The sequence below is a fragment of the Salvia hispanica genome, chromosome 6 (assembly GCF_023119035.1).
Source record: "Salvia hispanica cultivar TCC Black 2014 chromosome 6, UniMelb_Shisp_WGS_1.0, whole genome shotgun sequence".
Taxonomy (NCBI): domain Eukaryota; kingdom Viridiplantae; phylum Streptophyta; class Magnoliopsida; order Lamiales; family Lamiaceae; genus Salvia; species Salvia hispanica.
In genome coordinates this window covers 24,281,350-24,347,414 of record NC_062970.1, presented here as the reverse complement: position 1 = coordinate 24,347,414, position 66,065 = coordinate 24,281,350, and the positions used below count along the sequence as shown (strand labels likewise).

Below are 66,065 nucleotides of genomic sequence, written 5' to 3'. Positions count from 1 at the left end.
TTCCCCGCCACGTCCTAACATGACAAGAGGAGATGGGAGGAGAGTAGGATCCACCATGACAATAAGCGATACCGCCCCAGCGGAGGAGGACAGACTTCGTTCAATCCAAGGAGCGACCCCCGTGCCAGACCACCTCAGTGTAACGTTTGCGCCAAGTACCATTTCGGGCAGTGTAGAGGACCGAACTCGAATAGATGCTTCAACTGTGGAGGAAACGGGCACTTCTCGAGGGAGTGTCCGAGCAAGGGAAACGGACCAAGGCAGAACCATCAGGGTTTTCGTCAGCAGCCGAGAGCGCCACCTACGAGCTCGGGAGCAAACCCGAATCAGCAACTGCGGCTGCAGCAGCCTGTCCGCCCAAGACTTCCAGCCCCGGCTAGAGCGTACGCTATAGAGCAGAAGCAGCCCAAGACCAAGCAAGGAGAGCCCAAGAGTGGAAACCTAGCAGGTATAGGCGAAATCCTTGATACCCCTATTGTTGTTTTGTTTGACACGGGCGCATCTCATTCGTTCATCTCTGAGTTGTGTGTGCATACCTTAAGCTTACCTACTAGGAAGTCTGAACATAGGATGATGGTGTCCTCACCAGTAGGAGGACTGGTTGAAATCTCTCGTTTTTGCTTGAACGTAGAAATCGTACTAGGAGAACTTAAGTTAGTTGCTCACGACCTGCGAGTTATGACGATGAGAGACGTTGACGTGATCCTAGGAATGGATTGGTTAACTGCGAACTTTGCAACGATCCGTTGTAAAGAGAGGCTAATAACCCTACAAACCCCGGGTATGGAACCCGCCGTGTACCACGGAATCTCAATGAACCGACGAATCGTTGTAGTCTCTGCGTTACAAGCCACCGCCATGTTGAGGAAAGGACGCCCGGCCTACCTTGTCTATCTCCACGGAGAAGAGAAAGAGGAAGCAAGGCTTGAAGATGTTGCTGTCGTACGAGATTTTCCCGATGTTTTTCCCGAGGAGTTACCTGGACCGCCGCCAGATAGGCAGTTAGAATTTACGATCGATCTCGAACCTGGAGCCGCCCCCATATCGAAGGCGCCGTACCGCATGGCACCTAAGGAGTTAGAGGAGTTAAAGATTCAGCTGCAAGAGCTCATGGACTTAGGTTTCGTTAGGCCCAATGTTTCGCCATGGGGCGCACCAGTGCTCTTCGTTAAGAAGAAAGATGGGTCAATGAGAATGTGTATCGACTATAGAGAGTTGAACAAATTGACCCTCAAGAACAAATACCCTTTGCCGAGGATAGATGACCTGTTCGACCAACTCCGAGGAGCCGGAGTGTTCTCTAAGATGGATTTGAAGTCCGGATACCACCAGCTGAAAGTACGAAAGGAGGATATCCCTAAAACCGCATTCCGTACCAGATATGGTCACTATGAGTTCGTGGTGATGCCGTTCGGTCTGACAAACGCCCCAGCCGTGTTTATGGATTTGATGAACCGAGTTTTCCACCCGTACCTAGATACGTTCGTCTTAGTGTTCATAGATGACATCTTAGTCTACTCGAAGGACGAAAAGGAGCACGCGGAACACCTACGGATCGCGCTGGAGACGTTGAGGAAGGAGAAGCTGTACGCCAAATTCAGCAAGTGTGAATTCTGGCTGAAGGAAGTCAACTTCTTAGGGCACATCGTGTCAGCAGAGGGAATCCGAGTGGACCCCGCTAAGGTCGAGGCGGTACAACAGTGGAAGTCGCCATCGACGCAGAACGAGATTCGGAGTTTCCTAGGTTTGGCAGGATACTACCGAAGGTTCATAGAAGGATTCTCCAAGATAGCGAGACCGATGACCCAGCAGCTCAAGAAAGGAATCAAGGTGAACTGGACGCCGGAGTGTGAAGCAAGCTTCCAGCTTTTGAAGGAGAAATTGACCACCGCACCAGTGTTAGCTGTGCCAGAGCTTGGAGTCGACTACGTAGTTTACACCGACGCTTCGAAAGTCGGATTAGGATGCGTGTTGATGCAGAACAACAAGGTGATCGCTTACGCGTCGCGACAGTTGAAACCGCACGAGTTGAACTACCCTACCCACGATTTAGAGTTAGCCGCAGTAGTGCATGCCCTAAAGATTTGGAGGCACCATCTCTACGGAGTTAGGTGTGAAATCTTTACGGACCATAAGAGTTTAAAGTACTTCTTCGAGCAGAAGGACCTGAACATGCGACAACGGAGATGGCTCGAGCTAGTGAAGGACTACGATTGTGGTATCAACTACCACCCTGGCAAGGCAAACGTAGTAGCAGACGCTTTAAGCCGTAGAGACCATTCGCAACTCGCTGTTTTTCTAACAGAAGAGGAAAGTTTAGTGCGAGAGTTGAGTAAGTTGCGGATAGAAGTAGTTAGAACACCCGATACCGTGAAAGGCCGAATCGCCGCGTTAGTAGTAGAACCTGATCTAAGGAGGAGAAATTGAGTCGAAGTAAGGACCGGTGAGTCCGGACAGTTTTGCGAGGCTTCCGATAACGCTCTCACCTTTGAAGGGAGACTGTGCGTGCCGAACAACGAGAGTCTTAGGAACGAAATCTTGAGCGAAGCGCACGAAACCCCATACACTGCTCACCCCGGGAGCACGAAGATGTACCAGGATCTGAAAAAGTCCTTTTGGTGGAACGGCATGAAGAGAGATGTCGCAGCTTTCGTGGAACGTTGCTTAGCCTGCCAACAGGTGAAAGCCTTACACCAACGACCGTACGGGAAGCTACAACCGCTTGAGATACCCGAGTGGAAGTGGGAGCACATCGCTATGGATTTCGTGACTGCGTTGCCGAAAACCCTTAAAGGGAACACCGCGATTTGGGTGATCATCGATCGACTTACCAAGAGTGCGCATTTCTTACCAATCCCCGTAACCCATGGATCGGATAGGCTAGCTCGGATCTACATCCAAGAGATCGTGCGATTACATGGAGTCCCAGTGACGATTACGTCTGATCGTGACCCGAAGTTTACCTCGAAATTTTGGATTAGTCTACAACGCGAGCTTGGAACACGCTTAAACTTTAGTACTGCTTTCCACCCACAATCCGATGGACAATCCGAGAGGACGATACTAACTCTCGAGGATATGTTAAGAGCCGTGGTGCTCGACCGAGGCGGAAGTTGGGAGACCGCACTCCCTTTGATCGAGTTCGCCTACAACAATAGCTTCCAAGCAACGATCGGCATGGCGCCTTATGAAGCACTTTATGGGAGAAAGTGTAGATCTCCGCTCTACTGGGATGAAGTTGGCGAACGAAGAGCACTTGGACTCGATGCAGTCGAAGAAATGGTCGAAATCGTTCGACAAATCCGCGCGCGAATGAAGGACAGACAGAAGTCGTACGCCGACGTTCGACGGACGGACTTACAGTTCCACGCTGGTGATAAAGTTTTCCTCAAAGTATCCCCGTCGAAAGGGATAGCGCGTTTTGGAGTCAAGGGCAAACTAAAACCGCGTTTTATCGGGCCGTACGAAATTCTAGAAGGAGTAGGACCCGTAGCTTATCGTTTAGCGCTGCCGCCCAGCCTTGGGAATGTGCACAACGTTTTTCATGTGTCGCAATTGCGAAAGTACGTGTTCGATCCGAAGCATGTGATTCGTTACGAGGATATTGTTGTAAGCCCGGATCTGAGCTACGAGGAGCAACCCCAGTTAATCTTAGATCGAAAGGTCCAAACCTTGAGGAATAAAACCACTGCCTTCGTGAAAATTCAATGGAGAAACCACAGGCCCGAGGAAGCCACGTGGGAGCGTGAGGATAAGATGATAGAGCTTTACCCGGAACTTTTTCCGTAAAAGGTACCAAATTTCGGGATGAAATTTCTTTTAAGTGTGGTAGGATGTAACATCCCGGAATTTAGAACCCTAATTTAAAGCCCTAGAATTAATTATTTGATGACATGGAGTCGTGAATGCATTTATTTCATGGGATGCCTTGGCCAAGTCGAGCCTAGGGTTTTTGTTGAAAGTTTGAAAAGTCAAACTAATTGATTTAATGATGTGGCATGTGATATATTAAGTTATGAGATTATGTGGCAATTTAATTGTTTATGGGTGAGTGAGAATATTAGAGAAAATTTCCATAAATACTTATCACCCTAATTCTTGTAATTTTCGAACCCTAGACCCCTTGGAGAAAGAATTTCTATTTTTCCGGAATTTATTTAATCCTTGGGATATTTATCCAAATTAAATTCCAAGAGCCAATTATTTCCTTGTTTAGAGATGGAAAAATCGAGCCTCCTTATTCTTCTAGTGATTTTCGAAAATCACTATAATTGGGAAGGAAGGAATTGTTTTATTTTATTTGATTCCTTACTTGATTTCCTTCCATACCTAGAATTTAATTATTCTACCAAATCTTTCCATAATTCAAGAGATCTTGTCTTACTTTATTTTAGTCAATATTCAAAAATCCATGCCTTATTTAAAAGGCTAGAAATCGCCCCTTATCTTGTTTCATGGAGGATTTTTCTTATTTTTATTTTGCTCCATGATATTTTATTCTACTTGGAAAATATACCAAAAACAAAACCATGGCTAATTACCTAGCCTAATTTTCGAAAATTAGGAGATATTGCCATCTTCTATTTTTGTTAATTCTTCTTCCCTACTTCACCATATTATTTTATTCTATTTATTTATAAGGCAAAAGATCTTACCAAATATTCTATTCTAATTACCAAAAGATCTTGTTGAGCACTATAAATAAGAGAACACCCCAACCCTAGACCCCAAATTTTCGGCCCCCTCACTCACATTCACTCTCTCAATTTTTCTTCTACATTACTCCATTAATCCTTCATCCTTTGAGAAGAAATTGAAGTTTAATCCAAGAACTTTGAAGAATCAAGGCTAATACTTGTTTTCTACCGATTGTTTTTCGCTAAAGAGGTATTTTTGTTTAAGAGTTATGTTTGTTCTTCTTCTACCTCTTCTTTTTCTTCTTCCAACCGATTAATCGGTCTTCTTGAACCCTCATGCATCTTGGTTGAGTGAAAGAGGAATAAAAAGGGATGTGGGGACATGTGTATGTGTGTGTGCCGTGTGTGTGTGTGTACCGTGTGTGTGTGTGTGTTGTTGTGTGGTGTGGTGTGTGTATGATAGTTAAATAATATGGTGTGATAAACATGATCTTGATTAATTAGTAATGATAAGATAAATCGTTGGGAAGAGGGAAAAGTAATGAGACATGCATGAGTAAAAGTAGTATTGAACCTAATTTGTGATATGTGCCTATGTGATTAAAAGGTGAAACTTTGGTTGCGAAGCCGGATAACGGAAAAGCGAAACTACTTGAAAACTAAGCAATCGAGGTGGGCTTTACTCTTAAAACTCTCTTTTATTTTGTCAAAATGTTATTCGGTGTTATAAGGGTGGTTTAACTGTTATGCCATGCTTATGTTTGTTTTAATGTGATTGTTGGATATGCTTATACGAATTCGGGTCTGAGTATGGGCCGCAAGCCCTACCAGGCTGTGTACACAATGGGATCGAGAGCCGTCCTTGCTAGTCGGCCGGTCTCGTGGGCGAAAAGTGTGGCCACACTTTCGTCGCACCATGGAATGATTGTTAATTTGATGAGAAAATGGGAGGTTATTTTGACTGGCCAGTCTATGAAAATATATTTTGTGATACTCGTGATATTCCTTTTTATAACTGTTTAAAACTCGAGTTCACTTGGTAAGGGTGACATAACTTATAAAATGTTTTGGCAACGAGCTCACTGAGTATTTCAAAATACTCAGCCCTGCATGTGTTTTCCTTATGTGCAGGTTGAATGACGACGAGTGGTGGCGGGTGTTGAGCAGATTAATGAATTAAAAAGGATATGTTGAACTTCAAGCGTAGTTGTGTCTTCATACATAGCTATACTTTCTCTTGGTCGTTTTCCGCTGAATTTTTGATATACTTTAGAATGTCTTTTTGGAATATCTGCATCTTGCCTTCGGTTTGAAGCCTTAGTCATTTCTTGTGATTTCGTCTGGGATAATGAGCCGTGCTCACTAGATATTTTGATTGCCATTTATGATATTTTTCTTCCTTTAATCTTCTAGGTTAAGTTGTTGCTTTTAATACTCTGATATCTCTATCAATTCTTTTGGTCAATACTCTTTAAATGAAACCCTAGCCTATGTTTACTTCTTTGGAGTCGGTTTTGGGTAGCAGCCGCCGCATTTATTGTACCCTAGGAGGGCGGGCTGTTACATTTACAATTGATCTGCTTTGTTCCTCTATCTGTTTTAACTAAATTGAATTATATTCCTTTTTTAGAATGTTTCAATTAAACCGAGTCATTTCTTTTTTACAAAAAAATAAAACATTCAATCACTCTTATTTTGTTTTATCACTTGTTTTACTCTCTCTATATCTTTCATACTTTATTCTTATCTCCTACTCCCTTCGTTCCATAGCAGTGGATGCATTTCTTTTCGGCCCAAAGATTGAGATAAATTGTGTTAGGTGGGGGGTAAGTAAAGGAAAAATAAAGTAAGAAATAAAAAAGGTTGAAAGATGAAGAGAGAATAAAGTAAGAGAGAGTAAAGTAAGTGAAAAGAAATGTGTTGACTTTTACTAAAGAGATAAATGACTCTTCTACTATGGAACGTAATAAAATGACAAAATGACTCCACTACTATGGAACGAATGAAGTACTTTTCAACACAAATTCTTAGTCTATGCATCTAAAAGTTTTGACTCAACTTAGTTGGGATTGAGGAAGTACTCTTTTTTAATGTTCCATGTGTTTTTTTACCTTTGTACGCCTTCATTCTGTCCCTCATTAAGTGAGACATTTCTTTTTGGCACAAGATTTTAAAAAATGGAGTTTTGCTAGTTAAGTAGAGGAGAATAAAGTAAGACAAAGAATAAAGTAGAGAAGAAAAAGTTAGAGAGAGAATGTCAAAAAATGAAATGACTCGTTTATCTTGGGATATCCCGAAAAGGAATATGAATCATTTAGCAAGGAACGGATAGTAATTTTTTTTTGAAAAATTAAGTACGGAGTATGTTTTAGTGTTACATTTAATTCATGTTATTTTACTATTATATTTTATTTGATAATACAATAATTAACACAAAAAAGGTGAAAATGGTTAAATAAGTTCGGGCGGATTTTGGGGCAGTATTTGGAGCTAGCGCTATTTAGATGTTAGATCCGGAATTTAAAATGCTGACTTGACATAATAAAAAATTATTTATGACGGATTTTGGGATGGGTTTTAAGAGCACTACTATTAATGTCATAACAGATAAGAGAAAGCAAACAAGTACTCATTCTTTCCCAACTGAATTGTGACAAAACTTTTGAGTACGGAGATTAAGAAATTGTATTGAATAAATTAAATAAAAATAAAGTAAAATACGAGAAAAGAAAAATAGGAGATGTAAGAAAGAGTAAAATGCATAACAAAATAAAGTAAAAATAATAATTTTTATATGAAATGACTCAACTTTATTGGAAATCAGGATGTTCTTAAAAAGAATACGTGTCAACTTAATTGGAATGAAAAGAGTACTACTCCCTCCGCCCGCCATTAAATGACCCATTTTTCCTTTTTCGTCTGTCCGTCAATAAAAGTCTCATTTTTCACTTTTACTATATTCGATAAATGGACTCTACATTCCATTAACTCATTCTATTCACATTTTATTATATTCAATATATAAAAGTAGGTCCCACCTTTCACTAATTTTTCTATCCACTTTTTTACATAAAGTTGAACAATTTCTTAAGACCTGTGATCAAATATGAGACATTTAATTAAAGACAAAAGTGGTACTACCAAATACTAGATCTTTTAAAAAGGAAGATTTTCATCCATAAATTAAAATTAAAAATATCTAGTTTTGAGGTAAAACCCTAAAAAAGATTCCGGTCAAAACCGCCCCAGTCCCAAAATAAAGATGATTAAGTTTTCAATTATTATCCGACTTTTCAAATGTAAATTTACTTTTTTTGTCGTTTTCCTTATTTCTTGAAACATATATCACATTTTTAGTTTGAAATATATAAAAGTAAAATTTATATTTCACTAAGTTATACTCCTTCCGTCCCAAGAAAGATGACCCCTTTCTTGGGCGGTACAAAATTTTTTGCAAATTTATTTTGTATGTTGAGAGGAGAGAATAAAGTAAAAGAGAGAGAATAAAATAGAGATAAATGTGTTTCCATTTTAAGTAACAGGTCATCTTAGTTGAGACAAACTAAAAAGGAAAGTGAGTCATCTTCGATGAGACGGAGGGAGTACTATTTAATTAACAAAGTCAAATAATTTCTTAAAGTTTATACCGATCAAATATAAAATATTTAATGGGAATATCGAATCATGAGACCTTTGTTTTTTTTTCAATATACTTACATAAATAATATTCTCTCCGTCTCAACTAAGTTGAGTCGTATTCCTTTTTGAGACATCCCAATAAAATTGAATCATTTCCTTTGATAAAAATAACATTCAATTACTCCTACTTTATTCCATTATCTACTTTATTCTCTATTTATCTCTTTTATTTATTTTTCTATTTTATTCTACTTTTATTTAATTTATTCAATACAATTTATTAATATCGGTGTCCAAAACTTTTTTACTAATTCAATTGGGATTGAGGGCGTTAAAGTATTAATAAATGAATAAATAAAACCGGAAATGGGCTCGCGAATTGTGAAAAGGGGATGGGAAATAAGATACACGTGTCAGGGCATGATTATGGCATAAATAAAAATTAGGGAAAAACGATCACGTGTCGGTGAGATGAGTCGTATATTAAAATAAGTCTTTTAACTCAAACCCAACCAAACGCAATCACCCTCTTTTTCTCTCTTGCGGCTGTGTGCATGTTATTGTTAATATACTCCTGTGGCTTGAAAAGCGAATAGTTGTGGCCGGATTAAGAGCCTTCTCTCCACTCAAAATTAAGGTCATGGACTGGTGGCAAAAAATCATCTTTCCTGTACGGCGTGCTTGGTTTGCCGTCTCCGCCCGCCTCAAATCCCCAAAACATGGTCTAAATCCCCCCTCTCTTCTATCTCTCTGTATTACTCCATAATTTTAAATATGTTTTTGCAACAAAATTACTATTATTAGTTAATTATAAAGCTACTCTGGAGCTGCAATTTCATTATTCACAGTGATTGTAGGAGCCATTTTGATATTTTTCCCTTTTCTGGTAGGAGCGATTTTCTACTTCTGATTGTATTATTCGAATTTCCGTTGTGTAAGGAGGGGAGGGTTTCATTGTTTTTTAGGTATACTGCTTTTTGCAATATACTACTCCCTACATACGGTAGAAATATGTCATTTATGGTTGAGGGCGATTTCTTTATGCGTGAAATGAAATATGGCCTATTTCTATGGAAATGACCGATTGATATTTTTATATGAAGAAATTACACATGATTTATATTTTACTTGGCAAATTTGGGTGATATTCCCCTTTTCCTTCTCTATGGAATTTTATCCTCGTTGTTGTTCAAGGATATAGTAGTCTTTTGATTTGAGTAATCTCGCGTGCAAAATACCAAAATGGAATCCATGGGGGTGTAGCGTAGCATCTACGAGACTGAGACTTTCTCAAAATGATGTGAGCCTTATCTTTGCTTCACTTACTATACCATAGGAAGATTCCTTGCTGCATTCACTAATAAAGGAGCTCTGCTCTGTCTTTTTACTTGTTTCTTTAATTACCATTGGATGCCTTAGCCAAAACTCTGTTTCCGAATCTAGACTTTGGCGTTTCCGACCCTAACCGACTCTTGCTAATTGGGTGTATAGATTCCGATGCGACATTTCGTTTAAGAGGAAGCTGATGGAACAAGCACTAAGTAGAGGTGTTGTTTGTCAACAAACATTAATATGGGAAGGAGAATTAGATCGAAGGAGGATGATATTGTTTATAGCTATTTGGTCAAATGGGTCATTAGAATGTAGTATGAAAAAGGATAGCTTCTTGATTTGGATCCACTTGCGGCAGATTAGTGCATCCACTAGTTAGTTCCACTAAAGAAAACATTAGATGAGATGACAAGAACTAAACCAATTTTGTCTTTCCTTTTCTCTCTCTTCTTGGCTTTTGTTTTCTGTTATTTTCTTGTGGTTTTGTCGGATTTATGTTGTTTATTAACTCGTTGATCTAGAATTTGACTGATTTGAATCAGGGTTTGGTGTTTTAGTAGGCAGGTTATGGAAACACCCAAAGCATCAGATTCTTTGTGGATGAGATAGATGCCTTTGGGCATCTTTTCTCTTTTCCTAGTTTGCAACCCAACAAACCTCTTCTCCGATGTGGTATGGGTTTGCAACCCAACAAACCTCTTCACTCTATTCTCCGATGTGGTATTGTAACCAACAAACTCGCATCAGGAACGCAGTCAACACGAACATGGGTCGTTCCAGCCTAGCCCACCTTGGCTCTGATACCATTTGTTAGAATCATCACGGGTCGTTCCAGCCTAGCCCACCTGGGCTATGATACCATTTGTTTGGACCGTCGATTGCACATTAGATTGATTTTGTCCGCTTTGGGTCAAGCCTGTATTAATTTGTTTTTGGGTAATGACCTCAAACTAATTGGGGTTGACCAACACTTATGAACTGCTTCCAACTTCCCTTTGTTATGGTATAGGTTTGTAACCCAACAAACTGATGATGCCATTTCTTGTGTAGGTGCGGGGCTGTTGAAACTTCACGACGACATTCAGACTTGCGGGTATGAGGATGTGCAGATCATGTGGGAGATGCTGAAGAAGACGGAGACGGAGGTGATGTCAGACCACAGCAAGCGCAAGAGGAGGAACTTCTCTTGGAAAGCCGCGCCGTCGTTGTCGATGAATCAGAGTTAATAATAGAAAGCAAAGCAGGCAGCTGCTCTTACAAATAATGATGGTATCATCCTCATCCCTTCTACAGAAAAATGTGCATTTACTTCACATTCACTTTTGGATTGTAATGACTTCATTATTGCAGTGAGAGTCATTTGTAAATATGGCAATCCTACAAGGAATTTTCGGTGAAAAAATTCTCTCATAGTAAAAGATAGTACTAGTTGGACTGGACTTCAAATACCATGTGGAAAATCAATAGCCATATTAATTTATCAAAATTAGTGGGGTGAATTAAAAAAATGAAACTCAAAATTTGCTAATGTTACTATCTCTCTTTCTCACCTGCAAACATGGGCAATGGCAAAATCCAGTAGAGAGGCGCAATTACCTTAAATTAGGGTTGACAATTCACGAAACGATATGAAAATGAGCACACATGAAACTGTGTGTAAAGATAATGGTTTTGGGTTCTTATTAGATCGATTCAATGAGAACATGTTGATTTTAAGTTGGGTTCGGAAAATATTAAAATATAATATTAATAGTTTAATTATTTTATAACATACTCCCTCGTCCCATTAAATATGACACATTTGTTTTTCGACATGTGATTTTATATAGTACTCCCTCCGTCCCGCTTTAACAGTCTCATTGACTTTTTTGCCCTTTTTTTGTAAAAATGATAAAAAATAGTTAAAGTGGAGAAATAGTAAAGTAAGAGAGAGAATAATATAGAGAAGAGTCTTATCTACCTTATTGTCTCTTTTACTTTACCATTTCTCGACTTTAACTATTTTTTATCATTTTTATAAAAAGATGGCAGAAAAGTCAATGGGACTGCTAAAGCGGGACGGAGGGAGTATTGTTTTGTGAGTTAATAAATAAAGTTTTTTCGAAAAAGTCTGCTAGTGACCCTCTTTAATTTCTATTCGAACAGATTGAATATCTTTTATAAGGAATCAGAGGAATATGCGACGATTTTTTCCAGGAAAAGAAAATAAAGTAAGAGAGAAGAAAAAGTAGAAATGATGTTTCCATTTTTAAAAACATTTTATTTTAATGGGACAATCCAAAATGAAAAATATTTCATTTTTAGTGGAACAAAGGAAGTATATTTTTATTTAGATTTAAATTGTGATAAAATTTTAATCATGTTATATATAATGTTTTATTTGTGTAATACTTATTAGATATTATCGTGTAATATCATCAACTCTCGACGATGTAGTATCGGGTTCGGGTCGTTATCGTGTTGTGTCAACTTGAATTGTATTGTTTGCAGTAAGTTGAAATCTTGTGATATGACACGAAAACTTTAACACCCACGAAGTTAATGAATTGAATTTGGATCAAGCCTTATTGTGTTCTTATCGGTTTGGTCTAATAAGTAGCCAATGATATCATATTGAGTTTGGATTAGCCCTTATCGGATTGGTTTGATTTCGTGTTTGAATTCGGAATAGGCCTTATTGCATTGGTTCGATATCGGGTTGACTTGATAACGACCCAAACCTGATATCGAACCCACCCATACTATTTATCAATTGTACTACCTCAAATGATATCAATCAAGTTTAGCAAATGATAAAGACAGTTCTAGTACATAATCACTAACAACAATTCACAAGAAGGAATATTCCATGGTTGGTAAATCTCAAACTTACCTCCAAATAATAAAATGATCCCCAACAAGGAAGTAACAATAAAAATAGCAGTATCTCTGTTATTGTTGGCAACTCAAAGTCTCAAATACACAGGGAAACTGGATCTATGATAAAGTACCATTATCAATCAAGGTAAGCATTTACAATCCTACCCCAAATTAAGTAAACTGTCAAATGAATATTACCCTAAAATACAATGCCAAAAACACTTCATTACAGCAGAGAATGGAAGCAAGTGGTTAAACTGTATTGTTAATATTAAGATCCCAACCAATATTTGATGGTACAAACACATGACTATTGCATCATGCAAGCAACCCCACCTCTGTTTCCACTGAACTACACAAATTATTCCTGCAAAACTGTTATCCCACTGTAAATTACAACAAAAAAATTGAACTTAATTATACAACAGCCCCAGATTCTTGCATTCAGCTTATCACAGTGGTTGCTGATGGTGGCTTCAAAGGCCATCAATTCACTCAACTATAAATCAACCAACAAATGTGACCTCTCTGCTATTCATCAAATGCATTTGTACATATTTTCTCCAGCAACAACGGCCAGTCTTCCCCGAGTTTTCTAGGATTCAGCTCCATCGCAACCCTGAAGTCCTGTACCGAAATAGGGCATTCACTTCTTTTTTCTTGATGTCCCGGTTTTAAACCGTTGATATGCTTCATATGTTTGTTAGTTTTTTTCTTCGTTGACTCATGCCCCGATCTTGAACCTACAAGCTCGATGCATGACCGGATCAATCCTTTCATGTATGCGTCTAAACCATGGTTCAGTATGTTGGCAGAATCAACGGACACCTCTTCGAGACCCTGTATCAGAGCAATCTTCCCCATTCGTTCCCTTAATGTTAGACTATCCAACAAAGCACTGTTTTTATACGACCCAATACATCTACTGCTACTCGACAGAGGCAGAGCTCTGTGCGCCCTACCAACATTAACCGGACAAAACGGAACCCCAAGGGGAGCTCGAAGTGGACTTCTGGTAGAAGCCTCTTTCCCATCGTCTCTGACAACCAACTCGGTTTGGTCTTTGCTACATGAAGGAGCTGAAACATCTGAAGATCTCCTAACAATGGACATTTTGGCAACATTTGGAGCAAAGATCTCATTTTCGCTCCCTGAATGCAGTGGCCTCCCTATGTCAGGTGGATTCGAATCCCCGTTCTCCAACACCAAACTAGCCTTCCCATTAGGTCCAAGTGCACTACGACGATCACCAGTCTTCCGGTCACGAATACCAGTCCTGGCCTTCCGAGGCGAGAGAGGTAGCAGCAGCATATCACCACCTCCATTCAATAAACCGGGAGAACCAGAAGCTTGAGCTACATTGGCGTGGGACCCGTTTGGCAGGAAACCATCAGCAGATGCATCCTTGCCGCCAAGTTGTGCTCCATCTCTCGAAACACCACCACCCTTCTGATTGGCTGGCGGTGGCGTCTTTGCACTACAAGCATTTCTCAGTATCGAACGGATGAACTGATTGTGAAGTGGAATATTCTCCCGGCTAATAATTCTAACACAAAGCTTATTGAACTCAACCTTACTCAGTTTCAAACTCAAGAACCTATGAAGGAAATAGAAATATTGCTTTGACCCCTCCGGCCCAAGTTTCTTCACTAACTGAGCTTTCAATTCAGCAAGATTGATCCGCGAATGGTGATGTGGCGGTTGCATCTCCGTAGTCTCACTCTCTATACACTAAAACCCCATATAACTGAAAAGCACACACTTGCACACAACCCTACAGCCCCTTCAATGAGTTAGGGTTTTCTGCTGCTACATCTCCAAAAACCCGAATTCGAAACATCCAATCACTCTGAAAACAACCCTAAAACTGTCAAAGCAGTGGATCATCTCCAAGACTTCAACTTTACACACTACTGCAATTTGAGGGTTGACTGAGATCCCAAACTTCCAATTAAAAATGAGTCTCCCTCCAAAACCCCAAATTCAAGATAATTCTCAAATTCTTCAACACCAACCACAAAATTCACTGCAAACAAACCCTTTATTGAACCAGACTCCAGAATCCAGATACCTCCATGTAACTCTAACTAAACCACCAACAAATTCTACCTGTATTAAACAAATTCAACAATAACCAAAATGCCACTCCCTCAATGAAAGATTCAAGCTTGAATTCTGAACTTTAAGCTCAGATTTTACGCTCAAAATTCAATCTTGAAACCAAAGAAATTTAATCAACTAAGCATAAAAATTCAAACTTCCACAAAAAATTGAGTTCAGACCAGCAAGAAAACAAATGGGCTGACCTTATTGAAGCTCCCCAAATTCAGATTCAACACAAAATATCAATCACTTCCAGCCTTAATTCACTTCAATCTTTTTTCTGTTAAACTACTTACTCTGAAACCCATGAAGCTCCTCCCAACATTGCTTCAATTTCTTGTTTCGCATTCCCCAATTCACTCTCTTCAAATTTATTGCAGAATGATTCGGAATCAGAAAATTGAGAAGACCCCTTTTCTTTGTTTTCCTCTCTGATCGCTCTCTTCTTCGATACTCCCTTTCTCTCTCTTCGCTCTCTTTCGATTTCTGTCTCTATGAAAAGTAAAAATGTTTTTTGTGTAATTTTGTGCAGAGGTACAAACATTGATGCATAGGATACTACAGTTGGGTGTTGTACATTGCGCTGAAAATATTGTATTTCGATTTGGCTGGAGGAATAACAGTTTGGCATTATAAACTTCTTCTTTTAGAAGGTTTAGGTGCCACGCGGATAGAGATGCGTAAATTCTACGCGCCTTATCATTGGTTAGTTTTGAGTGACGTGCTCTTATATTCTTGCGCGCGAGAAGAGACTACTGTAAAATGCGGGTGGGAAATAATAACTCATTTGGGTTGTTATATTTCTACCTATTAACCATGGGTGTAAGCATTATATTTTTCACATAAAATTTGAGAGGGAAGAACTAAGTTCATTGTGTTGTGTTCATCTTACAGGATTTGGTGCCAATTTTAAAAGAAAGCTGAAAAAGAAAAAATCCTCATCTAACGGAATTCATTTCTAAAATTAACCCCTAAATTTTTTAATATATATTTTTTTATCTTATCAAAGTTCTTTGGGAGAGGATCCTTTGTTGCGATTGAAACACAACAAAAGATACTATGATTGAAATACGATATTGTTTGTGAATTGTGAATCTTCGAAACTTTATCAAATAAAAGATGCTAATATGGTTATTTAAATAAACTTTTTATCTCTTCCCAAATACTTTTTTCTCACACGCTTGCTTGCTGATAACTTTCATGTATATATTTTTTTGCTTATGAATGTATTTCTTCGGATTCATTTTTTTTTTTTTAATTTCTAAAGCTTTGTGCGATGTATTGATTTCCTTTATCAATGTAATTTCAATTTTGTTGGTTATTGATTTGCCATAAACTCTCTTCGTCCCGTAGAAATAGGTCATTTGGTATTGACACATTTTTAAATGCATAATTGGTAAAGTAAGAGAGAATGAGAAAAAATAGTTGAAATTGTATAGTAGATAGTGGGACCCATAAATAATATAGTACTCCCTCCGTCCCAGAGAAGTTGACACACTTTCCTTTTTAGTTTGTCCCACAAAAGATGTCACATTTCCCTTTTTGAAAAAAGTTCTCTCTCACATGAATATAAAAATTATATTTTCTCTCTCCATTTAACATACAAAACAAAACCTCCTAAAATCCCGTGCCATTTTCAAAGTATGCCAACTTCTCTGGGACGGAGGGAGTAGTAAAAGAGAAGGAGAAAAAGGTTGCCATAAATGACTATAGACTATTTGCATGGGACGGACGAAAAATGATACTCCCTCCGTCCCTGAAAATTTGTCACTTATTTCCATTTTCGTCTGTCCCTAAAAATTTGTCACCTTTCACTTTTACCATTTTTGGTAGTGGACCCTATATTCCACTAACTCATTCACACTCACATTTTATTATAAAACTAATATATAAAAGTAGGACTCACACCCCACTAACCTTTTCAACCCACTTTCTATTAAATTTCTTAAAATCCATGCCGGGTCAAATAGTGACAAATTATGGGGAACGGAGGGAGTATATAGCATATTTCTATGGGACGGAGGGAGTATTAAAAGGAATGAACTTGTTGATACCTTTTCCAACATTTATTTCCTAGAGAAAAAGTGAGAAGGTTAGAAGAGTTAGAATTTTATGTTGAAATTAAAGTAGTAGAAATGAACCTCACATATTATTATTGATGTTCTATCTGCATAAAATTTTCTCTTTGCATATCATCTTATATCTTTATATTTGAGTGGCTTTCAACATTGTCTTACGATGAATTTGTGCTCAAATTCTGATTTCAAGCCTAGAATCGATATGGAATTTGATAGTTTAGATGATGCTTGGATGTTTTGGTTTCAATATGGAGGGTGGATATGTTCACTGCTCAAAAACCGTCAGTTCTAAACTAGTACCGGCGGTTCACAGTTCAAAAAAAGCATGAACCTGAACATGCCCGGCATGGAATTTGACAGTTCCGGTTCATGGCCCAAAACCGCCAATTCCGACGATGGTTCTAACCGTTGGTTTTCGCCTATTCCAGTTCGAAACCAGCGGTTTATTGTTTTTCTAAAAATATATGCATTGGATTGTTCTCTTTTATAGCTACACATTCTTGGATGTGTTTCTCTTTCTTTCAATGTGAAATAAAAGTCATTATTTATAACTAATGATAAATCTCCATCATTCTTTGTCTATATTAGTACTCTATCTCCTACTTTCATTATTATAATTTAACAACAAATATTATTCATTGAGTATTATTCATTATTTCTTTATCATTATCGGTTCGTTTATGTGTATAAATTTATGTATATGTTAACTAATAAATACTATTATACCCCATCTATCCGCGAATAGGAGTCCCGTTTTTTCATTTTTGTCCGTCCGCAAATAGGAGTTCTGATTCACTTTTACCGTAAATGGTAATAGGGTCTCACATTCCGCTAACTTATTCCACTCACATTTCATTTAAAACTAATATATAAAAGTGAGACTCATATTCCACTAACTTTTTTCCACCCACATTTCTTAACATTTTTTAAAACTCATGCCACTAAGAAATGAGATTCCTAATGACAGACGAATTGAGATTCCTAATGACAGACGAATGGAATAAACATTAAGAGAATAATTATTATACAAATTGTATGAATCTATCAATCAGTAACAGCTAGGGAGGGGCTTAAGCCCTTCCCAAAAAATATTTTTCATTTATCTCAATGGTAAATTTTTTGAATTTTTTTTTAAAAAATAGTGTTTTTGAAGGCTAAATCGAGTGAGATTAATGTAATAAGGGGCTGAAGTCGCTCAATTGAATCTGAGAAATTAAAAGTTGCATACATGAATTGAGAGATAAATGTTTGTTACTGCTGTTTGGGGAAGATAGTATCAATAACTTGTTATAAAGTATTTTTTTTCAATACACAAATCATATTTTACTCAACAATTGTTTATTCATAATAGAAATCAACGAGTTCCATCCTAAAACCAATTGGTTATAGAAGGAGTGGCCCACGAGATTTATTACTAGTTTCATGTTTCTCTTGACACCGATATGGGATAGTTATATGTTAGTATTTTTTAGTTTCAAGCCAACACCCTCAAACCCTTCAAGGTGAACCTTGGAGGGGTTGGACATTTTTTTTTATCGTTTGGATGATTGGTCCAATTTTTTTTTCCGATCGGTTGGGCTATTGGCCCGGATTTTAAGCCCAGATATATTGCTGAGTCAGTCATTTTTTCGGTTTCAACCCACATATACTGTTGGGGTTTGTTAATTTTAGCCCACAATTGGAGACTCGTTCTGATACCATGAGAGAATCCATGGGTTTCATAGTAAAACCAATTGGTTATAGGAGGAGTGGCCCATGATATTTATATACTAGTTTCATGTTTCTATTGACACCAATGTGGAGTATTTTTTAGTTTCAATTGCCAACACTTATCCATCAAGAATATATTCAAATAATAATTTTATTTATATAAATTATACTACACTGTTGAAACAATAATTATCATACAAAAACATACTAGTAGTCTACTACTAATATATAAATATATATAAATTATATTATATCGCTATACAAATCGTATTTTCTTTAATCGTCTGTTTTTATCATTATTATACAAATTATATTAATTGTTATTTTTTTCAAATTCAATTATTTGGACACGGCCACGTGCTGTAAATATACAAATTATGTACAACATGCAACATTCGAATTTAATTAACTATTCCAGTTGATGCTATTATTATCTAGAAATTTGTCTTCAAAAAAATATTATGAAAAGAATAAATATAAAAATAGTGAATAATAAAATGTAAAAAATAAAGAAAAGTCGAAGACATAAGAAAGTTTTATATTCCACATTAGAAAAAGAATGAAAGATCTAAACTTGTAGTTATAAAGGAAAATACCTTAACATACTTTGTCACACATTTAAAGTGAAACATAAAACATTCAAGAATGTCTCTATAAAAGAGAAACAACCAAGAATGGTTCTCATAATTCATAGGTCCAACAAATAAATATGGGCTATTATGAAATTCTTGCATTTATTTATTTATGAAAATTGATTTTTAAATATAAAATTTAATTTTTATAAATAATAAATAACTTTTTTATTATATTTGAAACGTCGCAGGTTCTGATTTTGCATTTCATTGAACCTGAACCGGCCCGTGGTAACCGCGAACTGGTGGTAGATTCTGAGCCGTCTCGCTGGTTCCTGTTCCGGTTCTGAACCGGTGGTTAACCGACGGTTCAGTTCAGTTTGGGCATGTCTAATGGAGGGAAAGTTGAGTTGGAAAACATTATTTTAACAAAAAACTAGTCAGATTACATTATACAAATATGTTTGATGTAAGGAAGATGTGCGTAAAGAAGACAAAATGGATTCTTTGATGCTCAATCCTCGACTTGAGACTCAAAAAAATTGCAAAGCAAGATTGAGGGTAACCTATGTGAATGGTATATATATAGTAAATGAGTTTAACAAAGAGCATAATCATCCCCCCGTCTTCCTGAGACAGTACATATGTTATCTTCTCAACGTCGCATTATAGAAGTTCAAGCACATGAGATTGATTTAGCAGACGATGTTAGCTCAATCAGAAATCATCTTTTCATTTGATGACTAGACAAGCCGGGGAAGAGATGAGATTGGTCACACTATCTTAGACACTACGAATTATCTTCGATTTAACAGACAAAGAATCATGGTATATGACGAAGTTGGTTGTCTAACGACATACTTTCAAGACCAGTTGTCTAAAAATCTATCATTTTATTATGCAAACCAAATGGATATGGATGAGCAAATAACTAATGTTTTTTTGGGAAGATGCAAGAATGTTGATTGATTATGAATATTTTGGTGATGTTGTGTCATTGGATACCACATATTGTACAAATCGTGATAATAGACCACTCATTGTATTCTCGGGTTTCAATCATCATAGAAGAGATGTGATTTTTGGTCACTGTTGTATGATGAAACAACGTCATATAAGTGGTTGTTTGAAACTTTTTTGGAGGCACACAAACACAAAAGGCCTTTCACTATCTTCACCGACCAGGATCAAGCTACGGCGAAAGCTTTGCACGAGGTAATGCCAGAAACATTTCACAAGATATGCACTTTGTATTTAATGCAAAATGGAATAAAAAATTCAGGAAACCTTATGAAGGAAGGATCGTGTTTCTTGACATATTTTAAGAAATGTATGTATGGATTTGAGGAAGCTTGGAGCCACTTATTGACACAATTTAATCCTCAAGACAACACATAGTTGAAGCACATATATAGCGTGAAGGCAAAATGGATATGATATATAAAATAGGGGTGGCAAATCGTGCGTGTTGTGTCGTTATCGTATCGACACGATAACGACACGACACGATAACAACAAACACGAACATGACCCGTTAAGAAAATCTAAAGACGAACACGACCCGCTATCCTCAGACACGAACACGACACAAACCCATTAACGACACGAACCACTTCGGGTCAAAAAGACACGATAACAACACGTATATGGCACGACACAATAACGACACTATATTAATATTATTTCTTAACGTGTAACACGAACGCGACACTATACTAGTACTAAGTGCTCCATTAGACTAAACCTAATTTAAATGTTAAAATAAATACAACAATAATAATATATTAATATTATTTTTTAACGTGTAACACGAACACGACATGAAATTTTCGTGTCGTTATAGTGTCGACACAATAAGGACACGAACCCAATAAGCTTTAACACATACCCATTAATTTCGTGCAGATTCGTGTCGTGTTATCGTGTCATGCCAAAAATTGTCAGTCCTAATATAAAAGCCTTCACGTTGGATATGAGAATCACACAACATAGTGAGAGTGTTAATTCTAGTATAAATAATTGTACGATGCCAAAATTAAACATTTCTCAAATTTTCAAGAATTTTGCGCGGGTTGTGTAGGAAAAACGGCATAGTGAACTAAAGTGTGATTTGAGGCATGCCGAAAGTTACCCAGATTGAGGTTAGAGAGCTCTCCTATGTTACAACAACTTTCTAAGATTTATACTCCATTAGTTTTTTATCTATTTCAGAATGAGTTTGTCTTGTTTGTGGCGGCATACGTAAAGCATAAAGATGAAACATGGTTATTATTTGAATATGTTATAGGACTAATTGATCATGATGGAGGATGGAGGATGAAGGGTGACCTATAATCCCAACACAAAGATGATTCGTGTAGTTGTCGAAGGTTTGAGATGATTAGATTAATATGTTTTCATTCTGTGAAAGTGTTTGATGTGTTAGACATGAAGTTGATTCCAAAGAATTACCATATTCTAAGAGGTGGACAATAGTAGCTAGAACTGGTGTAGTACATGACTATATAGACAATGAAGTTGAAGAAGATTCTAAATTACAAAGTACTGAGCGGTATCGGAGACTATGTCAAATGCTAATAAGGTTGGCTAATAAAGCTTCAGTTCATCAATCCACTTTCTCCTGGTGAAAGAAACAAAGTATGATCTATACAAAAAGGTAATGGAAATGCGTTCAACAGAAGAAACCAAGATAATATTAACAATGTGAGTATCTCTTCAATGGTCTCATCTATGATAGCATCAAAAGGATTAAAAAAAGAATAATTGTGCAAAATGTTCAAAACGATTGAAGAGTTGGGTAAAACTTCAGCCAAAACGAAGAAAACAAACCATAAAGTACAGATATGTACACAAATTATACATTTATATATTTGGAAACTAAGTTAGTTAAATATACATTTTAATATAAATGTAGGATGCTGGAGCACGAGGTACGTTGCGTGTTTCTTGTCCGACAATTCCAGCACCTCATGCGTGCCCCGAGAGGATTACAAATCATTTGAATTTACTGAATTATTGTTGGTATAACTATTTGTAGTACAAAGTTTTTGGTGCAATTAGTTGCGATTTATCTTTACGTGTTTTTTGTTTTGTGTAGGTACCACTAGATCAAACTCTATATTATGTCAATAGAACATATTTCAATGGAACAGTGGGCTCAACTCCGAGATGGTTCTAATTTTTTTTCTCTATATTAATTGTTTTGCCCCTCTTTGAAATGTATATTTTCATCTTAGCATGAACCACTTTTGTTGATTCAACACTAAACACTTCTAGTTCAAGATTTAATAACTTTTGTGTATTTGGTTTACATGTCTTGCAACACTATACAGAGCCATGGAGGCACATCTAGTGTTAATTATCAGTATCGAGGTCTATCTATGTTGCGAACTTGTTTTTCTTATTACTTGATCCGGTCAAGTCCCCTACTAGAGAACCCATGAGAATTCAACAGATTTCCCCTACTTTAACCTTCTTAGTAAGAAGCCTTGGACTTGTTTTGTAACATCCTTGACCTAATATAAATATGATTTTACTATGATAATTAATATATTTAGAGAAAGTAATTAAAAAAAGTTATTTTCTTATATAATAAAGAATATAGTGATTCAAATACATATAGTGAAATGCCAATATAAATATTTATATTTGTGTTTTTGTATTAATAATATTGTGTATGTGTAAAATAGTAAACTAGTGATTAAAGAAGTTAATTTTTATAAGTGATACATATGTACACGTGCATGCGAATATATAAGATAAATTTTACACATACACAATATTATTAATACAAAAACACAAATATAAATATTTATATTGGCATTTCACTTTATGTATTTGAATATAACTATCTTCTTTATTATATAAGAAAATAACTTTTTTTTAATTACTTTTCTCTATATATGTTAATTATCATAATCTAATGATATTCATATTAGGTCAGGGATGTTACAATTCTTCCTTCCTTTAAGAATTTTGTCCGCAAAATTCTTTATTCAATATCTCATGTATCACCATGTAAACACATAAAAATAATTTTACTATTCAAGTTCTCGAACACTATTGTTTAGTATAATTATCAAAAGAACACCTAACTAATTAAAAGCTCAGGTTAATATCTCAACACAAATAGTACACTAGACTTTTTGTCAATACATTTAGAATTTCAGACATCATTTACAAATCGAAACACTTTACACCATGCCTAAGTGAAATTATATAAATGTTTATATTTGTGTTTTTGTATTAATAATATTGTGTATGTGTAAGATAGTAAACTAGTGATTAAAGAAGTTAATTTTTATAAGTGATACATATGCACATGTGCATGTGAATATATAAGATAAAGTAGTACATGTATGTATATAGTGTAAGTTAGATTCTTGGATATATACGTGTAGTTGTAGGATGCCACTATTTTATTTATGTATTTAAGTAAATGCATATCTTATAGGAAATGAATATAGTTTATCCAATTTAATATAATTAGAAGTTAGACTACATGTGAAAATTCTAGCTATAGTGAGACACCCTAATGTCCTATAAAGTTAGCCTAGTTGTTGATTCAACAAAGCTACTTAATTTGCAATATATATATATAGAGGGATGTATTCATATCAAAACGCTAAGTATGAGTAAAACTTAAAACACTTGCAGTCCATTGGATCGTGTGATCTAACGGTCAGATTAATGCCACGTGTCATCTAATAATGTAGATTTTTAGCCTAATAATGTACATATGATAATAATGTAACATTTTAGTCTAATAATGTACATTTCCATTCTAATAATGTACCTCGGCGAATAATGTACATTTTTAGTATAATAATGTAGCTTATCACAGCCATCCAATCTAAGGATCCAAGGGTTGTGATTTGTGCTGTGTTTTACACTGAGATGCTGTTATGACCCTAACATACCCCTATATATATATATATATATATAGAGAGAGAGAGAGAGAGAGGGATGTATTCAAATCCTTTTCATATCTTTTGTCTTTTTTCCTTCTTAATCCTAGCCCCACGATTTTGTCATCTGAGGGTTAGATTAATGCCACGTGTCATTTAATAATGCACATTTTCATTCTAATAATGCACAGCGGCTAATAATGCAACATTATAGACTAATAATGCACATTTTCATTCTAATAATGCACAACGGCTAATAATGCAATATTATAGACTAATAATGCATTGATCACAACCATCCAATTCAAGGATCCAAGGGCTGAGATTAAGAAGGAAATAGGACACTTAGGGTGCAAAGGAGCCTAACGCACCCCTATATATATATATATATATACCACCGTTCATTGTCAAAGGGGAAGGCACGTTCAATCCATACGGAAATGAAACTGTTATGATAATATTTCTGATTATATGTGTTGGTTAAAGGATATGTTTGATATTTGTGTAATGGAGAATTAAGGGGAGTATCTGCTTATTATCAATATATATGTCAAAGAGGGTTGGGGTGTAACATGTTTATTTATATTTCAATAAATAAACCCTTATATTATATTATTTATTCTCATAATTAGGTATATAAGTGGACGTGGTATTTATTGTATACATGGACAAGCTGATTGTATAAAGGCATGCATGCTTGAAGCATCTTTTATTATACAAACCCTAGCACGATTCACTAATTTAACCTTCTTAGTAAAACGTGCATGTGGGCGTTATCTCTTATACGTGCATGAGCTGACTGTATAAGGCCATGTACGCTCAAAGCATCTTTTAGTATACAAACCCTAGTAGATTGAGTGTCTCCGAACCACTTAGGTCTATGACGAATATTCTTCCACGTCGTGATATGCTTGAATGGTTTGTGCGTCATCGTTTGCTAGGCCAACATGCCCCCCCGTCATGATGTCGGCTTCACTTGTGCCGCTACCGGCCGTCCTCATTTCCTCGAGATAAAATCCCTGAAACTTTTGGATTTCTTCGCTTGTCATTCCAAACGCATTATGGAACATACTTACGTTGCGTTCTCTAGTTCCTTCCGGTCGTTTGGTGTTGTAGGTGGTGACGATGCACTTCCAAAAGCTCCTCCCGTTTTGATTAGTGTCGGTGATGAAATCTCCCGACACCTAAACATATGCCAAGAATAATTTGTTCATCTTCGTCGGGGTGTACGAAGTGCGAACGTTGAACTCCCCGTGATGCATGTCGGGGGTATTATCCTCCAAAAGTAGGGCAACGGTTGCCTCGGGCTGCATTTAGGCGTCCACACAAATTGCCCCTCGACGGCATTTTGCATTTCTACCTGGTAAGATTGATAGCCACCTGGAATGCTCAAGCCTTGGGTAGGAGGATCTTCTGGTGACGGGGTAGATGTCGGACTACCGAACCATTGATTCCAACCGTCGATGGTGTCTGAAGATTGTTGATCGGACATGTTAACAAACTATTGATTGAAAAGAGTGTAGGAAAATTTAAGAGAGAAGAGTTGTTTGGTATGATTTTTTGGAATGGAATGGGAGGTGTTTATAGATGAGTAATTGTGAATTTTATGGTAAAAAAATGATAAAATAAATTATGAGTATGGAAAAACGGATATAATTTTTTGGGAAGTGGGATACTTCCTCCGTCCACGGAAAATAGGACACATTGTGAATGACAAGGGTTTTAATGTGGAATTGGTAAAAGAGAGAAGGGAAAAATGTAAGAGAGAAGGGAAAAACGTAAGAGAGAAGTAGTGTCAATGGAGTGTGGGGTCCATATTATTAGTAAGAGAGAAGGGAAAAAGTAAAAGAGAAGTAGTGTTAGTGGAATGTGGGGTCCTTATTCTTAGTAAGAGATAAGGGAAAAAAGTAAGAGAGAAGTTGTTCAAAACTTTCCTTTTTTAATCGTGCTCTATTTTTCATGGACAACCAAAAATGACAAATGTGCTCTATGTTCCGTGGACGGAGGGAGTATCCAAAAGCACTTCCCGTTTTGATTAGTGTTGGTGATGAGATCTCCCGACACCTAAACATAGGCCTATGATACGCTCAGATTTTGCACTGTTTTAAGGCCATTATATGGTCCGTTTTTTATGTCAAAGTCACTCTACACCTCCATTATTTGCATATTTTTTCTATTTTGGTATTTTGACGTGTTTTGTGAGAAATGTGCATAAATGAGTCGAAAAAGGGAGCCAAAACGCCAAGTTTGGGAATCTGGAGTCAGACGGCGACCGGCGATCGCCGCAGATGTGTGCGGCGACCGCCGGTGCACTGGCGGGCAGATCAATGCAGCGGCCCGCCTCAGAAAAATGTGCTTGGAAGAGAAGTCTCGTCCGGCGACCGCCGGAAGATGTGCGGCGGTCCGCCGCCGAGGGAACAGACTCAACGCGGCGACCGCTGGCCAAGGTGCGGCAGCTCGCCGGAGAAAGGCGGCGAATCCGAGAAGCCCTAGATTTGCGCCCAGTTTTATTATATTTTGGAGATTTTTTTCCTTCTACAACAAGGCATGGCTTTTCACTATAAATAAGGCCTCAAGCTTCATCAAAAAGAGAGAACTTCTAATTGCAAAATACTTCATAGAGATCAAGGCCTAGAGTACTTCATTGGTGCAAGGAGTTGGAGAAGGATTTCAAGAACATCAAGGACGACAAGGATTCAACCCACGGGTTTTATTTGCTTTAGTTTTATGTTCAAATTGTCTTCCCTTCAATCTACGTTTTTAGCTTATTCAATTATGTGTAACTAAACTCATAGAATTCTAGGGATGTGTTAGTAACGACTTTGGTTATATAAATTCCTTTTTCTATTTAATATCCGTTTTTTTTTTACTTTGTTTCTTCCCTAAGTAGTTTTGATGCTGCATGCTTGAGTGACACAATCATGTATGATTTAATATAACTTGCTTCATAACTGTGACAGAGTTCTAGCGAGTTAGATTCACTTAGTAGACACTACAGTTAGCTTCCCTTAAAACGGCACTGTTAATTGAGAGTGAGGACTTTTCAAGGGTCTTAGGAGCTTTTTGGAGTTACGTGTTAGGATTGACAACCCTAATCTTGTAATCAACGTTTGTTTCACATGAGCATAAGCTAGGTGACTCGTCCTTTCAAAGTATAAACTGTGCTAGGTTATTGTAGTTGGAATTTTGTATAACCATAACTGTGAACACACATCCCTGGGATTCTTTATCTCTGTTGTCTTCCTCTTGATTTATCTGCTTTTAGTTGATCTATGCTCTTATTGTTTTTTTTAGTTTTTCAAAAGTTTTCAAAACCCAATTGTTTTTTCAGATAGTATTTGAGTCTTAGTAGAGGGTAGACACTTTGTGTTCGTCTTCCCCGTGTTCGATATCCGGTACTAACCTTTAGCTATACTATATATACTCTGTATACTTGCAGGTTTATTTAGTGCTAATAAAAAGTGCATCAAGTTTTTGGCGCCGTTGCCGGGGAAGACAATTCACTTTGGAGTGATATCTTCAAACGGATAATTTTGCTACTTTGGACTTTAATTTCTTTCAGTTTTTAATTTTAGTTTTTAATTCGTTTTTGTTTTTGGTTCTTGCAGGTTTTGTATGCGAACGCGCTCTTGGAAGGACAACCTAGAACCACTCGATTTAGAACTTGAGAGAACTCGTAGGAAAATAAGAAGTGAAAAAGGATCAGGAACAATGGGTGACCGAACGGACATCGAGAAACTGCAGGAAATGGTGAAGCTACTGATGGATGAGAGAGATGCGGAAAGGGCGGCCCGAGAGGCTCTGGAAAAGAAGAATCAGGAGATACAACCCGTGATGAACATGTTCAATCATGGGAATATGATTACCTTTCCCGAAGGACCTCGTATTGACGCTAATAATTTCGAGTTACGCATGCCCCTTATTCAAAGGGTCGAGCAAACTCCTTTTGCAGGTAGGGCTACAGAGGATGCTAACCGCCATCTCTCCAAATTTGTGGAGATCGCAAACACTCTCAAACTGAACGGTGTCGACGACGATGCCATAAGGGTAAGACTCTTCCCCTTTTCATTAACTGATTCTGCTAAAGAGTGGTTTGAATGTATGCCCAGAGAAAAGGTCTCCACATGGAAAGACATTGTAGCTGCCTTCCTCGATAAGTATTATCCGCCGGGAATAATTTTGAAGCTCAAAAGCGAGATCTTCCAATTCATCCAAGGCCAGGACGAACCCCTCTATGAGGCGTTTGCTCGTTTCAAAGCCCTTCTCCGAAAGTGCCCTAACCATGGTTTCACCGTGGACCACCAGGTAGGGATTCTCTATAATGGGTTTAACGAGAAAATTTGTGCTATGCTTGATTCAGGTGCAAATGGAGGGTTCTTAAGGAAGTCAGGTGAGGAAGCCATGGCAGTGATAGAGGAATTCGCCACCAACAGCAGGGGGTGGTCGAAAGAAAGGCATAGCCTAAAAAGGATAGCTGCAGTTGAAGAAGCCGAGGAAAGCTCCTTTGCAAAGGAATTGGCCGAGCTTCGAGTTAGGGTGGACCAAATGGATTCATCAAGGAAGGAGGACCCGATTCCACCAACCTCCATTATTGCAGTCTCTAAGCCTGAAACTCCTACCCCGACAGTGGAAGAAATCAACTACATGCAAGGAGGCGGCCCCAATAGAAATTACAACAACAACTATCGCCCTAACCAGGGGGGCGGTAATTTCAATAATTATAATGGAAACCGACCTCACCCTAATCTCTATTATTCTAACAATAATTACTTGCAACCCCCCGCAGGATTTAATGTTAGCAAGGGAGGAGTAGTTGAGACACTCAAGAAGGAGGAAAAGTATGAACAAGGGATCACAAGGATCTTGGAGGTAATCGCGCAAGACAGGAAGGTTAATGACACCAAGATCGGAGTGGTTGAAGCTAGGATAAACAACCTCGAGCAGGGAATGAACACGATCTCAACAGCCATAGCCAACATCAACACACAAATGGAGCAAATTCAAAAGAAAGTGGATGAGGATAGGGCAAAGGCAGCCGCACTAGTGGACGACGTCAACAAAAAGTGGGTGGCAAAGAAGAAAACTGGGGACTGCCAAGACGCCGGCGGACCGCTGGACTCTACGTGGCGGGCCGCCACCGAGAAGGCAGAAGCGCCCGCCCAGCAGGGACTCGTGCGGCACAATGGGATTGTGCTACCTTTCCAGCCAAAGAGGAAGTTTAAGCTCGAAGAGCAGTTCAAACATTTTTTGAACATGTTTTGTAAAGTTCATACTAACATTCCTCTAGTTGAATCGCTGTAGGAAATACGTAAATATGCGAAGCTACTAACGGAGGCAGTGATGAGAAAGAGAAAGCCGACAAAATCCGACCTTAAGCTACCACATCATTATAGCGAGATCATCCAAAAGGAGAAGGCAGTGAAGCAGAGAGATCCGGGCCAATTCATTATCCGATGCCGGATTGGAGAGGGAAAGGTTGACAAGGCCCTATGCGATCTAGGATCTTCCATCAATCTCATGCCACTGAAGTACTACGAAAAGCTCAACATTGGGCCACTCAAAACTTCAGACGTAACACTCAGGTTGGCCGATAACTCGACCATAAAAACTTTTGGTATGATTGAGGATGTCTTAGTGAAAATAGATGATTTCATTTTTCCCGCCGATTTTATTGTGCTTGACATGAAAGTAGACAAGAATGTCCCTCTAATCTTAGGGATAGATTTTCTCGCTACTTGCAAAGCTTTGATTGATGTAGGTCGTGGAGAGATCACAATTAGCGATAACCATAGCCAATCCACCTATAAGATCGAAAGCGAGATGCTCAAGTTTGAGGAAGCAAAGTAGGCAAAGATGGAGCGGCAGTGTAGGGCAATCATGGTCACGGATTTGACCAAACCTCAAGACCCCTTTGAAGTGGAGGATCCTACTACCTCCACTATCTACATTGTCAACGAGGTAAGACGTTCTCCCAAAAAGGACGATACTAACCCCTCCACCTCTATCCCGCAGAAAAAGAAGCAAAAGAGGAAGAAGGCAACCAAGGAGGACCCCGAGATTTATGTTATCAAAACAAATAATGGGAAATACAAGTGGTGGAAGAAGCTAGAGACCAAGTTGCTCCCTATGCCCATTTTCAACACTAGGGTCGCTGATTCGCCCAATTAGTGAGCCACTTCAAGTCGAGCTAACGACTAAAAACAAAAGCGCATGTTGGGAGGCAACCCAATTTTTCGTTGATTTAGTTATTTCGTTTTATTTTTTTTCATTTTCGTAAAAAAAAATAAAAATTAATTCAACGCGTGGAGGTCGCCCGCATTTAACACGGCGGTCGCCACACGTATTTTCACATGTGCAGGATAGGACAGGCTTAGGGCGGTCCGAATGAACCGCTGAATGGGCCGCGGCGGCCCGCCAGAAATCGCTGTTTTAGAACACCCGTGCGGCGGCCCGCCGCGCGCAGTCCAGAATACGGGAATGCAGTTTAAAAGGTAAGTTTTCCTTTCTTTTTCTCATTCCTTCTCAAATCCCTTCCTTGCACACAATCCCCACCTTTATAAATCACCAATTTCACACACCCACACCATAATTCTCTCAATTCTCTTCAAGTTTAGAGTTCTTCATTTAATTCTCAATCAACACAAGGTATGCATCCTAACTAAATTTCTAAGTTTTGTTGTACTTCTTCCATGGATTTAAGCATGTTTTGGATGAATTATTCGGTGAAAACTCTTATTTTATGATGGGGGATGATTGTGTATGCATATTTATGGATTTCCATGGTGATACTGTGTTTTTGTGATAAGTTTTGAAGCTTTGTGAATAGTGATTCCTTATTGTTTCTACTTGTTTTTATGTTGCAATCATGTTCCTCAGGCCCGGTGGGTTCTTCTTGCTGTCCTCCATGTCCGCTTGTTCCAGCTCCAGTGCTTGCCTTTCCTCTTGCCAATTCCTTTAGGATGCTCTCCATTAGGGTTGTCAGCTTCGCCATCTCTGCCCGTGATTGTCTATTCTCCTCAGCCAGCTCAGTTCTGCCCTCTCCAGATTTTCTTGCCTCAGCCTTTGCGCTTGGTCGATCTGCCCAGGTTGCCCCTCCTGGCCTTGTTGTGCCCTTCCCCCAGGGACTTCTCCCATTGGGTAGAACTGGGGTACTCCTTCTCTGTAGTATACCAAGTTGGTGCGGACGAAGAAGGGTATATCAAACAGGCCAGGAGTGTCGACCATGTACATCGGAGATAGGTCTTCTGCCTCTGTTATGATGATGTTGTTGCGCACGAAGGCTCCTAGTATGTGGCAGAGGGACAAGTTTCTAGCTGGGTAGGTGGCTATCAGGTGGCATTGGTAGGCTGTCCAAAATCCCAAGTGCAGTCTTCTTCCACGCTTAGCGCACCATACCAAGTACAATTCGGTCATGGACGTTCTTGCAGCTGAGTTACTCTGTCCCAGTAGGTTATAGCCGAAGTAGAGTTGCAGTGGAATTGTTGAAGTGGGTGGATCTGGATTTAGTGGAGGCAAACTGGCCAGCATCGGGGTAGGTTAGCTCCTCCCAGGCTTCCTGGGGCTCAAATTCTATGTGTCTCCTCGGTACCCCCCTCTCACGGCTTCTCCAGTCTGGTCCTATAGCCTCCTCCAGGCTACACATACCTAGTCGCACAGTCCACTCTATCAGACTCATGGACAGTTCTCCACCGAATATCCTAAAGGAAATTGACACCTCGTCTAGGTCCGTAGTGACTTGGAACCTAAACATGGTGAAGAACTCCTTTGCTAATCTCACAGATATCTCTGGGTCCCTAATCTCTAACAACCATTCAAAACCCAATGCTTCTATATTGGCCAGGAAGGAATCACGAACAGATAACTCATCCAAAGAGGGTATGTGGAGTACCTTTCCGCATTTGACCTGCTTGCTACTGTCTTCCTTGTCGTCAAATGCGTCTTGAAGCTTTTTGGTGTCGTAGTGCTTCATGTCCTCCATAAGCTCGTCAGTGAGCTCTACCCTCCATCGTCGGTACACGATCCTCTCTACTGGAGGGTGGACTAGTTCCTGGTGGTTGTCGGGGAGCTGCTGCTCATGGTATTCTTCCCCTTCTAGAGAGATATCACTCTCCGAGTCAGACTCCTCGCTGGAAGTGTAGTCGCTGTCGCTTTGATCTCCCTCTTTCTTCACGGCTTGTTTCTTCTTAACAGGGGCTTTCCCCTTTCTCTTCCTTTCTTGGATGTACCTGGTTTCTTTGATTTCCATTGCCTCTGCTTTTTCGTCGGCTTGTGTTCAAACGTCCTCCTGGGTGGTAGTCTTGGTCACCACGCGGGTACTAGTATCACTTCTTGCTGCCTCCTTCCGACCTACTAACTCTGATGCGAGGTCCAGACCCTCAACCACCTTGTCAGTATTCTCCTTCTGGTCAGTCGGCGTTGATGATATTGTCCCTGTTGCCATTTGGGTGTCCTCCTGGCTAGCTTTCGAGGGCTCCTCCCCAGGTTTTGTAGGAGTAGTCTTCTCATCTTCGCTCGAAACTTCCACTGCATCTGCTGCTGTGTTTGCTCCTGCCGTGTTGGACTTCCACTTTCCTAAGCATCTTTGTGACACTCTTTGGGGTTTTTGCTTCTCTGCCTTGGGGTCGTTTTTCAACACTAGCCTCCTTTTTACTGGCTTTGTTTTAGTTACCATTGAGGCTTCCTCGTGATGTGTTTCTGGCTGTTGCCTCTCCTCCTCAAGTTGTTCAGCTTTTTCTGGTTGTTCTTCTGTCCTCTCCTCCACTGATTGGTGGACTACGCCTTCCGACTCTTTTGCTTCCGTGGTTGTTTCCCCCTTCCCTACTGCCTGGGATGCGAGGTCCAGTACCTTAGCCACCCCTTCAGGGTTTACCACGATCCTATCTCCCTTGCCCAAAACCGCTTGGAATTCATCATCCGTCATTAACCCTTGCTTTCTGGCCATTTCGTTCAGATCTATCTCCTCCCTCTCTGCTTCATCGATTTTGGCCTCAGTGGCCATTATCTCCTCTGCTTCACCTTTCTCGCTCTCGCTTGCTCTCCCTCCACTCTCCTTTTCCTCTATTTCTCCCCAGTTGGGATCTTGATAGGCGGAAAGAGGGCTGACGTCGAGCGGTTCTGTTTGTTGGTGTATGGGAGAAGGGTTAGAGGGTTCTGATTGTGCAGTTACTGTTGCGGTGGTCTTTCCGGATGTCTGATTTGAGGTTTTTGGGGTGTTGGTGGGTGGATTTACTGTGGTTGCAGTTGGGGTAGGGTTTGATGTCGCCGGCATTCCTCCGGCCAGGCTAAATCCGGCCAGGGTCGCTGTCCAATCTTTGTTGGGGTCTTGTTGCCTTAGATACGCTGCCAGTGCGTCTAAAGGAACCATCGCCGGAATTTGTGTCGTCGGCGGTGGCTGTGATCGTTGTGGGCTTGGCGGCTGCGACTCGGCTGTTGCTTGGACTTCTGGCGGGTCTTCGCCGGTGGTAGATGCTGGGTTGTTGGTTGCCTTTCCCTTTGCCATGGCTGTACCGGTGGTGGTTCTCGGTGGTTTTCGTAGTGGGTGGTAGTTTTCGGAGTGGGATGGCGGTTGTGGGTGAGAGAATGCAGGTAAGGGTTTGTAAAGTGAAGGGGAGTAGGCGGTTGGGTATTTTATAGAGGGGTGGGTAGTTGAGGGTTTTGACCGGTGGTAGGCGGTTGCCAGGCTGCGACGCTTCGTGTGGAAAGCGGTTGGGAGTTCTCGCAGCTGATTGGACGTTGCCTGTCACGTCCCTGCTCCACGCGCCATCCCAATCTCTGCACTCGCCTGCAAAGCTGCAACACCCCAAAGTGGTATCCTCGTGGTCAGTACGAACTCCAAATTAATATTTAAGATCCGAAAAATCTTTTTGTTGTTTTTCCTTCTTAACTTAAATCAAATTACTAAATATTTACACTATTTACATCATTACTAAGGGTATTTGAAGTTTTACCCGGTCAGTAAGTACAAATCATATGACGTTGACCAGGTGGAACTCCAAACCCCTTTTCTACTGGTCATTTAGACGCTATTAAAGTGTAGTGGAATTTCTTCCACTACACACATCTCTTCATTTTCCCTATATATTTTTAATCTATGTCCATTAACGACAAAAGGTTCGGAGTTAGGGATACTCCCTGAAATCTCGACCGCTCCATTAGCACGTAGTGCAGTGATAATGTAAGGTCCTGCCCATTTGGACTTGAGCTTCCCAGGCATTAGCTTCAATCTTGACTGGAAGAGTAGTACTTTCTGACCAACTTGGAGATCCTTGGTTCTCAGATTTTTGTCGTGCCACATCTTTGTTTTCTCCTTGTACCACATGGCTGAGTCGAACGACTCCAATCTGAGCTCTTCCAGCTCTTGTAGTTATAGCTTCCTTTCCTCTTCACAGGCCTTAGCATCCACGTTAACCTGCTGAACTGCCCAGTATGCCCGGTGTTCAATTCCCACTGGCAAGTGACACATCTTCCCAAAGACGATGCGATAGGGGGACATCCCGATAGGAGTTTTGTAGGCTGTGCGATATGCCCACAGAGCATCTTCCAACCTTGTGCTCCAATCTTTTCTGGAGGGGTTGACTGTCTTCTCTAAAATGCTCTTTATTTCCCTGTTTGAGATCTCTGCTTGCCCGTTGGCTTGAGGGTGGTAAGGACTGGATAGGCGGTGATGAACTCCGTACTTCTTCATCAATGCTTCGACCGTTCGGTTGCAGAAGTGAGTCCCTTGATCGGAGATGATTGCTCTTGGTATCCCAAATCGGCTGAATATATGACTCTTGAGGAACTTGGTGACTTCTTTAGATTCACAAGTGCTTGTGGCCTTGGCTTCTATCCACTTCGATACATAGTCAACTGCCACCAGGATGTAGGAGTTCCCATAAGATGAGGGAAAAGGACCCATGAAGTCCATACCCCAGATGTCGAACACCTCACAAACAATTACTGGAACTTGCGGCATTTCATCCCTCGTGGAGATCCCACCGGTCAGTTGGCAATGGTCACAGCCCTTGCAGAACGCGTATGCATCTCTATTCAGGGTTGGCCAGTAGAATCCGCTATCTAGCACCTTTCTGGCAGTCTTCCTTGGCCCGAAATGTCCTCCACATGCCAAGGAATGGCAGTGTGTTAGTACATCCCGTTGCTCCCAATCAGGAACACATCTCCTAATGACCTGGTCTGTTCCTGCCTTCCACAAGTATGGGTCGTCCCATAAATAGTACTTTGCTTCGCTCTTGATCTTCATCCTCTGAGCCTTTGTCACGTTTGGCACCATTGGTAGCTCTCCCGTCACTAGGTAGTTGGCCAAGTCCGCATACCAGGGTTCTTGTCCTACTTTCTCCTTGCCCTTGGTTGTTTCGTCCTGCCCAGTAAGTCTCATCACTTCTTCCCAATCGATCTTCCTTGCGGAGAAAATCACTTCACATAAATGCTCTTCCGGGAATCGATCTCTCACATCCTCACTGTTCCCTTCTTGTATTATTATGCTCAAGTGGTCCGCTACCTTGTTTTCAACTCCCTTTTTGTCTTCTACCTCCCAATCGAATTCTTGTAAAAGCAGCACCCATCTGATCAGTCGGGGTTTTGACTCCTTCTTCGCAATGAGATACTTAATCGCCGCATGATCAGTATAGACGATGACTCTGGATCCCAGTAGGTACTGCCTGAACTTTTCGAATGAATAGAAAACCGCCAACATCTCTTTCTCGGTGGTGTCATAATTCCGTTGGGCTTGATTCAAGGTCTTAGATGCATAGAATATCACGTACCTTTTCCCATCGATCTTCTGACCCAGTACGGCCCCCACTGCATAGTCACTAGCATCGCACATCACCTCGAAGGGGTGATCCCAGTTAGGAGCCTGAATAATCGGTGCAGAAATCAATTTTTCCTTAAGGAAGTTGAAAGCAGCCTTGCAATGCTCGTCGAAAACGAACTCCACCTCGTTCTGGAGAAGTCTGGTAAGGGGTTGGGAAATCTTGGCGAAATCCTTGATAAATCTCCGATAAAATCCAGCATGGCCAAGAAAACCTCTTATTCCTTTCTGATCAGTAGGGAAGGGTAGTTTGGATATGACATCCACTTTAGCTTGATCCACCTGGATCCCCTTTTCTGACACCACGTGTCCTAAGACAATTCCTTCTGTAACCATAAAGTGACATTTCTCAAAATTTAAAACCAGACTCTTTGCTTGGCACCTTTCTAGTACCACATCCAAATGTTGCAAGCACGAGTCGAAAGAGTCTCCATAGACAGTGAAATCATCCATAAAGATCTCTATACAATCTTCAATCAAATCCGAGAATATGCTCATCATGCACCGTTGGAAGGTACCGGGGGCGTTGCATAGGCCAAATGGCATACGCCTATACGCATAGGTTCCAAACGGGCAGGTGAACGTGGTCTTATCCTGGTCCTCCGGGTCCACGTAGATTTGAAAGTAACCACTGTAGCCATCCAAAAAGCAGAAGTACTTCCTCCCAGCCAGTCGCTCCAGCATTTGATCGATGAATGGCAGGGGGAAATGGTCCTTCCTGGTTGCAGTGTTCAGCTTTCGGTAATCTATACACATTCGCCACCCAGTAACTAGTCTAGTGGGCACTAGCTCATTCCTCTCATTCTTAACCACCTGGATCCCTGATTTCTTGGGGACCATATGGATTGGGCTGACCCATTCACTATCTGGTACCGAGTATATAATGCCCAGTGAGAGTAACTTCAAGATCTCCTTTAGTATCTCTTCCCGCATGTTTGGGTTCACCTTTCTTTGAGAATCTCTATGCGCCTTGGCTCCATCCTCCAGCCTAATGTGGTGCATGCAGACGTCCGGGCTTATACCTACCAGGTCCGTAAGGCTCCATCCAATAGCCTTCTTGTTTTTGCTCAGCACAGTTAGTAGTCTTGCCTCTTGCTCTTCAGTCAGCCCGCTATTGATGATTACAGGGAACGAGTCTTCCTCCCCAAGGTAGGCATACTTAAGGTTCACTGGCAACTTTTTCAACTCCACTTGCGGGGGTAGTGTGTCTGTGGGTAGAGGGTTCTTCTTTGAATCCTCCTCTTGCTCTTGTTCAACATCTGATTTTTCCTCCATACTGGCCGGTAGCACGGCCCCTACGGATCCCGCTAGTTCCGACTTCTGACAAAATTCCGTAATTGCTTCTTCGATCTCCTCGTCAGTCAACCCTCGGCTACTGATCAGATCACACCATGCAGCTGCTTCCACATTAGCCTGGGCATACACATCCAAGGCTTGGAGCTTTTCCTGCAATAATTCGGTCTCAAGAAATTCTTGGACTAATGGGTCAATTACATCAACATAACATAGATTTTCAGAATCTATTGGTTTTTTCATGGCTTCATTGATGTCAAAGACAAATTTCTCACCATTAAAGTCAATGCAGATTGTCCCCTCAGCCATATCCACAATTGTCTTAGCCGTTCTTAAAAATGGTCTTCCTAACAATATCCCGCTAGACTCCCTAGCTTCTAGTTCACTCATTTTTATGACATAAAAATCAGCGGGATAAGTAAAGTTTGGTATCCTGACCAACACATTTTCTAAAACACCCTCAGGATTTATACATGACCTATCAGCCAGTTGGACCAACACCCTAGTATTTGACAATTTTACCCCCTTTAACCGATTATAAATGGATAACGGCATGACATTGATAGATGCTCCTAAATCACACATTGCATGCTCGATTTTCACATCTCCAATTGTTATGGGTAAAGTAAACATACCTGGGTCGGCTCTCTTGGGTGGTAGTTTCTCCTGTACAATGGCTGACGCTATTCCTTCCACCATGATTTTTCCATCCTCCTGGGCCTTTCCGGCTATAAACTCCTTTATAAACTTCCCCAGAGGGGGCAGTCTCACGGCTTGGAGGAATGGTATGGTGACATCCAGCTTTCCAAAGATCGACATGAAATCCACAGGGTTTTCCTTCTTCCTTTTCGTCACAAACCGGTATGGAAACGGTTTTTCTCCCTTAGCCTCTCCAGTTAGTCCTTGTGGACTTTCCCTTGGTTCCTCCTGGGTTTGAGGTTCCGATGCGGGCATTGCTCCTTCCGGTTGCTCATTTCCAGGTTGTGTTTCTCCCTCCTTTCCTTCCACAGTAGGCTTCTCGTTTAGAAAAAACGGATCCTCCATCTGAGGCAGAGGCCTCTTGAGTTCTTCTGCTGAGATGGTGTCGCTCAGCACCCTTTCTCTACTAGACTCCCCAACAGGGTCATTGAGTTGAGGTCCATTGTAGGCTGTTCCGGACCGCAGTGTAATCTTACTCACATTTGCCTTTTCAGGTACATGGACTGTAGATGGGAGTTTCCCTGAGTTCCCTTTCATTTCGCCCACCGAGTTAGCGAGCTGGGCCAACTGCTTGTTCATCATGTCCATATTTGCCCTATGCTCCTTCTGGGCACTTTGCATTCCTTGCATTGTTTCATTACTGGACTGCAAGTCGCTTTTAATGCTCTGCTGTGAAGCAAGCATCTCTCCCATCATGTCCTCCATAGACCTCCTCGACCTGTTTGGGTGATGGAATTGGTTCGAGCCCTGGTGCTGGTTATACTGGGGTGGTGGGTTCCATGAATTGCAATACTTTAGTATCCTATAGAGATTGTTGATATGTATTGATCTACTGTTGATACGTCTCTGCATGGGGGATGAATTCACGTTGGGGGATGGATTTGTGTTTCCTAGTTTGGATAATTATGTTCTATATGTTTCCACGCTACCATCTAGGAAGTTTTATACACCTAAGCTTGCACTTACATGTCTTACATGTTGATCCATTGATATTGTTTATAAGAGTGCAAGTTTGGGGGAACCTTTGATTTTCCCATTATTGGTATACTTTCTAATTGTTGTACTTCTCGTTTGTAGGAATATGGGATCAAAGGGAAAGCCCGAGAACGCGAAAAACTACGGCGTTAGCCTTGCCTCGGACGAGCAAAAGGCTATGTGGAAGAAGTTGTCGGCGCGAGAGTCGGCGCCTTCGCGGTATCCCCACGATTTCCCTCTTCAAACTTTGGGGATCGCGGAGGACTTTTGGGCATTATGTGATGTAGGTGACGGGAACGGCCTTCGGTACATGTTTGAGAGGAAGTGGCCATCGTTTAGGAAGTATACTCTCGAGTTCTTAAGCTCGTTGAAGGTCACAAAGGATCGCCGGCAAAACATCCCGCTTAGCATCGATTTCCGCTTAGGCAACCGATGGCACTCGCTCACCATGGAGGAGCTTTGCGGAATCTTCCATTGCTTCGACCCCGACCCCGAGACCGATAATGAATATGATTTTGATGAGGTTTGGGGTGCGATGACAAATGAGCACGAGCATGCCGCGGGCTACGCCAAGTCTTCCTCAATCCGCAACCCGGTTTTGCGGTACCTCCACCGAGCCATGACCCAACTTATGTTTGCTAGGGTCGACGGGGGAAGTGTCTCCCAAACGGAGTTAAATGTGATTTGGTGTCTCCTCAACAAGAAGGGATTCGACTATGGAACCCTTTTTACTATCTATGTGGATCGGATCACGAAGAAGGATGGCGGCGTCATATGTTGTGGTGGTTTGATCACGGCAATCGCCGAGCATTTGGAGGTGTCTTTCGCGGGTTTGACGGAAGATGGCGGGGAGCGCTTCATCACTTATGAGGTGCTATTTTCAGTGGGGCTCTTGAAGACCGATTATTGGGGGCAAGGATTTTTCCTACAAGTGGCGGGGGATCACTTCCCCGTTCCCATCCCGCAGTTGACTAAGGTCGACGTTTGGGCGAACCAAGTCAATTGGAAGCTCAACACCCCGGCGCACCGGAGAGCCATTGAGGCTAACCCCGTCAATGGGGAATTTAGGAAGAGGAACATCCCGGCTCGCATCCCCATCTTTGAGGCCGATGAGGACTCCGCCTTCGATGCTATCGATCACTACACCGAAGAAGGGGAGCACTCGCACGCCCAAGAGAGTCAAGTGCCGCCGCCACCGCCGCCCCAACGCCGCCAAGAAGAAGAAGAAGAGGAGGAAGTCGAGGGACATCGCCGCCGGACTAGAGCAAACCGCCGCCGCGGAAGGCCGAACCCCGATGAGGAGTTTCAAATAAACACCTCCGCCCAACTAGGAGATATCTACTCCTACATGAAAAACGTGTCCAACACTTGGGACACCCGTTGGGCGGAGCAACAAAGGGAGAACGCCTACAACCGCCAAGGATGGACGGCTCAAGGCGATTGGCGCATGGCGGAGCAACAATTTTGGGAGCAACAAAGGCTAGAAGACGTGCATCGCCGTCAACAAATTGAAGAGCTCCAAAGGATGGCCGCCGAGGCTCGACAAGAGCGCCAAACAATGAGTGGCGATATCGCCTATCTTATTGGCGCATTCGACGACCTCAATGCCCGTTTCCCTCCTCCTCCTCAAGATTGAAGAAGTCAAGCTCAACGACTATAAATGAGCATTTGTATCATACTTTTGGATGTTTCAAGACAATTTCTTTTCTTGTTTTTGACAATTTTTGTTTTAAGTTAAGTATTTTTGGTTTTAGTTTAATTTTGTGCATTGAAATTTTTTTCGCAGGCTCTGACCTCTACGCGGCGACCGCCGCATGTGCTGCGGCGGTCCGCCACCTGCTCGCTGGAACATTCTGTTGTCGCGCGGCGACCGTCGGACATGCTGCGGCGGGCCGCCGCCTGGGCGTATTTTTCCAGCGCGATTTTTCCAAAGTTTCTCAACTTTCGCCCGGTCAAGCCTCGACACAAGAATTTTCAAGGTACGTTTTTTTCAGTAGTTCACTCACGTCCCTACCGACTCTGCAAACTTATTTTACACTTTGTTGTAAATAAGTTTGGGGGGATGAAGTGGTGGACCGTGAGTTTAGGTTTTTGTTTTTTGCTTTAAGTTTTTGTTTTTGTTTCAATAACCCCGTAGGTGAATTTTGTGTTCTAAAAATGTTTTCTTGAATCCATGTCGTGAACTTAACATGAAGAACTTAGAAACACGCATGCTTAGGGACACACTTTAGATTGAGTTGCCGATGATATTACATTCCATCTATGTTTAAGTGTGGCTTAACGTTTTGATTTGATGGTTTGGTAAAAAGGTGCATAATTAGTGAATTGCTTGTTCGCCTTGAATCATGCTTATACCTTGTGAGGATTTGAGCCTATTATTTCATTCTTGTGTGATTTATCTGCATGCATGTATATGTTTCTAGAACTTGCTCCTAGTCTTGCCTAAGTTTACATAGTGTTTAAGTCGATTTAGGAGGATGATTGACCATCTTTTCTTAGCCTACTTTTATCCAAAATTTTGACCCTCTCAAAAATTCAAAATTTTTCCCTTTGGAGCCAAGTTTGAGCCTTTAAGCCTTTTCTTTGGAAGCCAAAATAATGGGGCAATTCCTTGGGTTAGTTAGTTTTTGCTATCTTATTTTGTAAAGGAATTGGAGAGATAAGGAGGAAAGTATAAAAAATAGTGTGCTTAATATAAAGAAAGTACAAGTTGTGAAATTGAGAAAAATTCCAAATATGTGCTTGATCTTAAAAATAAAAACAAAAACAAAGGATGTGTAAGAAAGAAAAAATAAATGTGAAAGGTTGTGAAAAGAAAAGAAAATAAAAGGTTTGGAAAGTGAGTTGAAGGAGAAATAAATAAAGTGTTAAAAGTGTCTTGGGTTTAGAAAAGTGGAGTTATCTTTACTCTACTTGGGATATTTTTATTTTTAAGTCACTTTTTAGCCAAATATTCCTCACCTACCAAAGAGCCTACATTACAACCAAAGATAAAGACCTTTCGGACTTTTGAAGCTTAATCACATTTAGTAGAGGAGGGAATAGACTTTGAGCAAGCCTATGGTAAACTTTGCATGATGCATGATTTGAGTGCTTATATACACATTACCTTCATACACTTCGAGAGTGAGAGAACACTTCCCATCTTTGGAAGTTTGCCACATGTGAGGGCTTGAATTCAAGGTGTTCCACGAGTTAGTAATGAAAGTGCACTAATAAGCCTTGCTTGATTTGATTGCGTTAATACATGCTTAATCTATTCTTTCATCTTTTGAGGCAATTATGACGTCTAGTCCTTGTGCATTCCGTGCGTCTATTCTTGTGTCTTTATTGTTTTGTTCGAGGACAAACAAAAATGTAAGTTTGGGGGAGTTGATACGCTCGGATTTTGCACTGTTTTAAGGCCATTATTTGGTCCGTTTTTTATGTCAAAGTCACTCTACACGTCCATTATTTGCATATTTTGTCTATTTTGGTATTTTGACGTGTTTTGTGAGAAATGTGCATAAATGAGCCGAAAAAGGGAGCCAAAACGCCAAGTTTGGGAATCTGGAGTCAGACGGCGACCGGCGACCGCCGCGGATGTGTGCGGCGACCGCCGGCGCCCGGCGGGCAGATCAATGCAGCGGTCCGCCTCGGAAAAATGTGCTTGGAAGAGAAGTCTCGTCCGGCGACCGCCGGAAGATGTGCGGCGGTCCGCCGCCGAGGGAACAGACTCTCTGGACTCCAACGCGGCGACCGCCGGCCAAGGTGCGGCGGCCCGCCGGAGAAAGGCGGCGAATCCGAGAAGCCCTAGATTTGCGCCCAGTTTTACCATATTTTGGAGATTTTTTTCCTTCTACAACAAGGCATGGCTTTTCCCTATAAATAAGGCCTCAAGCTTCATCAAAAAGAGAGAACTTCTACTTGCAAAATACTTCATAGAGATCAAGACCTAGAGTACTTCATTGGTGCAAGGAGTTGGAGAAGGATTTCAAGAACATCAAGAACGACAAGGATTCAACCCACGGGTTTTATTTGCTTTAGTTTTATGTTCAAATTGTCTTCCCTTCAATCTATGTTTTTAGCTTATTCAATTATGTGTAACTAAACTCATAGGATTCTAGGGATGTGTTAGTAACGACTTTGGTTATACAAATTCCTTTTTCTATTTAATATCCGTTTTGTTTTTACTTTGTTTCTTCCCTAAGTAGTTTTGATGCTGCATGATTGAGTGACACAATCATGTAGTATGATTTAATATAACTTGCTTTATAACTGTGACAGAGTTCTAGCGAGTTAGATTCACTTAGTAGACACTACAGTTAGCTTCCCTTAAAACGGCACTGTTAATTGAGAGTGAGGACTTTTCAAGGGTCTTAGGAGCTTTTTGGAGTTACGTGTTAGGATTGACAACCCTAATCTTGTAATCAACGTTTGTTTCGCATGAGCATAAGCTAGGTGACTCGTCCTTTCAAAGTATAAACTGTGCTAGGGTATTGTAGTTGGAATTTTGTATAACCATAACTGTGAACACACATCCCTGGGATTCCCTTATCTCTATTGTCTTCCTCTTGATTTATCTGCTTTTAGTTGATCTATGCTCTTATTGTTTTTAGTTTTTCAAAAGTTTTCAAAACCCAATTGTTTTTCCAGATAGTATTTGAGTCTTAGTAGAGGATAGACACTTTGTGTTCGTCTTCCCCGTGTTCGATATCCGGTACTAACCTTTAGCTATACTATATATACTCTGTATACTTGCAGGTTTATTTAGTGCTAATAAAAAGTGCATCAGCCTAGAATAATTTGTCCATCTTTGTCAAGTGTACAAAGTGCGAACGTTGAAGTCTCCTTGATGCATGTCGAGGGTGTTTCCCTCCAAAAGTGGGGCAACGGTTGCCTCGAGCCGTATTTTGGCGTCCACCCAAATTGCCCCTCGGCGGCATTTGCATGTTCGTCGGGTAAGATTGATAGCCACCCTAAATGCTCGAGCCTTGGTTAGGAGGATCTGCTGGCGACGGGGTAGATGTCGGACTACTGAACCATTGATTCCAACTAGGGGGGGTGAAACGGGTACCCGCGGGTATCTGCACCCGAATTTGCCGGTACCCGCACCCATACCCGACCCGAAACTGCCATTTTTTGTATGTACTATGAATCCAAGATATACATATATATATTTATGTATGTGTGTTTACTGTGAATCCAAACGCCCAACTGCTATAGACCAACAAACAACAAACGTATATATATATGTATGTGTGTGCTGCTGTGGACCAATAGAAGCATAGTATTTATATATATATACATGTAATATGTACAGTAAGCATTAATAAACTGAAATATGGAGGAATGGAAGAAAAATGAACAATAGATAATTCCTAAAATCTAAAATGAATCCTAATTTACAAAATTATCGGGTATTGGCGGGTGTATCGGGTATACCCGGGCGGGTATCGGACAATTCTAAGATTTATACTACCCGCACCCGCCCCGATACCCGCCGGGTATCGGGTCGGGACAGGAATTACCCGCTACCTGCTACCCGTTTCGCCACCCCTAATTCCAACAGCCAGTGGTGTGTGAAGATTGTTGGGCGGACATGTTAGCAAACTATTGATTGAAAAGAGTGTAGAAAAATTTAAGAGAGAAGAGTTGTTTGGTACTTATGATTTTTTGGAATGGAATGTGAGGTATTTGTAGATGAATAATTTTGAATTTTAGGGTAAAAAAATGAAAAATTAAATTATAAGTACGGGAAAAACTAATATATTTTTTGGGAAGTGGGATACTCCATCCGTCCATGAAAAATAGGACATATTGTGAATGACACGAGTTTTAATGTGGAATTGGTAAAGTAAGAGAGAAGAGAAAAACATAAGAGAGAAATAGTAGTGGAATGTGGGGTTCATATTATTAGTAAGAGAGAAGAGAAAAAAAAGTAAGAGATAAGTTATTGAAAACTTTCTTTTTTTCAAATGTGCTCTATTTTTCGTGGATAGCCAAAAATGACAAATATGCTCTATTTTTCGTGGATGAATGAAGTATATTTTTTTAGCTAAACCTGAAATTTTAGAATTAATTAATTTTACAACGGCTAAAATACAATGCCCACTTGCGAGAGGAGCGAGTGGGCATCACGCCCAGCACACGTCACGCCACGTGAGCGGAGCGCGTGTGTCCATCGCAAAGAGAGCCGCCTGCAAGAGCTTGTCCATGCGGACGGCATGAACTGCTCTTCCCCATGAGCAGCAGCCGTTGTGCATGCTCTAGAAATCTATAACTGCTCTAATAGAATCAACTAAAGTCGCTGCTCTGTGTTTAGGAAAAATCGCTTTTTTAATTGAAAAATTGTATGTCACGTGCCGCGGTCGTGCCAAAGTCAGTGTCAAAATTGAATTGACAAGTTTTCAAGATTTTGTTGCGGCACCCTTTTTCGTTAATTCCCCCTCTCGATCCATTTTGTGCTTCTAGGGTTTGGATATTTCTCATTAGTTTAGCATTTTTCTGATTAAAATTGTTGGTTTTCGGCGATATGAAGCTCACCGTCAAAACTCTCAAAGGCAGCCACTTCCAAATTAGCGTCCATGCCACCGATACCGTCAGTATCGTCTCCTTCTCTTTCTCTCTTTCTTCTCTCTGTTTTAACTAACGTGAAAACCAATTGCATTTTAGTGTTGAATTTAATTTTAATTTTGAACTTGTTTTTTTAGGTCTGCATCTGATACCCACCCTTTTAGCTTGAACATTTTCCCATTGTTGATTGTTCTGTTGCTAAGATTCTTTTTTTTTTTTTAATTCTAATTTTTTAAATTATATTGGACAATGTGGGGTAGTTGATGCCCCTTTTTTGTTAAGACTAAAGCAATTCAAGGAAAATTATTTAGTGGTCATAGATGATGTCAATTGATACGATAACATATCATGAAAGTTGAAATTTTTTTCATGGAATTGGAATTTTGGGTATTTTCTAAGGGTTTTTTTGCATATTGAATATTTTTGGGTTGTCTTTTGTCTACAAAGAAAAGCAATCATCTTGGTACATTTTGGGGAAGTGTGTGCAAGCCAAAATTCTGTAAAAGTTTTGAACTTTTTGGGGAATTTATTTCCAGGTTTCGAAATGACGAGGCTGTCAGTGAGAATTGTTGTGGAAGTGTAATGTTTTTTTTTTTCACTTTGCTTTGATGGATCTGTTATTTCAGACTAGTTCAAAGTTAGGAAGGGTGTTCTGTTAGCATCTGCGCTGTTATTGTCGACTGATCAAGATCTGGATACTTTTCTCTTCTAGATAATGGCTGTTAAGAAATCCATTGAAGATGTGCAAGGCAAAGATAATTATCCATGTGGTCAGCAGTTGTTGATATATAATGGGAAAGTGTTAAAAGATGGAAGTACCTTAGCTGATAACAAGGTCTCCGAAGATGGCTTTCTTGTTGTCATGCTAAGCAAGGTAACCACTTTGCCCTAGGTTTTATGCTATGTACGGATTGAACAAAATGATGAAAGAGCCTTGTTAAACACCTCATTTCTTTTTCTTTTCTTTTTTTTCTGCCAAATATAGAGCAAAAGTTTGAGCTCAAGTGCGTCAACATCTTCTCAGGTGCGAACCTTGGAATGCTCGTGTTTCTTCTCTCTTTATTTTCTTGTTCATAATCTTTTGAGACAATTAACGATTAATTTTTTCTGCAGCCTGCATCTACTGCTGCACCAGCTAGTAAAATAGCTGCAGAGACTAGTAATCCAGCTTCACCGGCTAGTATTCCTGCTCCTGTGGCTGAAGCTCGAGCATCCATACCGTGAGTTTTAGTAAAACATCAGAATGTGCTAATGATGGTTATATTATGTATTCCTATTTATGGTGTTACTATCATCATATAGGAGCCCTAAGAGCACCGGACCAGCTTCTGTTGCTCCATTAGCGAAGTATGGAACCTTTTCCTTCGTAATTGCACATGCTTAAGTTCTCATGAAATTTGACAGTAATGTTTATATTATTGTTACAGTGATCAATCTGGATCATATGACGAAGCTGCTTCCAGTTTAGTTGCTCCCAATAATCTTGACCAGACTATTCAACAACTGATTGATATGGGTGGTGGTAGTTGGGACAAAGAGACAGTAAGGCGTGCTCTTCGAGCTGCATACAATAATGCAGAACGAGCCGTTGACTACTTGTATTCGGTATGGCTTCATTTATCTTCTTGCCTTACTTTTATCTGTGCTCGTTACAATGGATACCAAATTTTTATCTCTCTTTATCAGGGAATCCCCGAGACCGCAGAAGTGGATGTACCATTGGCCCAACCTCTTGTCGATTCCATGGTTGGAACTGGTTCACCAGCTTTAGGAGGACCGAACTCATCCCCTTTGAATTTGTTTCCTCAGGTTCTTCATCATCCTGGCGTTGCTTCATGTCTTGTTTTTCTTGTGTTTCTCACTTTTATTCGGAATACAGGAGACTATTTCTGGTGCCGGATCCCTCGGTTTCCTCAGGAACAACCAACAGGTGAATGAAATTTTTTCCCTCATTTTTCTGTCCTCTAATACGAGCTATGCTACTAAATTTTCTCTGATTGGATCCAGTTTCAAGCCCTGCGTTCGCTGGTTCAAGCTAATCCACAAATTCTGCAGGTTGCCTTCGTGTGACTGAATATTCATCTGCGCTAATGGTTTCTTTTTCCTGGAGCTAAATTTATTCCTTTTACAGCCCATGCTTCAGGAGCTTGGAAAGCAAAATCCTTCACTCCTGAGACTCATACAAGAAAACCATCAGGAGTTCCTCCAATTAATTAATGAACCTGTTGATGGTTCTGAAGGGTGAGTATTAAGATATTGCTTATATATCAGCCCGCGGGATTTGGTCATGTAAGATTCATGTAAATTCTCTTACTGCAAATTCTTACTACTATCAGACCCCTACTTTATTTTTATTAAAACCTCTGCTTGACCTGTAAAATCTGGTACTACTGTGAGGAATTGCTTTTAGTGCTTCTACTTTACACGAGTGTGTTTTCTTAGTCTTAAACATTTACTCCAAAATTTTCCTTGACCTATACTTTCTGTAAAATCTTGTAATGCTGTGAGGTAATTGCATTCATCAGCTTCACTTTTTCCTTTGGCATTGTGAAAGGAGTTTTTTAATTGTTCCAAAACCACGCGTTGAGTTCAATTTTGTAGTAAGATTACTTTGGGTCTTGAGTGTTCATGTCTCCTACTTGTTTTGGACTAATTATCCTGGTATACATTCATGTAAACCTGAGTAACTTTCAAATGTTATTAGGGATATATTTGATCAGGCTGAGCAGGACATGCCCCATGCCGTCAGTGTCACACCTGCAGAACAGGAGGCAATTGAAAGAGTATGTGAAACGCATATCAAATGCCTTCGTTCTTGCATATACTAGTATTTGCCAATCATGTCAATAAACTGACATCGTTTTTTTCTAGATGGAAGCAATGGGATTTGATAGAGCTCTTGTGATCGAGGCATTTTTAGCTTGTGATCGCAATGAAGAGCTAGCACTGAACTACTTGCTGGAAAACGCTGGAGATTTTGAAGATTGAAGACGCTTACAGGTTTAGATTGACCACTTTTTTTAAGTTAAAATACAAGGTTGAACGAAATTTTCCTTGGCAACATTTTGAAAGATAATACTCCATATATATATATATAGTATGTTTGTTGTTGGTTGAGGGTGTGGATTGATGATTTGTTAATGATGTTCAACTAAAGCTTGATTGATTGTTTCTGCCTTAGTTGGCTGAGTATGTTACTATCTTTGAGAAAGGAAAACCAAAAGAAATGACGTCACGTGTTGTTCAAAACAGGCAGTGCTCCGATGGTAGCCGTATAAAGATCATTGGCGATGCACTCTTTTATCGTGATCAACAAATTCTACACACATTTTATTATTGTCTAATTAGTTTATGCATCATTATGAGAGTCGAATATGTTTGTAACAATGAAGGGCTGAAGACATCAATGTGTAGTAAATTAGTAGCAATCATTTTTCTATGAAATTAGGATTGCTGATCATTGGAATGCAGTTTAATTTGAATTTGGCGCCAGAGAAACCTACCAGATTTTCTAATACTTACATTCACTTTGGATTTTGTTAAAAACTTGTTACTTATTTACAACAAAATAAAAATCTGAAGCAACATGGAAAGCACACCCAAACCGAATTGTATATCGAGTGCACACACACTCGGGCGTGCAAGTTGAGCTAATCAGCTACCTGCTTACACCCTTACATCCGACGCTGGATTACTTTGGTTCATCAGAATTCTCTGACAGGGAAGAGGACTGGTGCTACGAGGGACCGTATGAAAAAGGCAGCAGTAGCCCAACCTGCTACAATACGAACACCGATGATGGCCAGCCTACATCAACCAACTTCTCGCTCTCTCCAACAGACGTTGACCAACTTGTGAAAAGCATGACAGAGTACATGCTAGCTAGGGTGAAGATCAAGTGGAAAAATGAATACTGAGTATGGGACAGGCTTCGACTTCTCTTTCTCTGGCATATTTGATACTCCCTCCGTCCCGGATAATTCGGGTCACTTTGACTGTGCACGGGTTTTAAGAATTGTAATGAAAAGTGGGTTGAAAAAGTTAGTGGAATGTGGGTCCTACCTTTATATATTAGTTTTATAATAAAATGTGAGTAGGAATGAGTTAGTGGAATATGAGGTCCATTACCAAAAATGGTAAAAGTGAAATGGGACAAATTATGTGGGACGAACCGAAATGGAAAACTGGGACAAATTATCCGGGACGGAGGGAGTATTTTACTAAAGATGATGAAAATAGGAAGCATAACAATGCCGGACAGGTTCATTGAGAGATGGTGAAACTTTTCATATTGGCATCTGATCATATAATCTTCATACGTAAAAAAGCCAACATTGTTATCTTGCTTTATGAAAAGACAAAATATGAGCTACGATCTAACGAAATGAGTAGATGTGGTGTGGTTACACCCAAATGATAAGCAGGAGAAGGCAAAAGTGACCGATCCACAAGCCTTAGTGCCGCTACCCAAAGACCAGACCCTCGATGGCTTGGTCTAGGCATCGTTGCAGAGGATGTTGTTGGACATCGTCAGCCGTCAGGTCACTCTCTCTGATCCAAGACGAGAAAGAGACAAAAGTCTTCCAGCAACCTAACCAGATCAATTGAGATTCAATTGATTTGGTTTATTCCTTTATTCTACTACTCCCTCCGTCCCACTTAAGATAACACGTTTTCCTTTTTAGAGTTTGTCCCAATTAAAATGACACATTTCCTTTTATGGAAACTTTCTCTCTCCAATTAATACACCCAATCACTTTTTTCCACTTCTATTAAAATATTCATCTTTCTTTCTCTCTCTATTTTAATACTTCCACCTACCTTTTCTCTCTCCAATTAAAACACATTAACCAATAACTCCTAAAATCACGTGTCAGCTAAGGAATGTGTCATCTTAACCGGGACGGAGGGGTAGTTTTTTTTATTTCCCTTTTTTTTTGCTTCGTAACTTTTTTTAAAAAAATTAAGTGTATATGTTTTGGTATTACCTTTAATTTATGTTATTTTATTATTTTAATTTATTTGTTTACATAAAATTAAAAACAGTTGTAAAAATGGGGTAGACGAATTTTAAGGGCTGAATTTATGGCCCAATTGCACGTGCTTGGGCTGGATGATTTATATGTTATGTGGCAAGCAAAATGATGATATGTAAAGTATATAGAATTTAAATAAATGAATTTTACTGTGTTTTGTGTGTTAAGTTGTGGACGACCTATTTCAAGAGATATGCCCAAGGTTCCGAACCGGCACTTTTTTCGAGTGCTTTTCGAGTTCAGTTCGGTTTCAAAACTGCTGGTTTCCGTGGTTTTATGCGGTTCCAGTTCGATTTCACGATTTTCAAGAGGTTTGTCATGGTTTCAGCTTCAAAATTTTAGAACCTGAACCAGTCCACGGTTCTAAATATAGTAGTTTTGGTTCCATTTAAATCTCACAGTTCCGAGTTCAAAACTGTAACCACTGGTTACGATTCCCAATTAACCGCCCAAAGTATAAAGTATAAACCTTCGACATCTCTACTAATTTCCCTATCAAATAATGGGTGAGATATTAAAAATCATTAAATATTGATTTTCATTATTAAAGGAAAAGCATTAAACAGGAAAAAGAGAAATAGTACTCCGTCAATTCTTGAGGTTCTTTCTCTCACGTTTGCGCCTAACATTATCCTTAAATCATGCCGATTCACAAGCGAGGGAGAAATGCATTATAAATTCACAGAAAAAATCGTTGAATGACATTAGATGCTTCAATCATTTGGGTTTGAAGTATCTTTTTGTTTAAGCTTCTCTTTTCTCCTCGCGTCAGCAGGTATGTTCTTAATCCATATAGATCTGCCACTTTTCTCGCTCTTTGTTTGCGCGATTTTTCTGATTTAGGTTTCTGAGAATTGTGCTAATCGTATTATTGATTAATTGCGTATTAGTTTGGAGTTCATTTGGCTTTATTGTTTATGATTTGATTTGAAGATTAGGGCTTCGGATCGGGTTGATCTGGCAAATGTGATTGGGAAAAAAGGAAGAACTTTGCGTAGGAGATTATTCAAGTAAATGATATAATTTGGAATCGTAATGAGGTTTTTATGTTGTTGTTTAATAAATGCTGGACAAATTATGTTGGTATACTACTTCGTCTTTGAAAAATAGAAACTTTTAAAACGGCGGATTTTAATGCACAATTAGTAAAATAAGAGAGAAGAATTGATAAAGTAAGAAAGATGGAGAGAAAAATGAGTAAGGTAAGAGACATGAAGAAAAAAAGTAAGTAGAAATAGAGTTGGATTGTTGAGTCTACTTTCTAAAATAGAAAGTTTCTATTTTTAAAAGACGGCCTGAAATAGATATAGTTTTATTTTTTAAGAGACTGCTCTTGATTATACAGCATTAATCCATAAATAGATATGAACACATTTTCATCTTATTAGTCAAAATTGAATTTTTCTATGTAGCTTTTGACATTTAAGCTTCACTGCATTCAATCAGCAAAAATGCTCAGCGTTGAACGACGCTGCCTTTAAATTTCTATCCATTTACTTATATAAACAAAGTATACTCCACTTGGCACACAGCAATGTATCTTTGTTTGTGTTAAAGTTTGGCTCATACTCCTTCCGTTCCATTAAATATGAAACATTTGATTTTTGGGCACATTAAATATGAAATATTTGATTTTTGACAAGGATTTTATGTAGGGCTGTTTTATGAGTTAATGAAGATAGAGTATAATAAGTGAGAGGAAAAAGTAGAGAGAGTGTTGTTTTCATTTTAAGAAACGTTTCATTTTGAATGAGACAATCCAAAAAGAAAAACGTTTCATTTTCAATGGGATCGTGGAAATATTATTGACAAGTGTTTTGAAGCCATTTTTGGTTTTTGAGATGATCTTGAATGTTTACATCACGGGATAAAATACGTGCAGGAATTGATTCTTGCGATTCTAAAACATGGCTCTCGACAGCATAATAACTTCCCCTCATCGAAGGTCGCAGCAGACGCAGTCTGCTTTCTCTCCTCGTTCTAGGAAGCAACACTCGCGAGACGCAGAATTGGGAAGCTGGGCAACCCTTGTTCAGAGACATCGATTCCTCCTGACTGCTCTTTCCCTCCTCGTAGTTCTCTGCACTATTTATCTTTACTTTGCCGTGACTCTTGGGTCAGCAGATGAATGCTTTGGCTTGGCGGGAGCTGAAAAGGCGGCTTGTCGTCTTCAGTTGTCTGCATCCAAGGGAAAACTAAAATTCCTTTAGTAAAATGAGTATTCATATCTTATTTTTGGTGTATATTCACAAAGCAATCTGCTTTGGAAACAAGTTTCTATGTAACTTATACTTGTGAAATTTGTATTCCTAAATCTCTTTGTATCTTAAAATTTATTCCCAAAGCAATCTGCTTGGCACGTAAATCTAAGCTAATCTAAACCATGAAAGCAAATAAGTCGGTCAAGCTAACCATAGTCGAGAACTCAAGCAAGATAGCTTGCGAATCAATCGAACTGAGTAGTTGCTACTTGCTCGACCAAGTTTATACAGTATCTCTTAAGTCGAGTTGCAAGCTTGAGTTAAGAGATACTCCCTCCGTCCCATTAAAGATGACTCACTTTCCTTTTTGGTTTGTCCCAACCAAGATTACCCATTACTTAAAATGAAAACACATATATCTCTACTTTACTCTCTCTCTCTTACTTTACTCTCTCCTCTTAACACACAAAAATTAACTGCATAAAATCCCGTGCCGCCCAAGAAAGGGGTCATCTTCCTTGGGACGGAGGGAGTACTATATAAACTACTCAAGAGAACTCAAGGTAGTCATAGTGGAGAACTTGACTGAATAGACTGTATAAACTTGGTCGAGCAAGTAGCAACTACTCAATGCAAATGAAACTACAGATCTAAAGTGAGACTTAACAATGAATGCTTGTTTTAATGCAAGAAAGATATCTACTAGTAAGTGAAAAGCAAGATTAACACTACGAAGCTCAGAACATGCTTTAAAACTAAGAAAATACAATAAAATTTAAGAATGAGCAATGAAACTATATGTTCGGCCGGCGTTGTGCGTGCCTTTCTTGGTGCAGGCATTTCCAAAGCGGGCCGCTGGACGTCTCGATGGGCGTTGGCTGGCTCCGCGGCCGTCGACTTGTATTTAGCAGACCTTTGGTCATGCCCAGTTTCTTTGAACATTCAAGTAGAAATTTCATATGATATGCAATAAAAACTAGCCAAGTTTAGGCCTTAAAATCATGTAAATTACGTGTTTATCACCTCTTCAACTCCTTCTCCCCATGCAAATGGGCGGATGATACCAACCAAACCCCCCGGTTGGAGCTCATGAGGGTTTGACCTATGCTGTTCCGTCCTTGAATGGTATAACTATAAAACTTAAATCACATTTTCTAGCCCAGACCACTTTCAATTTCATAAGAGCATTTTCAATGGGAGAGGTAAATGGAAAGTTAAAATTTTATAACTACCATATTTATCTTCTTTTCATGAAAAATAATTCTTCAAGAGGAAAGGTATAGGAGAAGGTATTATACCTTTTTCCATTTTAAAGAGGTATCTATACCTATCCATCAACGGAGATGTAAAATCTTATAACTATCATATTTTCCTTCTTTTCTTGAAAAATTATTTTTCAAGGGGTAAAATTTTATAATACCGTATTTGAGAATGTATTATACTCCCCCGTCCCACAAAAGATGTCATACTTTTCTTTTTAGTTTGTCCAACAAAAGATGTCACACTTTCCTTTTTAGTTTGTCCCACAAAAGATGTCACATTTCTCGTTTTGGAAAAAGTTCTATCTCACATAAATATAAAAACTATATTTTCTCTCTCTATTTAACACATAAAACAAAATCTCCTAAAATCTCGTGTCGTCCCACAAGTGTGACATCTTTTGTGGGATGGGGGAATACCTTTTACCATTTTAAAGAGGTATCTTTACCTCTCGATTAATGGAGAGGTAAAATCATATAATATCATATTTTTGCTAATTCTCTGTTCTCCAACTTTTAGTTTTCAGTAGTTTGAAAACACATTATATCTAGTATTCTCTCTGTTCCATAATAGTAGAGGTATTTTTTTTGGCACACGATTTAAGAAAATTTGTATTAAGTGAGTTAAGTAAAGAAAGAATAAAATAATACATGAAAAATATAGAGAGAAGAAAAGAGAGTAAAATAAGAGAGAAAAAATGGGTTTGACTAAATGATTCACTACTTCGGATAGGAGGGAGTACTAGTATTAGTTTTCGAGCTTCTAAGTCAATTTGTCTTTTAGTGGGTTCGATCCTTAACTATTGCTTCTGTCATTGTTCTCTTGTCACGTGCTTGTTTGTGTTGAATCTTTCGGTCAAATATTGTAACTTAAAATACACACATGTTTTAAAGTTTGGATTGCTATGTAGGTGTTGTTGCTCTGTTGAGAGTGTGGCTGACAAGTTGGTAATGATTAGACGGGATTGATGTGTGCCGTGTGCGGGTATTATTGTGCCACCATGTATCTCTGTTTTCATCTTTGCTTAGGATATACTCCCGCCGTCTCATATAATTTTATCCACTTTGATCCGATACGAATTTTAAGAAATTTAATGGAAAGTAAGTTGAAAAAGTTGGTGGAATGTGTGTCATACTTTTAAAGTATTAGTTTTATAATAAAATGTGAGTAAGAATGAGTTAATGGAATATGTGGTCCACTACCAAAAATGATAAAAATAAAGTGTGTAAAATTATGTGAGACGGAGGGAGTAGTAGTATTCTCTCCGTCTCATAATAGATGTCGCATTTTCATTTTTAGTTTGTCCCATAAAAGATGTCACATTTTTTTTTTAAAAAAGCTTCCTCTCGCGTCAATATAAATATATATTTTCTCTATCCACCTAAAATCCTGTCCCAATGTCCAAGTATGCTATCTATTATGGGACGGAGGAAGTACTAAAATAGTTGAAGTATTAGTATTACTATTACTCCCTCCGTCCCATAAAAGTTGAGTCGTATTCCTTTTTAGTCCGTCCCAACAAAGTTGAGTCATTTCCTTTTTTAACAAAAAACAAAACATCTAATCACTCTTACTTTATTCTATTTATTTAATATAAATTCTTAATCTCCGCGCCCAAAAGTTTTGTCTCAACTTTTATGGGACGGAGGAAATATTAAATAAGAGAGTGAAAAAAGTAAGATAGTGATTAACTTATTTTACGTAAAAGAAACATGAATCAAATCAAATCCAATCTCTTTGAGAGGATATATATTGTGTTTGGAGATTTCGCAAAGGAATGTCGAGATTTGATGGAATAGTCAAAGTGGGATTAGTATAACACATATACAACTCAAATTGAGATATCAACAAAATAATTTTCAAATCCCCGATGGATTAGTCAAAGTTAGTATAGCTCATATACAACTCAAATTGAGGTATCGAATACTAATAATTTCAAGTCCCCGTGTCCTCACTAATCTAATTTAAAACTTATAGCAATGTTAACGGAGTTATGGAATGTGGGGGCATAAAGACGATCAATCCCTCATTCGATAAAATGGTTAACTCTACTAATTTATTAATTATATATTAACGATGTTAACATGATTGTTAACTTAGTTGATATACTTATTAATTATATATATTAACAATGTTAACATATATACTTATATAGGGTGATTACATGATATATGCAAAATGTTTCACTAATATTTCATTTTAAACAGTTTTAAGTTAAAATATTTTATACAAAAATTATGCTATATTTTCCTTTTTGTCTATTCCATAGTAATACTCCATATCCACTTTATCATTTATGGATCCTACAATCAACTATATAATTTCAACTACTTTTTCTCCTTCTTTATTATTTTAGCAATTACTCCCTTCCCACGAATAAGAGTTCCGTTTTTCCATTTTAGTCCGTCTACGAATAAGAGTCCCGATTCATAATTACCGTAAAATGGTAAAGAGACCCCACATTCCACTAACTCATTCCACTCACATGTCATTTAAAACTAATATATACAAGTGAGACCCATATTCTACTAACTTTTTTCCATCCACTTTTCTTAATATTTCTTAAAACCAGTGCCATTTAGAAATAAGACTCTTAATTGTGGAGGGAGGGAGTATACATTAAAATCTATCTTAATCTCAAATAATCTATTTTTAAGATGGGATAGAGGGAGTACATTTGATTAATGGCATTTACAGATTTACTTATTGAAAAAATAGCCTAAGTGAGTTATTTTTATTTAGCAATGTCGTGTCTCCCTACGAAACAATTCTATATTCAGAGACCACTCCCTCCACCTACCTCGACAATTGCATAAACCCCATTTCAACGACCCAAAATCTTGAACCAAGATTTCATAAAAATTCAGTCTTGATTCAATCTTGCTTAAATTGCGCGACTCACAAGCAAGCGCTGGAACTCGATTTCAAGAATGGACGACGAAGACGGACTACCCCTCCAAGCCCAGAAAGAAAAAGTCGCCAAAATTGGAATGTTTGGCCAAATTCTCAGCCCTTTCAGCTGGCTGAAGAGGCTGAGCGATGAGCTGCACTGGAGCTTCGTTTTGGGGGTGGTGATCGTGTACGGAATCAATCAAGGGATTGGGTTAGCGCTGAGCCGAGTTGGGACGCAGTATTACATGAAAGATGAGCAGAAATTGCAGCCCTCTGAAGCTCAGGTCTACCACGCCATGATTATGATGCCTTGGATTGTCAAGCCTCTGTGGGGCCTTCTCACCGATATTGTTCCCATCGCTGGGCGAAGGCGCCGCCCTTATTTCGTATTTGCTGGTAGAGAGATGTTTGTTTGTTTGTTTTTTTTTTTTAAATCTTAATTTGTCTTTAATTTATCTTTTGCAGTGAAATTGATGCATTGTCATGAGAGAATGGGTGCTCTAGCTTAGTTGTTTTCTTGATTTTATGATGTTGCTTGCTTGGTGGTTTGTTATTGAACTTGGAAATTTGTGCTTATTAGGGGACATTGTAGTGCAAAATGAAGTTTTTAGTTAGTTGTTACATGTGTGGTGGAGATTGGGTGGGCTACATTTTGAGCTAGCACTATTGTACTCCCTCCGTCCCTCTGTAGTAGGGGCGTTTCTTTTCGGCACGAGATTTAAGAAAAAAATGTGTGAAGTGAGTTAAGTAAATGGATAATATAATAAAGTAGGAAAGGGAAAAAGTAGAGAAATGAAGAGAGAATAAGGTAAGAAAGAGTAAAGTAATAGTGAAGAAATGTTGTTGCTTTTGCCAAATAAGGAAATGACTTATGTACAATGGGACAACCCAAAAATGAATACGACTCAGCTACAGAGGACGAAGGGAGTATAATAGCATAATAAGCACCCTTAGAAGTGTGAAAAACGAGATAGCCCGTAGTTTTTTCCTATTAAATAAGATATTTTCTTGAAATATTAGTAAGGTCTCAGGTATAGTTCTCTCTTCGTAGTGAATGTGTGTTATGCTCAAGGACAAAGAGAAGTACTTTCTCAAGTAGCTGCATACATATCATGCTGTGGACAACTAGTTTGTTTCATAGTTTTTAGTCGAAGCATCGAGCATGTAACTTGTGATGAACCTCTTCGTAGTGAATGTGTGTTAGGCTTATGTATGCTAGTTCACTGCATGTAGTTGGTTAGTGAACACCTTTGAGCTAGACAACACGTTATGCCATGTGCAAGTGACCTAGTCTGTCACTATTAAGGGCTTCTGGCAGAGTACTAATTGGACTCTTTATTAAAATTCAAATGGATTTTTGTGCCTTAACAATCAAGATACCAACAGTTCACAGGTTTTTCTGTCATCAATCTTGTTGAAGATATTGTATAAGTGAAAGCCTTTTACATGAGCACACAAAATGAGATATTCAAAAGAAGGAGCCTGAGACTGTAGATCCTAAACCCCAAGATACATTTAGTCTTCCCGACATTTCTCAATGCACCCCATTTGTCCTAATACATGTTTCCCCTTTTTGAGATCAATTCCAGTGTACTGAGATATCTGGAGATGTATATACTATATAGAAGCACCCAACTCAAAATTCTGAATAGCTGCCTGGCTTTCCTGGGAAGAGCATTCTATTTGTGAGATTTATTGTGTTGTAGGCACAGAGTTTAAGATTTAATGTGTTGTAGGCACACTTTGTAGTGGAGTAATGACAATAATTAGGGTTATAACTGAGCTCCTCATGATTACAGGTGCAGTAAGCGTCGTATCCATGATTATTCTATCGCTCAAAAAGGACATGTACCTTGGATTGGCTTTGCTGCTCCTAATATGCGGTAGTGCTGGTGCTGCAATAGGAGATGTAACTATCGATGCCTGTGTTACTGAAAACAGTATTGCCCATCCTTCTCTTGCCGGAGAGATGCAGAGCTTGTGCGGCTTGTGCTCGTCAGTGGGCCAGTTAATTGGATTCATAAGTAGTGGCTTTTTAGTTCATCAAATTGGATCCAAGGTTTCTTATTACAATAGCACCATAACCATATTTTCCTAAGTCTTTATGTTTACTTGGTTTTATGTTGAATATTTACAATGATTCTTGCCTCACAGGGTGCGTTAGGAGTCCTCAGCATACCAGCTACACTTGTGATTGTGGTGGGAATCATAATACAGGAGCCGGTGATCAGAAATGTTTCTTATAAGCGAGTAAGAAAATATTAGCCAGTGGTCATTTAGGTTTATTGCTTGCTAGGACCTAACCTAGAAAATGCATTTTTTTCGGAATAGGTTAGTCAGAAGTTTCAGGATGCTGGTCGAGCCATGTGGATAGCTCTCAGATCACCTGTTGTTTGGAGGCCATGTTTATACATGTACCTGTCACTAGCTGTCAGCCTCCACATACACGAAGGAATGTTTTATTGGTATACCGATGCGCCAAATGGTCCTTCTTTCTCACAGGTACTTCGTTACTTCTTCAACCTTTTAATATCGACTCACAACATCTGCAAAATTCTCAAATTCAACACTTACTACTTATCCCCAAAATACTCGAAAGCAATATCGTTTATGTGATTGGACTATAATACAGGAGGCGGTTGGATCAATATCAGCTGTTGGTGCTGTTGGCTCTCTTTTAGGTGTTCTGCTCTATCAAAATGCTTTTAGGATGCAACCTTTCCGCCGAGTGCTTCTGCTGGCACAGTTGCTGTATGGTGCATCAGGAATGATCGACTTGATGTTGGTTTTGCGTATAAACTTGATAGTTGGGGTTCCGGATTATGTAGTTGTTGTATTTGATGCAGCCGTCACTCACATGATTGGGCGTCTTAAATGGATGCCTCTTCTTGTGCTGAGTTCGAAGCTCTGTCCCTCTGGGATAGAAGGCACGTTCTTTGCCTTGCTCATGTCAATCGACCATGTAGGTTCATTCACGGCATCTTGGTGTGGAGGCCTCTTGCTTCACACTCTAAACGTAACCAGGACAATGTTTGATAATCTCTGGTTGGCCATATTGATAAGGAGCCTTTGTCGACTACTCCCCATAGGGATTCTTTTCTTGATCCCCAGTACAGACCCCAACGTGGCTATTCTTCCAGCCGACATGTTGATGTCAAAAAGAGGTGAGGGCTTATCCGAACCTGCTAACACGGAAATGGAATCTCTCATCAGCAGGACTGATCATAGCTCACAACACTCATGTAAGTATTGAAGCTAAGACTTTGTGTTACTTAGATGTCTCGTATTTCTCAAAAAAGTGATTCGATAGATGAGATTTGGTATGAGAACGATGAGATTGATACTCAAATATTTCTTCTTAGAACGTAGTGATTTGACCCCATAAGCGGGACCAAGTATGTTGCGGCCAGAAGTCCATATTTCTTCTAGAGAATCTCCTAATTGTTCCAAAGCAACTAGAACTCTAACCAGAAAGAATTCGGTACAGATGTAGGATACCTATCCAAAAGTTTCTGTAACTCAATCATAAATGATGGAATCATCAAAGATTTGACCTTTTTGAACTCTGTTCTCCCTTGTTTATCACTTGTGTATATCTTCATACTGTTTGTATTGCAGAAGATATACGACAACCATGGCTAGCGTAGAGGATCCATACAGCAGCTGGAGAACGGTGGCTTCAGCTCCTTTAACCTTCACCTTCTGTCAATTTCGTCGGATAACGCCAGACGCCTGTAACATCGAGACATGCTTTACAGGCATAGGAAATTCAGAGATTCCTCTTGAAAAATATAACATCATTTGTGGTGAATATGCAGAAACAATTCGCTCTTGTCATTTTGTTTGTCTGTAACTGATGTTATTGTACTTCTATGATTAATTCATAACTCTCTTTGTCCATTTCTGTGGTCTAAATGAAAGATCAAAGTCTGAGAATATCCCAACTGCTTAGTTTCTTTGATGGAGTACTATTTACCAGCGGGATTCTTTTCAAAATCCAAAAGCTAAACATTTGATATTCACTCTTTACTCGTAATTTTTCTATTGTGGTCAAATATTTTATAACATTTTTAATTAGGAAGTCAATATTATGTCGCAAGCAGATGATACTCCCTCCATCCCATAGAATTAGACCATATTTCTTTTTTGATCGTTCCGTATAAATAGTTCATTTCTATTTATGACAATATTTTTCTCCTTTTTCACTTTATCATTTTGGGTCCCACCATCCACTAAACAATCTCAACTATTTTTTCTTCTTCTCTCTTACTTTATCAATTATGCATTAAAATTCATGTCAATTCTAAATGGCCTATTTCTATGGGACCGAGGGAGTATTATATTTCTTAGTACTATGGTACTTTTTAAGAGCATCCACAATGGGGCGGATGATGCCCGGACGATTCATCGTCCGCCACTATGGCATCGCGGACTATGGCGGACGATGGCTTTTCCATCGTCCGCGCCCGATCCATCGTCCGCGGAAGATGCGCGTCCTCCGCCCCTTCGTCCGTGCATCGTCCGCCACTGTGGGCGACGTGGACGATGCGACGGACGATAGAAAGTGTTTTCATTTTTTTTTTCAATTTTTTTTTCTATTTGAACACCCCAATTCCAATACCATTTCCCATCTTCCAATTTTCTATGTCCCAATATTTCTCTCTCCATCTCTCTCATCCCTCACTTTCTCAATTCAAAAATGAATCACTGACTCGATTTATTTTAACACAAGTAGTACCCGCAAGTGTACGGGGACAGTGTAGCAATTAGCAAACAAGAGTATCGTATCCCACAGAGATAAATTTGTATCAACTTAACTACCACGAACAAACGTTGACTACTACCTAGAGAATCGGGAAAGGTTTGTTTTTTTTAACACTACTAAAAGCATATAATAAGCAAATAAACAAGTAAAAGCAAGTAAACACGGAGTGAGAAGATAATATGGAGAAAATTGTAGAACTCAAGGATCCGATGCACAATTCCAAGCTCTTATCCAATCAAATTGCCTTACCTTTTGGTGTCTCTAGAGTTACTAAGTCGACCACAATTATAGACTAAACCCCTCCCGAGGTGAGAAACCTGCATATTAGGTGTTAGGATTGAAGTCCCCTTCTAATCCTAAAACCCCTAACTCCCAAAAGCTCGATTAGGTCAAAGACCTCACTCAAAACCTCAACTCTCCCAAGTTTTATTGCATTAAGGTGTGAATTATTCTTATTTCCAGATTAATTATTTCATCTCCCGATTAATCTAATTAATCCTACACAATTAAAAGGGATCAAGCAATTGAAAGGAATAAATCCATGAATAATCAAATAACTACAAGAGCAAGGTAAGAACAAAATTAATTGGATAAAAACTATGAAATCAATGCATCATCACCAAGAATTCTACAAGAAATGTTTAGCTACTCATGTTCTTCACAAAAACCATGTTTGAAACAAAGAATTCAATGAAAGACATAAGAGATGGATACTATAAACTCATGTGGAATGAATCTAGGAATGAAGTCTTCAATCTCCAATTCTCTCTCTCAAAGTGTTCTTGGAGGTGTGTGTGAGTGATGGAGGCGGTAGGTGTAGAATGAATCTCACATATTGCAACCCTAGCCTTTTTCTCCTGATTTTTTCGTCAAAAATCATGTTTTCTGCTAAAGGGAGCGTCAATTTGAAGTACCCGGCCGGGTAGGATGTTTGTGCTGTAAATCCACCCGGTCGGGTGGCCTTTTTCAGCCAATCTCTGACCCTCGTATGCTGAATCTGGAGTACCCGGCCGGGTAGAATTTCTGTGCTGTTAATTCAACCGGCCGGGTGTATCATTTTAAGCGGTTGCTGAATAAACACATAAAATTCCAAAAAAGATAGAATAATTGGCTGGAAATATGCAATTCAAGCATTAAACTCGACATTAAGCACCTTAACAAACCAATTAAACCGACTAAAACATGAGCTTATCAATCCCGACGACGACGAATGGAGTACATCAGAAGGCATTACTCGGGCCTTGTTCGATTGCGTTAATGATACTACGGCGGAATGCTTGGCAGAAATGGAGCGCGAGCGTGCAGCGACGGAGAGGGCGGCGACGCAGATCCCTCGGCCGATTCCACGTCGGAAGTTTGTCCCCCGCGAGCACGACGTAGCTCACCAACATCTGTTCGCAGACTATTTTGCCGAGCAACCTGTTAGAGTTTAGTATACTGAAAGCATCTTTCGAATGCTTGTATATGTAATAACTCTTTTATCCATTTTTACCATTTAATGAGAAAGAATATTTTGTTACAATGTGTTTTGCTTATGGGTTGCTTATATATTTATGAGATGTTGAAATGTTTTCCATTTAAATACATAGTGTGACATCCCTGACCTGCATCACATATTATTTTACATAATAGCATGTTTTTATTTTTATTAAATATTAGTATGAAGTATTATTATTTAAATTATATAAATAATAAATAAGTATAAAAAATATATGTTAATAAATTCTGTGAAAGTAATATAGTCACGTACATACATATAAGTGTACGTGTGTTTAGAGTACAGTAAAACAATATGCATTATTCTATTTTTACATATTATATGTACAGTGTACACATATGGGACGCCATTTTTATTTGGGCTTTTAGTGATTAAGCTTTATCCTTTTAAGAGTATTTTTGTGAAGAAATATATACGTATATTACATAATTATTAGAAAAGTATAAGTGTGTGTGTGCATGTGTAATGAAGTGTGCTGGATTAGACTGTGTGCACAGTAAGGAATATCAAGCTCCCTAGGTCCAGCGAATCCACTAGATCATGGAGTCTAGGAACTCACGGAACGTTGGAAGATCTCGGTCGTCGGACACACAGAATACCTCTTCAAAACCCTCAACCACATATACTAAAATTAGCACAGGGAAGTAGGGATCGATCCCACAGAGATGAATGCGCAAGTAAACATGTTCAAAGACTCGGGACTATTTTTGGGTTGGCTGCTGCCACGCAATTTGGGTTGAGGAATTTAACTAGACTTGGTAATTGAGATATGCTATTCTAACAACTGGATCGAAAGAACTACTTCCTAAATTTACCTAGACCTGGGAAAGCAACCGACGGTGGGGACCATTTACTGAAAAGGTAAAATACGGATGAAAAGCTGGAAAACAACTAACTAAAGTACTAACTAACAACGACATCATCTTCTCCAACAAATGGCATGAAACTTCCAGTAAAAAAAAAGAGTGAGAACGTAATTGAAACGAAGCAACAGAAATTCAAGCGACAAAATCGGAGAACAATTAAAACTAAAGCATATCTACGGCTACTAGACGAAGTAAAGTAAAAAGAAAGCAGAAAGTTCAAAATCCATGCAAAGCTTGGTTTCCCCTGCTCAGATCCACACTCCGGATGCTAAATCCACTCCGGATCCAAGCATCCGAAACAAACTCCTTCCAAAATTATATCTATAACTACAGATTCGCTGATTCACCACAGATCAACAACAACAACACAATCCACAACCTATTTCCCAGATCAAGCACAGAAACATCCAAACAGAGAATAATTTTTAACTTCTGAAATAAACCACAAAACACAAAATCAACGTAAATCAACACAAAATAAACACCATCGTGACGTAAACTAAATGCATAGAATAACGATAAGTAGCAAACAACCAATCGACTTCGGAAACGTTGAAGTTCGACGGAATAACAGTGCAAAAACTGAATGTAAACTGATTGTATCTTCGCCCTTCGTGAGGATGGTGTTACCACTAACTTTCTCCGAAGATGAAACCCCTAACTACCCCAGAATCCCCCTTTTCCCAAGTGTGTGTGAGTGTGTGAGCTGAGAGCGAAAATCATGTATGTTTCGTGTGCTGCATGCTCCTCTTTATATAGGCATAGGAGTGGGTCTAGCAGGGTGTGAATAGTCTTCGTTACCCTCGGCTTTGGACTTCCTTCGTCTAGCCCTTTTTTTCTCTTCAATTCTGCTCACTTCCCTTCGCTTTCCTTTGCCGATCCACTGCCTCCAGCTCTTCCTGGACCTAGCGATTTCCTTCACACACTTGGCTTAAAACTTGTGTTAGACCCAGTAAAAAGGTGATTTTTCACCACATAACCGATGCATGAAATTAGCCTTATCAAACTGCTCACACTTAAACCAAACTTGTCCTCAAGTATAAAGACAAGAAAAAGGAATAAGGCGAATTTCAAAGTACGGTTATCCCCTGACCGACTCTCTAGACTCTAACCTTACACATACTCCTAGACCTAGACATAAACTGACGCACAAATAACAAGCACTTAAATAAATAAAAACACATAAACACATATGCATGAACTAGCTTCAACTTTTAGGCAACCGTCCCCACAAGATTAAGGTCAATCCAACAGGCTGCACTTCTTCAAATTGGCCCCTTCCCTTCTTCTACCTAATCAATCTGTCAGTTCGTCAAGATAGCCCTTTACTTCCCCAATTGTAGGATTCACTCGATCACTCATTCCTCACCAGGGATGTTAGGATGACTCTGTCATAAGTTATTGCCATACCACTGAAGCGTCGGGTTATGAGAGTTTTCTCCTTTCTACACTTCGTTCCCCCCTTTTCTTGGGTCAGGTTACTATTGCTTCCTGCCCTTAGACATTTTTCCCCTGGACTTCGTCCAACTTATACCTCTTCTTTTTTTTCATTCATTTTTTTTCTTTTTTCCTCTCTGGACTTTGTCCAGCTTATTCCTCCATTTTTTTTTCTCTGGACTTCGTCCAGCTTATAACTCCTTAACCTGGACTTCGTCCAGCTTATACCTTCATAACCCAAATCCCCTATTTTTCTCCTTCATGACTCTTCTCCCTAAGCATTCAGTGGCGGCTCCATTTACATGTGTTAGCTCAAAATTGTTTAGGCTTATAACTCGCTCTTATAGTGGGGCTTCACAACTAAGTCAGCTAAGACATCTTCTATCGTTCTCACTTCATCCAAATTGACCTCGGCTTATTAAAGGAAAAGGCTTCTAAGTTGAAATACACCCTATCTTTAACTACTCTCACTAAGGAGATCATGCTGTATTATATTCACCAGATCATGCGACACAAACAAAACCTAGACTTAACGACTCCTAACATGCTGAACAAATACACGCATTGACTCCCCCCCCCCCCACTTCACTCAAGCTTGTCCCCAAGCCATCGTCGTGAAGGGGGGAAACATGGTAGTCACACAACAAACAATTTATCCAAATAAAACTTCTCACACTTAGAACGAGCATCGGGCTAGTGGGAGAAAACAACAGGAAAACAGAAAACACAAACTTCTCACACTTAGACCAAGCATTGGGCTAAGTGGGAGAAGGTAAACACATATAGCAATTATTAACAAAGACAGACAATAACAAAGACATAAAAAAACAAAATTAACGGAATGCAGAAAATAAAAGTTACTTGGTCATGGGGTGATTCACTTCTGGGTCTGGCTCCCTCGAGAGCCAGGCTGGGGTGGGATTCCGGGTCGGGTCATCTTCA

At 39.5% G+C, this 66,065-nt stretch overlaps 7 protein-coding genes across 11 annotated transcripts; 5 read left to right on the top strand and 2 right to left on the bottom strand.

The window, feature by feature from the left end:
• Window positions 1-12,674: 12,674 nt before the first annotated feature.
• On the bottom strand, window positions 12,675-15,048 carry LOC125195741. 2 transcript variants are annotated; one of them, XM_048093931.1, is made up of 2 exons: window positions 14,774-15,048; window positions 12,675-14,576 (listed from the first exon to the last, which is right to left on the bottom strand). In XM_048093931.1, the coding sequence occupies exon 2, from the start codon at window positions 14,172-14,174 to the stop codon at window positions 12,999-13,001; it is 1,176 nt and encodes a 391-aa protein (XP_047949888.1). In that variant the 5' UTR covers window positions 14,175-14,576; window positions 14,774-15,048; the 3' UTR covers window positions 12,675-12,998. The 2 variants fall into 2 exon arrangements, with proteins under 2 accessions (XP_047949888.1, XP_047949889.1); XM_048093932.1 differs by having other exon boundaries at window positions 14,867-15,048.
• Window positions 15,049-27,548: 12,500 nt separating this feature from the next.
• On the top strand, window positions 27,549-29,138 carry LOC125194986. The gene has a single exon (XM_048093197.1). The coding sequence runs from the start codon at window positions 27,549-27,551 to the stop codon at window positions 29,136-29,138; it is 1,590 nt and encodes a 529-aa protein (XP_047949154.1).
• A 39-nt stretch (window positions 29,139-29,177) lies between these two features.
• Window positions 29,178-29,684, top strand: LOC125194985. The gene has a single exon (XM_048093196.1). It carries the CDS (start codon window positions 29,178-29,180, stop codon window positions 29,682-29,684), a length of 507 nt encoding a protein of 168 aa, XP_047949153.1.
• A 2,425-nt stretch (window positions 29,685-32,109) lies between these two features.
• Window positions 32,110-33,336, bottom strand: LOC125194984 (endochitinase A-like). The gene has a single exon (XM_048093195.1). It carries the CDS (start codon window positions 33,334-33,336, stop codon window positions 32,110-32,112), a length of 1,227 nt encoding a protein of 408 aa, XP_047949152.1.
• Window positions 33,337-45,014: 11,678 nt separating this feature from the next.
• On the top strand, window positions 45,015-48,628 carry LOC125197113 (ubiquitin receptor RAD23b-like). Of its 4 annotated transcripts, none has more exons than XM_048095817.1 (13): window positions 45,015-45,193; window positions 45,881-46,042; window positions 46,154-46,192; window positions 46,282-46,388; window positions 46,471-46,515; window positions 46,596-46,773; window positions 46,855-46,977; window positions 47,048-47,098; window positions 47,176-47,223; window positions 47,300-47,409; window positions 47,873-47,951; window positions 48,040-48,168; window positions 48,421-48,628. In XM_048095817.1, exons 1-12 carry the CDS (start codon window positions 45,128-45,130, stop codon window positions 48,154-48,156), a joined length of 1,125 nt encoding a protein of 374 aa, XP_047951774.1. In that variant the 5' UTR covers window positions 45,015-45,127; the 3' UTR covers window positions 48,157-48,168; window positions 48,421-48,628. The 4 variants fall into 4 exon arrangements, with proteins under 4 accessions (XP_047951774.1, XP_047951775.1, XP_047951773.1 ...); XM_048095818.1 differs by having other exon boundaries at window positions 48,350-48,628; XM_048095816.1 differs by lacking the exon at window positions 48,421-48,628 and having other exon boundaries at window positions 45,016-45,193; window positions 48,040-48,279.
• A 2,142-nt stretch (window positions 48,629-50,770) lies between these two features.
• LOC125193534 lies at window positions 50,771-52,552 on the top strand. Its single transcript, XM_048091355.1, has 2 exons — window positions 50,771-50,979; window positions 52,087-52,552. The coding sequence occupies exon 2, from the start codon at window positions 52,112-52,114 to the stop codon at window positions 52,412-52,414; it is 303 nt and encodes a 100-aa protein (XP_047947312.1). The 5' UTR covers window positions 50,771-50,979; window positions 52,087-52,111; the 3' UTR covers window positions 52,415-52,552.
• A 3,870-nt stretch (window positions 52,553-56,422) lies between these two features.
• On the top strand, window positions 56,423-60,457 carry LOC125196647 (probable folate-biopterin transporter 3). The gene is made up of 6 exons (XM_048095243.1): window positions 56,423-56,953; window positions 58,357-58,616; window positions 58,712-58,807; window positions 58,889-59,059; window positions 59,190-59,799; window positions 60,176-60,457. Coding segments are annotated over exons 1-6 (1,497 nt in total). The 5' UTR covers window positions 56,423-56,595; the 3' UTR covers window positions 60,178-60,457.
• Window positions 60,458-66,065: the final 5,608 nt, after the last annotated feature.

What these genes read in the sequence shown, in the direction of transcription:
- LOC125195741 (XM_048093931.1), bottom strand. Translation starts at nt 14,174, where the DNA reads ATGCAACCGCCACATCACCATTCGCGGATCAATCTTGCTGAATTGAAA.
- LOC125194986 (XM_048093197.1), top strand. Translation starts at nt 27,549, where the DNA reads ATGGGTGACCGAACGGACATCGAGAAACTGCAGGAAATGGTGAAGCTA.
- LOC125194985 (XM_048093196.1), top strand. Translation starts at nt 29,178, where the DNA reads ATGAGAAAGAGAAAGCCGACAAAATCCGACCTTAAGCTACCACATCAT.
- LOC125194984 (XM_048093195.1), bottom strand. Translation starts at nt 33,336, where the DNA reads ATGGCAAAGGGAAAGGCAACCAACAACCCAGCATCTACCACCGGCGAA.
- LOC125197113 (XM_048095817.1), top strand. Translation starts at nt 45,128, where the DNA reads ATGAAGCTCACCGTCAAAACTCTCAAAGGCAGCCACTTCCAAATTAGC. An exon ending in CCGTTGACTACTTGTATTCG is followed by an intron (nt 46,774 to 46,854) that starts GTATGGCTTCAT and finishes TCTCTTTATCAG; the next exon opens with GGAATCCCCGAGACCGCAGA. An exon ending in AACAGGAGGCAATTGAAAGA is followed by an intron (nt 47,952 to 48,039) that starts GTATGTGAAACG and finishes GTTTTTTTCTAG; the next exon opens with ATGGAAGCAATGGGATTTGA.
- LOC125193534 (XM_048091355.1), top strand. Translation starts at nt 52,112, where the DNA reads ATGGCTCTCGACAGCATAATAACTTCCCCTCATCGAAGGTCGCAGCAG.
- LOC125196647 (XM_048095243.1), top strand. Translation starts at nt 56,596, where the DNA reads ATGGACGACGAAGACGGACTACCCCTCCAAGCCCAGAAAGAAAAAGTC. An exon ending in GAAATGTTTCTTATAAGCGA is followed by an intron (nt 58,808 to 58,888) that starts GTAAGAAAATAT and finishes TTTTCGGAATAG; the next exon opens with GTTAGTCAGAAGTTTCAGGA. An exon ending in ATGGTCCTTCTTTCTCACAG is followed by an intron (nt 59,060 to 59,189) that starts GTACTTCGTTAC and finishes ACTATAATACAG; the next exon opens with GAGGCGGTTGGATCAATATC.